At 40.9% G+C, this 72,089-nt stretch overlaps 3 protein-coding genes across 4 annotated transcripts; all 3 read right to left on the minus strand.

Moving 5' to 3' along the window:
• Positions 1-12,339: 12,339 nt before the first annotated feature.
• LOC113013339 (uncharacterized) lies at positions 12,340-15,738 on the minus strand. 2 transcript variants are annotated; one of them, XM_026154165.1, is made up of 4 exons: positions 15,164-15,738; positions 14,655-15,026; positions 14,508-14,541; positions 12,340-12,746 (listed from the first exon to the last, which is right to left on the minus strand). In XM_026154165.1, the coding sequence occupies exons 1-4, from the start codon at positions 15,581-15,583 to the stop codon at positions 12,706-12,708; spliced, it is 867 nt and encodes a 288-aa protein (XP_026009950.1). In that variant the 5' UTR covers positions 15,584-15,738; the 3' UTR covers positions 12,340-12,705. The 2 variants fall into 2 exon arrangements, with proteins under 2 accessions (XP_026009950.1, XP_026009949.1); XM_026154164.1 differs by lacking the exon at positions 14,508-14,541.
• An 8,445-nt stretch (positions 15,739-24,183) lies between these two features.
• Positions 24,184-36,528, minus strand: LOC113013727 (ficolin-2-like). Its single transcript, XM_026154867.1, has 3 exons — positions 36,516-36,528; positions 25,144-25,311; positions 24,184-24,892 (listed from the first exon to the last, which is right to left on the minus strand). The coding sequence occupies exons 1-3, from the start codon at positions 36,526-36,528 to the stop codon at positions 24,639-24,641; spliced, it is 435 nt and encodes a 144-aa protein (XP_026010652.1). The 3' UTR covers positions 24,184-24,638.
• A 12,279-nt stretch (positions 36,529-48,807) lies between these two features.
• Positions 48,808-68,353, minus strand: LOC113013728 (uncharacterized). Its single transcript, XM_026154868.1, has 4 exons — positions 68,239-68,353; positions 50,129-50,280; positions 49,922-50,014; positions 48,808-49,119 (listed from the first exon to the last, which is right to left on the minus strand). The coding sequence occupies exons 1-4, from the start codon at positions 68,351-68,353 to the stop codon at positions 48,808-48,810; spliced, it is 672 nt and encodes a 223-aa protein (XP_026010653.1).
• Positions 68,354-72,089: the final 3,736 nt, after the last annotated feature.

Below are 72,089 nucleotides of genomic sequence, written 5' to 3' on the forward strand. Positions count from 1 at the left end.
ATTCTCTCGTTAGAAGAAGAGCCAGCACTTAAAAGTTTACCTTCTACACTGTGGTCGAATGGACCAACTGATGTGGGATTAATAAAAAACGCAGACTCAGTAATAGTACAGACTGTCTCATCCCACAGGCCCATTAAACCACAGTACCCCTTATGTAAGGAAGCAATAGAAGGGATTAAGCCAGTGATAAAAGATATGGAAAAAGCAGGAATTTTAATAAAAACTAATTCTGCTACCTGTAATACTCCAATCTTCCCAGTTAAGAAAGCTAACACTGGAAAGTATCGTTTGGTACATGATCTGCAAGCAATAAATGAAATTACTGAAATGATACCACCAATAGTAGCAAATCCCCACACTATACTGAATCAAGTCACTCCAAAAGAACAATGGTTCTCAGTGATAGATTTATCAAACGCCTTTTTCTCAGTGCGTTTACATCCAGATGTGCGACACTTGTTTGGCTTCACATTTGAGGGACAGAGATACACCTATACTAGGTTACCTCAGGGATTTCAAAACAGCCCCACTCTCTATGCTGAAGCTTTAAAGAAATCAATGATGTCCTGCCTCCTGCCAGCAGAAGGACAGTTTCTACTTTACGTAGATGATATTTTAGTGACTGGCCACACAGAGGAAGGGTGCAAACAGAATACTATGGCTGTGCTGCGTCACCTGGCTGAGCAAGGCCACAAAGTGTCTCTGAATAAACTCCAATTATGGAGACCTGAAGTAACATACTTAGGTCATACCCTCTCAGGTGAAGGAAGAAAACTCCTAAACAAAAGAAAAGAAGCTATACAAAATGCGCCACAGCCACAAACTAAGCAAAAGATGATGAGTTTTTTCGGGTTATGTAATTACTGCAGGGTGTGGATTCCAGAATATGCGGCACAGGTACAACCACTGCAAAACCTAATCTATGGAAAAGATCTTGCTTTAAAAGATAAAATACAGTGGACACCAGAAGCAGAAGGAGCATTTAATAAACTAAAAATCTTGCTCCAAACTAACGTTGTGCTTGCATTACCAGATTATGACAAAACATTCTACTTAAACGTAGATGGAACACAGGGATACATGAAGGCAGTATTGATACAAAGGCCACTAGCTTTCTATTCAAGTAAACTCGATTCAGATTTGCCTTTCTTAACACACGCGAGACAACTCTCCTATGTTGGCACACTGCTTTCACAATCCCACATCAACATAGTGAGATGTGGACCTTTAAATCCTAGCACATTGTTGCCAACACCCACAGAGGGAAAAACACATCGCTACGTGGAAAAATTAGAAGAGGAAACTAAACCACGTGCTGACATTTACAGTACACCACAAGAAAGTTTCATTGGCATCTTTGTTGATGGTTCAGCATCAAAAAATGCACTAGGGCATAACTGTGTAGGATATGCAGTAACCACATCAGACACCATAGTGGAAGCAAGAGCTTTGCCACACACGCATTCAGCTCAGAGTGCAGAACTGATTGCAGTAATCAGAGCATGTGAGATACTATTCTTAGTTAGTGTATTGTCTGTCTTGTCTTAATGTTGGTTTATAATGGAGCACTGTAACAAAAAATTATTTCCCCCAGGGATCAATAAAGTATTCTGATTCTGATTCTGTTTCCCACCTGGAGACAGTGTTTACATTGCAGTCTGCCTTTGTTGGCTTTTGGCAGCAGCTGTTACATTCACTATAGTACCCTCACTGACACACAGAACAAAACAAGGCCCACACAACACACTAACTACCAGTGTAGGGACTAACGCGTTATTAAGTAATGCGTTACAGTAACTACGTTATTATTGTGGTAACGAGCACTTGCCTAAGGGTTTGGGTTAGGTGGGAGCCGCAGTGAGGTTATGCTTGGGGGTTGTTTGGGATCACGAGAGTTTGTGACTTGGACTTTGATTCTAAATCTCTACTACTACTTACTGTCGAGATGAAATATTATTTTACATTCATAATCTAGGTTACTATTTATGATCCTTATTATTACTGTTGCATCATTTATGATTTATCATTATTGTCATTTCGTTGACACATTTATTAAAACTGGTGAGGTTATATTAAAGTCTGTATTTTAGGTGTTAGCATAAGCGCACATAATCTTTCATTGCAGGTGCAACTGTAATCATGTTATACACATATTGCATAATTAAAGGGTTGAAGCTCGGTTAAGTTAATTAATGGTTTGAAGCTACGGGCAGCGCGATGTCTGGCCAATCAATGGAGCAAAGTTCAGCTATTGAAAGGTTGCCTACATGTTTATAGTATAATTTACTACATATTGCCTGTGTGCATTCAGCAGGCTGCACTGGAGTTTGCCTGGTAACAGATGAGGTAGAGGGAGGTCATGCACTTAGATTAACGACACAGACACATAGCCTGTCTGGGTAAACTGATTGCAAGTGTTGTTTAAGTCTAGACAAGTAGAATAACAGGATGCTGGAGGAACTGAAAGAGGAACTGTTCTGTTTTAGTGACGCGAGTTACTGGTCATCATAAGTATAAATATCACAACCACCTATTGTAAGGGGGGAGATGGAGCCTGATGTTTTGCAGAGCCTATCTTCACCGAATATATGTGTTTTAAATAAAATAATTTGTGTTGACCCACTATGGACTTTCAGTCGTATGTCTCTCCCTCAAAATTCGAACCGCGACATTACCAGTTTGCAAAATACATACGCAAATAAATGTAAATAAAGTTTTGCAAGGCGGTATGCAGCCTGTATGACTCGCCATACTGAACGTTACAAAAGCACATTAGTAAGGTTTAACAGATTTTTCACACACACACACACACACACAAGCATGGGCCAGGACAAAGGCATGGGCACACGGGTGCGCACAGACATGCAAGCACGCTCACAGGCGCTCACGCAAACAGATGGCATTTTTGCCCATAGAAAAAAAGTAAAAAACAAATTTTTTAGTTTAAAATGAGAAAAATGCTATTGATGATAAAAAATGTCTATTTTGCTAAATGTCCTTGGGCAAGAGTTGCTCTCTGATGCAACCATCGGTGTGTCAATGTTTGAATGTTGGTTTGGAAGCACTTAAAAGCATAGAAAAAAAGGATTGTGTAAATGTGGTATGTTGTATAAAGCGCTTTGAGTGCTGCCCGCGAGTAAGAATCAGCCCATTTACCATAAATTTAAACCAAACATCTCCAACTACTTGTTTCTCTTTTGGATCTTTTACTTTTAATGACAAACCTAGATGTTCAAACAGTCTTTATGCTTTGGGATGCATTTCATTTGTTATTTGAGGCATCAGTATGTTGAAGCAAGAAAGGGAACACACCCACACACATAAAACACCAACCTATTGCTCCCACAGTTTTAGACTGTGCTACTTTGAAAAACCAGCAACATGTTCAAGCACGACAGGGCGGCATTTTTTTTTTCAAGATGTGTGGCCTCAGGTCTTCAGCACTCTTGTGGAGCTGTGGAAGGCCATGTATCCGGGGTCTTTACCTGCCTCACTAGGGGCATTATAGCAGTCTATCACCCTCGTTTTCAAGTAACATTCGCTGTCTTACACACACAGAAAATGCAGTGTTTGTTTGTGTATCTTTCTTTTTCTTATCTTTCAGGTGCTGTGTATGGTTTGAGTGTGTTTTGTTAAAGATGCAGCAGTTGGAGATGCAGCATGTCTCTCTGTTTCAGCCTCAACCCACCTCCTGCTTCTTTTCTCTCTTTCTGTCTCTTTTCTTTTCATATTCCACACAGATAATACACTGAACAAAAATATAAACGCAACACCTTTGTTACTGCTCCCATTCCCCATGGGATGGACGTAGAGACTGTTGAAATCTCCCAATTCTTTGAATCTTTGGGCTGAAGGAAGGACGATACTCGGTGTATAAATGCTCAATCAACAATTCTTTATTTCCATACAATTCAACACTTATGAGCATTAGAACCATCATGATGGGGAGACCTGCCTGAAGAGGGTCACAGCAAGTCTCCAAGTGGTGACGGGTTACACAGCTTTTTATACTCTCTAGTGGCCCCCACCTGGTCGTAAAAGCCTAAACATTCACATTCTTTCTCTCTTACGGCGCCTAAGTTATGACCTCGGCTCCCTGTCTTTCTGCTCTTCACAAAAGGAATGTGGTCTGTTTCTTCCATTATCTGGACAAGGTCCTCTGCACACAACCTTCTCCTCATGATTCAGCAGTAAAACATGTCAAGAAACAATGTAATACATTCAACAGTGTTGAGTAATACAGGTCAAACAAATAGATCGAATGATTTTCACACTCTTTTAAGTCAGAAGTATAATGCAAACTAAAACTACATACTAATCACACACTCTATATTAAAGGGTATAATATGATCTACAGCAGTTAACATAATTCAACTATTTTGATTACATATATAAGGTAACATATAATAACAGAATAATATCACAAGACCTAAAATTCATTCCAGATACACAATATAACCATCCCTCCCAAACAGTGGTCACAAATCAGTCCAAATGTGTGGTAGTGGGCACATCTGCTATATTGAGATAATCCATCCCACCTCACAGGTGTGCCACATCAGGATGCTGATCTGACATCATGAGTAGTGCACAGGTGTACCTCAGACTGCCCACAACAAAAGGCCACCCTGGAATGTGCAGTTTTGTCTCACAGCAAAATGCCACAGATGCCACAAGCAATGAGGGAGCGTGCAATTGGCATGCTGACAGCAGGAATGTCAACCAGATCTGTCGCCCGTGCATTGAATGTTCATTTCTCAACCATAAGCCGTCTCCACAGGCGTTTCAGAGAATATGGCAGCACATCCAACCGGCCTCACAACCGCAGACCTCGTGTAACCACACCAGCCCAGGACCTCCACATCCAGCAGGTTCACCTCCAAGATCGTCTGAGACCAGCCACCCAGACAGCTGCTGGAACAATTGGTTTGCACAACCAAACAATTTCTGCACAAACTGTCAGAAACCGTCTCAGGGACGCTCAACTGCATGCCCGTCGTCCTCATCGGGGTCTTGACCTGACTCCAGCTCGTCGCCGTAACAGACTTGTGTGGGCAAATGCTCACATTCGATGGCGTCTGGCACGTTGGAGAGGTGTGCGCTTCACGGATGAATCATGGTTCACATTGTTCAGGGCAGATGGCAGCTGAGAATGTCCCAGTTCTTGCATGGCCAGCATACTCACCGGACATGTCACCCATTGAGCATGTTCGGGATGTGCTTGACCGGCGTATACGACAGCGTGTACCAGTTCCCACGAATATCCAACAACCTCGCACAGCCATTGAAGTGGAGTGGACCAACATTCCACAGGCCACAATTGACAATCTGATAGACTCCATGCGACGATGTGTTGCACTGCATGAGGCAAATGGTGGTCACACCAGATACTGACCGGTTCTGGGTCCCCAGACCCCCAATAGCGCAAAAAACTGCACATTCCAGGGTGGCCTTTTGTTGTGGGCAGTCTGAGGTACACCTGTGCACTACTCATGATGTCAGATCAGCATCCTGATGTGGCACACCTGTGAGGTGGGATGGATTATCTCAATATAGCAGATGTGCCCACTACCACACATTTGGACTGATTTGTGACCACTGTTTGGGAGGGATGGTTATATTGTGTATCTGGAATGAATTTTAGGTCTCTACGTCCATCCCATGGGGAATGGGAGCAGTAACAAAAGTGTTGCGTTTATATTTTTGTTCAGTGTATTATGAAAACAAGATTAAAAGATGAGCCTACAAAGAGTGGATAGTGCCATAGTGCTCCTCTTGTGAAAGAAAATGTGTTTGCATGACAAAGCATTCAGTCTATGATTCGGTTAGTTAGAACAGTTTTTTTTAAAAAGGCCATGGAAGTGTAACATAGTTAAATAGAGTTCAAGTTAAAGCATTGGCACCACCTACTGTTGCAAAAGTCACCCTGCAATATTTACAAAGGGTAAGAAATTCTGGGTAATCCTCAGAGCAATGGGGGATTCCTGTAGAGGTAAGGAATGTGCAAATGTCGTGGACAAAACAATCATGTTAGCTGTAACAGTAATATAAGTTGATCTAGCGCTCTGAGTATAGTTTTGTATTCAGTTCATGTTAGATTTGTGATTATAGTTCTTGTGTTATTCATATTTAGCTTTTAGTTGAGGTTAAGATCATGTTTAAACTCACAAAGGAGCATTTCATTCCTCCTGTAAATCACTAGTCACCCAGCTCTATCTGTCCATGAAGCCAGATAACACACACCAATTAGTTAAACTGCAGGAATGTCTTAAAGACATAAAGACCTGCATGGCCGCTAACTTTCTGCTTCTTAATTCAGATAAAACTGAGGTTATTGTACTCGGCCCTGAAAATCTTAGAAATATGGTATCTAACCAGATTCTTACTCTGGATGGCATTACCTTGGCCTCCAGTAACGCTGTGAGGAACCTTGGAGTCATTTTTGACCAGGACATGTCCTTCAACGCACATATTAAACAAATATGTAAGACTGCTTTCTTCCATTTGCGCAACATCTCTAAAGTTAGAAATATCCTGTCTCAGAGTGACGCTGAAAAACTAGTTCATGCATTTATTACTTCCAGGCTGGACGACTGTAATTCATTATTATCAGGAAGTCCTAAAAACTCCCTGAAAAGCCTTCAGCTAATCCAAAATGCTGCAGCAAGAGTCCTGACAGGGACTAGAAAGAGAGAGCAGATTTCTCCTGTTTTGGCTTCCCTTCATTGGCTTCCTGTTAAATCCAGAATTGAATTCAAAATCCTGCTCCTCACATACAAGGTCTTAAATAATCAGGCCCCATCTTATCTTAATGACCTTGTAGTACCATATCACCCTATTAGAGCACTTCGCTCTCGCTCTGCAGGCCTACTTGTTGTTCCTAGAGTATTTAAAAGTAGAATGGGAGGCAGAGCCTTCAGTTTTCAGGCCCCTCTTCTGTGGAACCAGCTTCCAGTTTGGATTCAGGAGACAGACACTATCTCTACTTTCAAGATTAGGCTTCAAACTTTCCTTTTTGCTAAAGCATATAGTTAGGGCTGGACCAGGTGACCCTGAATCCTCCCTTAGTTATGCTGCAATAGACGTAGGCTGCCGGGGGATTCCCATGATGCATTGAGTTTTTCCTTTCCAGTCACCTTTCTCACTCACTATGTATTAACAGACCTCTCTGCTTTGAATCATACCTGTTGTTAATCTCTGTCTCTCTTCCACAGCATGTCTTTATCCTGTCTTCCTTCTCTCACCCCAACCGGTCGCAGCAGATGGCCCCGCCCCTCCCTGAGCCTGGTTCTGCCGGAGGTTTCTTCCTGTTAAAAGGGAGTTTTTCCTTCCCACTGTCGCCAAAGTGCTTGCTCATAGGGGGTCATATGATTGTTGGGTTTATCTCTGTATCTATGAAGCGCCTTGAGGCGACTTTTGTTGTGATTTGGCGCTATATAAATAAAATTGAATTGAATTGAATTGAACTAGTGTTGTTCAATCAGGAGAAAGCATCTCACAATTTGACTCTTAACCACTAAATTTATTGTTTCATCACTGGTCGGTCATACCAGTCTCTTTTTTTCCTTTCTTCTTTGAAGTTAAGTTATTGTCCTGCAACCCAGAGAGTTTATTTGTTAGTAATGGATAAACTTGACCATTTAACAACAGGTGTATGTTAGGTTTCCCTGTTTTAACCTTGCTGAAAAATCTTCACGTGTTCATGAGTGTAAGCTGCTTTTTCATTGCGTGTGTGTGCATTTGTAGGCGGGTTGATTTGAACTTTTTTCTCAAACAAGGCGTTTCCTTAAAAGAAGCCTTTCTCTCACATTTCTCTGCTTGTATGCGTGTTTTTGTTTCACCTTTTGTTGCGATGCTCCGGACGCCTTCCCAACCTCCACAAGTCCGTTGGCCCAAAATCCAACCCAACTTTTTCTTAAAGCTTTAGTTTCTCCTCTAATTCTCTCCTTGCTCTATCTCAATGCGGCTCCAAATTACCCTCTTTACTCTCTTAATTTAATTATACACACTCGTCAGGGGACAGGCACAAAGCAATCAACACTTTCAACCACCGAAACGAGGAATTCAACCTTTTGACTAATCTAGAACTCAACCTTTGATCCCAAAATGTGTCTTGTTCTAGTCCAGAATAAATGTGAATCCGTGATTACACAGCGGTTCCAGTGTTATTCTGTTATCGTTTGAGGACCCTCAGCTCTCCGGTGATAAGCCTGGACCTCCAGACGTCGCTGGTCCGTACGCCGCGTCCAACGTACGGTGGGGGAGCCAACCCCAGGGCAAAATTAATTTTCACAGGTCCACTAGGCGTCAACCTTGGATCCTAAAATGTGTCTCCGCTTCATATTTCATACAATGAAACACACAAAAAGCGTGTCTCACGAGCAGAAACACACACAGAGCCTTCTGAGCTCAACTTAGAAATAATTCAAAGCGTAACCGCACCACAAGCCAGCCTCTATTTCACCTATATTTCATATGCTGACCTTTTGGCCGCAACTTAGAAATTTTCTACTATCTTATTGCCACAGAAGCCAGTCTTAAACAAAGTTAAATGTGGAAGGTAACGTGGGCTGCAACTCTAGACTCAACGTAGTATGTTATTAGTTTCTTGTTAGAGGCAGTTCCTATGTCACACTGGAATTCAGCCTCAACTTATAATAATAATAATAATAATAAACTTTATTTATAAAGCACACTTAAAAACCAAGGGTATGCCAAGGTGCTTAACAAGTAAAATAGAGTATAGGAGGAGGATAATAGAAATAGGACCAAAGCAAGTACTAAATATGCAAACAGATAACTGTCACTAATACATAGGAAAGCAACAGGTACAGAGCAAACAAGAATTTAAATGAGCATAGAAGTGCATGATATAAAATCATAAAAGAAATATTAACTAGAGGGAAAGGCAAGATTGAATAAGTGGGTTTTTAATCGTGATTTGAACAGTGCAATGGAGTCAGATGCGCGGAGGTCGAGAGGAAGGGTATTCCACAGTACCGGGGCAGCCAGAGCAAACGCACGGTCACCCCGGGACTTCAGTCGAGATCTGGGTTGGGTCAGAAGTAGTTGAGTGGCAGATCTGAGTGTTCTAGCAGGAGTATGTGGTTTGAGAAGTTCACTAAGATAACTTGGCGCTAATTTATTAATAGTTTTGAAAGTAAGGAGTAATATTTTAAATTGAATACGGTACTTTATGGGCAGCCAATGCAGGCTAGCTAGGACAGGGGTAATATGGCAAAATTTCCTGGTACCAGTCAAAAGGCGGGCTGCTGCATTTTGGACTGTTTGCAGTTTAAGAAGAAGAGAAGAGGGAAGACCATAGTACAAGGAGTTACAATAATCCAACCTGGAGGTCACAAAAGCGTGAATAAGCTTCTCCAGGTCCTCATGCGGAATATAATGCCTAGCCTTAGAGATAAGGCGCAGTTGGTGGAAGCTAGATCTCACTACAGCAGACACTTGCTTATCGAGTTTGAGCGAGCTATCCAGCAGTACACCCAAGTTACTGACATAGTCACAAGAAAAACTAGCAAAGGAACCCAGGGCAGCACAGAGTTGGGCACGAGGGATTTTACTGTTGAACACCACAATCTCAGTCTTCTTATCATTTAAAACGAGGGAATTACTCAGGAACCATTCTTTGACCTCCCGCATGCATTCTTGAAAGTAGTGCAGGGACACAGCAAGGTCGTCAGTAAGTTCAAAATAGATCTGTATGTCATCGGCATAACAGTGGAAGGCGATATTGTATTTTTCAAAGATTGTGCCTAGAGGGAGCAAATACAATGAGAAGAGAATAGGGCCTAAAACTGATCCTTGAGGCACACCACAACAGACCGGAGCGGAGGAAGAGGAGAAGGTGCCTAAGTGAACTGATAAGGATCTATCAGCGAGGTATGATTTAAACCAGTCGAGGGCAGTGCCTCTAATACCCACAGTGTGCTCAAGTCTTAGTAATAAAATGTTATGGTCTACCATATCAAAGGCCGAAGAGAGGTCCAGTAAAACTAGGACCATAGAGCGTCCAGTATCAGTGATTACAAGAATATCATTAAGAACTCTAACCAACGCTGTGATGTTAGTATCTCGAAAACAATGACGAAAACCTGGACACCGATAAATTTAATGTGAAAATACGTGTAACTCAGTGAACAGATTAATTTAGAATTTCCAATATGCACATTTGGTATTTATAATACAACAGGCTGTGCTTACCCTTTTATATTTGGACCGGTCCTCTGCTCGCCTCGCCTCACGCTCTCACCACAGGCCAAATCTGCCTTCCTCAGCACACCAAAGATCCGGGTCACAAGGCACCAAATTGTTAAATCCTCCCGATTCTTTCGATCTTTGGGCTAAAGGAAGGACGATACTCGGTGTATAAATGCTCAATCAACAATTACTTTATTACACACAATTCAACACTTTTGAGCATAAACCATCCGGATGGGGAGACATGCATGCAGAGGGTCACAGCAAATCTCCAACTGGTGGAGGGTGACTCAAACTCTTATAGCCTCTAGTGGCCCCCACCTAGTCGTAAAAACCTAAACATTCACATTCTTTCTCTCTCTGCAGTATGTTCTGTTCTTTTCTAATCAGACAAATAAGGCCATGACTCTCCGAAAACACTATTTCTTATAACTCAGCAGTATAATGCATCATAGACAATATCATTCATTCGCAATAAATCTGAAGTCTACAGCAGATACAAATCAGATTACCAAATGTAATAGTTATCATCTTCTCCTAATTCAGGAGAATAATGCAAACTAAAACTACATAATAATTTCACAATCTTTAATTAGGGGTGTAACATAGCATAAGATAATATAATAATCCCACAAACCCTTTCCACAATAAGGCACTTGCAAACAAACACACATTTCTACTGCACCATTTGTCTTAGATTGGCCTCTTTTAAGGATCAATTGCCATTAAAACGTATTAAATCACTGTGATTAGGCAGGAGAAATAATGAAGAACGTGACTTCCTTTACTAGATTTTAGAACAAACATTTTTAACAAATCAAAGGGCACAGGAAACATTTTGAGAAACATTTATGAGACAGGAAACATCTTGAATGAAATCAAAGGGATCATCTTCATCACTTCTGCAAATTCAGTCTTTTTCTTTTTAAACCACAGAACATCTGGTTGGTTTTGTAATGAGCTAACGTATATTCAGATGCAACACTATGTACTATGGTGAGCTTATTGTAAAACATAAAAAGTAACAAAGAGGAACATCAGATACCAACACGAACAGGAAGTAGCCGGTGTGTGGGTAAACTGGTGTCCATGGTGACAGTTACAAGGTAAACAAGCTGTTTGAAGTTAGTGCTGAAACTGAATGTGATTGGATAATGCTTGGTCAGAACAATGCATTGTTGTCAGACAACAGCCAATGGGCTGCAAGGTGGCTGTTAATGCAAATGGAACAGTTTAATTGTTTAAAACATCAAAAGCACCTCCAAATGACCTTCCATCTTTCTTAGAAAAAAAAGAAATTTGTTCTGCTGCTCATATAATTGTGACCTGTGTATTTGCTGTTACCAACACCAACCACTAATATTGCCTATATTATATGTAGCCTCACCGGATACAAGTACTGGAGTTCTTAATGTGCAGTCTTTTATTATCAGTGAAGACAGAAATGTCCCCATTTTGTCCAAAAATGTGTGTGTGTGTGTGTGTGTGTGTGTGTGTGTGTGTGGGGATATCTATCTATATCGCTATATATTTTAAAAAAATCAACTCAAATAATAAGAAAACTACAAAAACAAACAAACAAACAAAAAAACCAAGTGAAAGCTAAAGTACTTCATTACTCTGGTACAGTTTTTGTATGCATGCTAAACCCAGTCAGTTTGTGTTCTGGTGCTTGGATTGGTGGGTTGACTGCTTGAGTTTTCCAAGCTCTCAGTGATGACTTCACGGCAGACACATACAGGTTCATATTATGTAGCAGTCCACTGCTGGATGTACAATTTTAATTTCTCTAGACTTTCATATTTTATTCAAAAAACTGAGGTAGCAGACTTATTTCTTCCTGTGCAGTCATGAAAAAAAAGTCTAAAAAGCACAATTTTAACATTATTGCATATTAAATAACTTAGAGAAATAGGTAAGAGATGGATTGGAGATCTAGGTTCACCAATTCTATGTGCCCCCCAAAAATCATGTAGCAGTCCAATTTTGCCATCACGAAGACAAGATCTTTGCGTAAAATGACACCACATTAGCTATCAAAACAATGTCACGGGAACAATGTGCTATTATCAGAGCTTAAGGTGGACCAACAAAATATCAAATGGTATGACTTTTTTTTGCAGAAGAATTTATTTTGATGAATATTTTTGTATTTACAGCACTCAGTTTGCATATTTATTAATGTGAAAGCTGAATTGTCAATAGGCAACAGACACAATAAAGCATAATAAAAAAAATTCTTTAGATTTATCATTACAAACAGCAACAACACAGAATGGACGCTTTACATAGTCTGACAAAGATTGTATAAAGAGAGACTGGGCCTCTGGTGCAGGAAGCTGCAAAGGAAAAGGAGGTCTGGGTGTCTCTGCTTAGACTGCTGCACCCAACACCTGAACCCAGGTAAGCTTCAGAAACTGGACTGCTGGATGGGCATGATTTCTTGTGGTCACTTGCATTGATTCTTTAGCTGCCTCTCTTAATCCACTTTCAAGAGGTTTCATTAAATAATGGTTCGCTGTCTCTGATCTCTATCGGACAGAAAAAACATTTTTGTCAGAAAACAAATTGTGTCTATAAAGAACAAAGTTATTACAGTAAGAACTAGACTGAAAACTAAACTTCGGTCTTAACAGAATCAAATTAAACCGGACTTGAACAATTAAAACAATTAAAATAAAGCACAATACACACACAACCCGAGGAATCGTTAGTTTTTACTGGGACAAATTGTACTTATAGCCTGTTCTTACTTCTGGGCCCGATTCCAGGCAGTGTGTGCAACAAACACAGAGTTCTGACTTTGTTCACTGAGGAATTGAACAGATGGTGATGTTTAATTGAAAAAAACAGCAATAGGAGATTAAAAGCTTTATTTAACAGCCACTGTGAGCAGATCTAAAATCTGATCTGGATGGGAAAAGACCAGAATGACCAGAATCAGAACTGCATCTGAGCCTGATTTAGTCTGAATTAATGATTGTTATTCATGTTCTTGCTATGCAATTGGCCTGTGAGTGACCATTTAGGTGATTTTCAGTGAAAGATATTGAGGTACAGCCCAAATTTTTAAAAACTGCAGCATTAAAATTGTTGTTTAAAATAATTTAAATGACTGAATGTCTTTCTGTGAACAAGTTCCTACTTGAAATGTTCAGGACACAGACAGTCTGCATTTAAAAATCCCCTTTAGACTACATCTAATCCCATTTTAGATTTTTAAAGTAATTTAGGGCTCGTTTTCACTCAGATATTCACATCGTCACGTATCCATCCAACACATGACTCATCAGTTTGTTATGTGTCTAAAGCTTCATACACAGAAGTTTAACCCATATATACTATTCAGGTTGAATTTGACCCATTTTGACATTTAACAGCAGCAAACACCCTAAATTTCATTTTTTTTAACTTGAAATTTGATTACTTGAAGTGACCCAAAATACATAAACAATAAATTATTTAAAACTTTTATACTTTTATTTGTTTTTCCAAATACTACATTTTTTTTACATTGAGGCTGTGCCAGTCAAATTTTACCTGTAGCTACTGAGATACTGAGTTTGGGTCAAATAAAGGAAAATACATTTTACAAATTTTACGGAATCATGAAACTGTGAAACTCTACATCCACAAAGTTCAAGGGGACAGGGAGCAGAAGGTGCCTTGACATGGACTGGAGATCTGAGACAGGCTGGCAGGGCGTCGCAGTAGTTAGCACTGTCACCTTACAGGAGCAAGATTCAAACGTGGCTGTGGCCTTTCTGTGTGGAGTTTGTCTGTTTGGACAACTCCAGAATACCTCGGTTCTCTGACTTCTTTCCACAATACAAAAACACTATAAAGTGGTTAAATTGAACTCTAATTATTAAAAAGTGTAACGTTAAAATGAGTTCATCCTTCATTAATTCAAATAGGATGATAAATACGCTGGTTCACCACTTATTGCTTTTATTGAATAAACTATAAATTTCTAATAACAGATCAGTTTAAAGTTCATGTCTAAGCTGAATCACAGCTTTTGGCTCAGTTTAGAAATTTACTGTCTGTTGTGTCATTATGATAGTTTTGTAAATGTAAAACCAGCAAAAAAAATAAGCACTTGATATGCAACAGTTTTAGTGAAGACAGGTACAGCAGAGACCTCGGGGGGCAAATGTGCAGATCACCGTCTTCACATCACTGAAGAAACATAATGAAGTGTCTGGTTTTTTTGAATTATCACAGTAAAAGGGAAGTTAAGTGATGTCAAGAAAGCTGTAAGGTGAAATAAGGATTGTGGGTGTATTTACCTCGTGACAGTGCTTGAAGTTCATACTTTTGTGCCTGCAAAATAATGTTATGAATGAATAAAAAAAATGTGCTCCTTCAGTGATTGAGTCTGACGCCCCTGACTGAGTCTGGCAGCTGTAACATCTGTATATAACAGAGCCTTTTACCTGCTGATGTGCTGCTGCTTGATGATGCTGCCCCCCTCTGCTGGAGCTCCCCTCACTGATCCAGTTGATCTGCTGGTTGGTTGCTTCTGGTTTTTGATGTTTTGCTTTACTGATCATTTGTTGAGCAACATTTAAACAGCCGTCCCAGTCTTTCCTTTTTATGTTGCTCGTGATTTCTTTAGTCAGAGTCTCATTTGCTTCTTTCCTCAAAAGCTCCTCCAGAACTTTTTTCTCTTCTTCCAAAATCAGTTTGTAGTAAAAAGTTTTCTTGTTGCAACAACTGAATTTTTTTATAAACCATTTTCTCCACCCACTCCAAGTCATGAAGAAAGCAACAACAGTCATGCTGAGGAGCAGAGAGTAAGCAGCAAGCTGAAAAAGAAGCAACAAACATACAAAACATAACAGCATTAATGTGTGTGTGTATTTATTATACTTTCATAAATTAAAAAAACAGAACAATAACATTACATGTGCACTGTGTGTGAAAAATAACAAAACATCCTCACCTTTGACTTCATTTGCAGCTCAGTTATTTGAGCTGTTTCATCAGCCGTGAGACCCTCAGGTTTGCAGAACAGCTTCCTCTTTTTTTCATCAGTGGTACAGCAACTATACCAGTTTGTAAAAAGCAACACAGCTACAATCCACAGCAGACTGATTAGAAACGCTCTGATAACGCGCTTGAGTACAAGGCATAAAAACGTGGATGGATGCTCCGCTGTGCTCCGAAATGTCTGGTCTATCAGGAGCACCAGGAAAAATACTAAAAAAACAGGCACGACCACCATTTCATTGCAATCAAAAGTGTGGCCTGAGCAAGCGCACATCTTGGCTTGCAGATACATAAATGCGAAGAAAATCCCAAAGCCTGTGCCAGTGGTGCCGATTTTTCCACTACGGACATATTGCAGGAGTTTATTCAACATCTTGAGCAGTTCGGTGCCTGCTGAGGCTGCAGCTTCTGACCTGTAAAATTACAGACACGGAAAAAGAAATATTTCCTGCTTTTCACACCAAGTATCACAGTCTCTTTGAAATTCAGCTTAATATCTCAGTCCTATAGCAGCTGTGAAGTGAGCAAGTCCTCCAGTCAAAGTGAAGATATGAGCTCTCTGCTCCCACCCTCACATAAGAACCACGAGTGCTGCTCCTACAGGTGGCAGGATGCAAACGCAACGTGACGTCATGAGAAGGAGTTTAAACAGCACTCTGTTCAAAACGTTTCCAAAGTCGTGTCAACAAATTTCATGTTTCCCAAACACTTTATACTATGATGAGGTTGTGTGGCACGACAGGTTTTTTGATGAATGACTTGGAATGATGAATTCTATCAGCACAACAAATACTGAGTATTAGGTACTATTAGGTACTAACACTCATTTAAATACAGTAATTTGGTCTTAGATTCCGTTAGTTATCATAATCCAGGCTTCATAACCTTTCTGTTTTTTTATCAGTTTATTTTTTCAACTGCATTATGACTAACAACGAAAAATCTCCACAGTTTGAAACGTAGAGTGTTACAGATACAAAGTGAATTTATGTTATTTATGTCATGAGATGTTAAAACGTGTGGTTAACACAATTTAGTCACCACAGCCTGTGGAGTCTACTGTAAAGAGATGGCAACTCAACCATTCAGTGTTGAAACAAAAAATGTCAAGCAAACATGAACAAGAGAGGTGAAGAAGAAAAAGAATGCAAGCAGGGTGGAGTGAGTGGAGATGACTGCCAGGGGTGATTTGTGGCAGAACAAGTGAAAGTTTACAAGATGGCAGTGAGACCTGCTGTGATGTATGGTTTGGAGATGGTGTTACCGACAAAAAGGGGCAACCACAACAGCACAAGAAGACATATGTTTCCTGTATTTCATGCAAATTATCATATTTTCTGTTAGTAGTGTCCATGTTTTTTGTTACAGCAAATGTTTCTAGGTCTGGTGGACCTACTGTGGCTTTTGTTGTTAAATCAAAGAAGCCTAAAAATGCATGTAAAAATGTAGTAACTGAGAAAAAGATATTAGATTAGATTAGACTAGATTAGATTAGATTAGATTAGATTAAATTAGGTTAGATTAGATAGGACTTTATTAATCCCTCAGGTGGGTTTCTTTAGGAAATTCTGATCTTCGGTGTTTTGTGACCTTCTAAAATCATACTTCAGACTTTCGCTTGTGGTTTAATGTCCTTGAGACTTTGTCACTTCTGAAAAAAAGATATGAGAATGGGAGCACATGTTGTCCTAAAAATCTGTACTGTAAATAGCTTAGAGCACTGATGGTGCCGAGAGATACAACATGTGCAAAATGAATGTCAGATCTAGCGGTTTCATAGGCACACACAAACTCTGATACAGTCAGACATGCAGGATTTTGTAACTGAGCACTGATGATAAACTGGATGGTCTCTCTACTCTTTAGTTCAGAGCACATGGTATACATGCTTTTTAAAATGAAATTCACATTATAATTCATTCTTCCACAAAGTTTTCAACTTTGCATGAATTCACTTCCTGCCATTTTTTCTTTACTCTCATATCATTTTCGACTGCTTACTCTAATTACCAGTCCATTTCTTACCATGTTCACACCATCCAACCATCCATCCATCCATCCATCCATCCATCCATCCATCTTCTTCAGCTTATCCGCGGCCGGGTTGCAGGGGCAGCAGCCTAAGCAGAGAAGCCCAGACCTCCCTCTCCTCAGCCACCTCCTCCAGCTTGTCCGGGGGAACACCAAGGCGTTCCCATGCCAGCCGAGAGATATAATCTCTCCAGCATGTCACCGGGCCTCCTCCCAGTGGGACATACCTGGAACACCTCACCCAGGAGGCACCCAGGAGACATCCTTGTCAGATGCCCAAACCATCTCAACTGACTCCTTTTGAGTCCAGGCACCCTTCAGGGTAAGCCCATTTCCACCGCTTGTATGCGCGATCTTGCTCTTTCGGTCACTACTCACAGCTCATAATCGCTCAGCTCTCTCTTCACCATGACGGACCGGTAAAGCGTTCGCATCACTGCAGTTGCAGCACCAATCCATCTGTCGATCTCCGGCTCCCTTCTCCCATCACTTGTGAACAAGACCCCAAGATACTTAAACATCTCCACTTGGGGCAGGAACTCGTCTCTGAGCCGGAAAAGGTTCTCAAGGTTCTCTTTCCAGCTGAGAATCATGGCCTCTGATTTGGAGGTGCTGATCCTCATTCACACTCAGCTGCGAGCTGGAAGGCATCACCCGATGATGCCCACAGAACCACATCATCTGCAAAAAGCAGAAATGAAATTCTCAGACCACCCAAGTGAAAGCCTTTAAACACTTGGCTGCACCTAGAAATTCTGTCCATAAAGATTATGAACAGCATCAGTGACAAAGGGCAGCCCTGGCGGAGCCCATCACGCACCGGGAATGAGTCCAAGTTATTGCCAGCTATGCGGACCAAGCTCTTGCAACTGTTGGCCTGTAGCAATTGGCCAAACACCCCACACTCCCACAGCACCTCCCACAATACACCCTGAGGGACACAGTCGACAACACACAAAGACATGTGGACTGGTTGGACAAACTCCCATGCCCCTTCAAGTATCCTCGAGAGGATAAAGACCTGATCCAGTGTTCCACGACCAGGAGGAAAACCACATGTTCCTCCAGTCCAGGTTCGACTAATGGACGAACTTTCCCAGGGAGGCTGAGGAGTGTGATCCCCCTGTAGTTGGAACACACCCTGCGGTCCCCCTTCTTGAAAATGGGGACCACCACCCCGGTCTGCCAGTCCAGAGGTACTACCCCTGATCTCCACGCAACATTGTAGATGCGTGTCAACCAGGACAGTCCTATAACATCCAGAGCCTTCAGGAACTCAGGACAGACCTCATCCAACCCAGGGGCTCTGCCACCAAGAAGTTGTTTAACTGCCTCAGTGACCTCACCCCCAGAGACTGGTAGGTCATTTCCTTTGTCCCCAGACTCTGCTTCCTCAGTGGGATTTAGGAAGTCCTGGAAGTATTCCTTTCATGGAATACCTGCATGGCATCCGCAATCATACCCCGCCTACTTAAATACTGTAGTGGGTCCTGTGTGTGGTTGTTGTGGTGGGTACATTGAGCTGGCAGTGGGAGAGCTGCAGCTCTGTGTGTATTGTGGACAGCAACCGTCAACTATTAATAAAGAATGATTAAAATGCCACTGGGTCTGCCGTGGTTGTTTACACACAACTTTGTTTTTTTTTTTTTTTTTTTTTTTTTTTTTTTTTTGCTCTGACTTGTATTATGAGTATGAGTCTGTGGTCTGGGAGAGAGTCCTGTAACTCTGTCTGTAAAATACAGTAAATAATGACCAATGTTGGGCAATTAATTATATAGTTACTTCTTCAAAAAAGTTTTTTGCAGCTCTTTACCTAAAAATGCAGCCAAGGCACTTTTTAAATAAACATTTCAAACTATTTAAAGAACAATCAGCTGTTCTGCATCAAATCTGATGCCACACAAATTATTTGTGCCACTCCAAAAAACACAACTTCTGTCGACTATTAGATAAAGCAGAACTACAGCCGGATATCTGCAGGCCTGACAACAGGAGATGTATCACTCCTGTAACATTCAGCAGTCACCTCATTGTTCTGACACACACAACAAAACTATTGACTACACTACACACTAACTACACAAGATTTGCGCTAAATGTCGCAAATCTCTCACATCTCAAAACACCGCCGTCACTCCTAAAACTTAAACTTAAACTTAAACAACTAAATGCCATGTTGCCATATCATGTTTTGATTGGTCGACATGGTACATTTTTCGACGAATAGGAAAGGGCGGGGGATGTTTTGTTTTTGCTCACAGGCGGAGAGTTCTTTCGAGCGTTTTCCTTACAAAACGCCATTTTTACCGTTTCTTCCTGCAGTAAATATAAACAACGACAGTATTGAGGAAGAAAACCAAACATTGCAGATATTTTTATCATAACTCTGGTTTTACGTGGCCGATTAACACAAATTAAAAACTGGCATAAAGTCCACACTTTTTCCGTCAATTGTTCCGTCTGTCCTGCTCACATCTCCAATGGTTGTACACGTTGTCATTAACGTGGCTTCACTCCACATCAGCCACGCCGCTTTACTAGCTAAAACAATGGTGTCAGCACATAAGGACGCTGTCATAGCCTGTCAACGACGTTGATTAGCTGGGTATATACGAATGTGAATCGCATTATTGGCTGGACTATGGGATGAGGTGGCATCGTTCTGATCCCATACGGGAGCAGCCAGTCACTGACTGACTAACACTGCAAAACAGAATTGTTAAAGTTTTAATCTTAATTTCAATTCTGGTTAGATTTTCTTTTTTTGTACGCAACACAGCGTGCAGCTTAGAGCGAACATTGCTCATAAGGGTCTTCTGAATCGCTCTTTGTCTGGTCCCTCACCCTGAACCAATTTGCCATGGGAGACACTACCAGGGGGCAGAAGCTCCCAGAAAACATAGCCCCTGGGATCCCTCGGACTCACAAAGCCCTCCACCACGATAAGGTAGCGATTTGCTGAGGAAGCTCTGGTGGAGGCCCGTAGCCGTCCATGTTCACACCATGTTACTTTATCTAGTTTGGTGGTAACTGACTAACATCTGAGCTCATGCATAACCATTTCTATCTGCATTCCTGAGTGTTTGGGCTGTTAGACCGTTCTACTTCTGTTTTTCCACACCATCAAAATTCTGTTTTCAGAAAACTGGCCCAGTAACAGTCTTGCCTTACGTCTATGAGCCAATCATCTTCCATGCATTTTAAATCTCAGTGCTCTTTTGTCAATCTGCCTTTCAGACTGCGTTTCGTGTGCCTTCATCTCTGTTACTGCATATGTCTAGACCACTTCCTTTCTTCACTTTATTTAGTAGTTTCATTGTGTAGCTTCAGAGTGCAAACTGCAAATAATTTATTACTTAATACATCAAATAAAGTTCAGTTATGTTCAGGTCTTTCAGATAATTTTTATTGAACTAGTATTCATATGACTCCTTGACTGGAAAACCCTTAGCTGACTTATTAATTTAATAAACCAGCTGTCATGTGACAGCTTAACATGAATATCAGTAAATGGGTAAGTTTTACGAACTTGCTTCATGGTACAGGCCTGAGTTGGGCCTGGCTGAGGTCAAACGTGTCCTTAATAGTTATTAATAACTATTTAAGTTGCCACTCCTTTTGTCAAATGGTAATAGAAGCTGATTTTAAAAGCCAAGTGACATAACATAACTGTACTGTGAATAATGATATGCTACTCTGAAACTTTCACCACTTTTATTATGTAAAATCTACCAGGGGGAGGACCTCTACCTCCCACAGCCCGGATCATGTAGCACTGACTTTCACTAAATAAATTATAGTAAACAGGTTTTAGTGACTGAACTTATTTCTAGCTAGATAATCAAAATTATTTTTTCAACAATAAAGTCAGAGAAAATATGTCATCAATAAAACAGTCTTTTCTGAAAATAAAACTTTTTCATTATAAAAAATACTTTTGTTGCTGGTTTGGTTAAATTTCATTTCAAGCGTTGGCACACAGTAGCTGGCTTAAAACAGATTTCACAGATACCATCTTGAGCCAACCACAACACACAGGAAGAGGGTTATGTTTCCTGTTTTTGTACCATGTGTGACACACACTATTAGCCCTTGTGTTGTGTTCATGGCTTTTGTTACTGAGGCATTGCATTTTTGGTTTTTAAACCAATCCAGCCATGAAAATATATGCAAAATTACACAAAAATAACTGATACAACTGATGCAGATGAACAGCCAATCACAAGAAGGATACCAAAGATTAAATCGGTGATTGTAGCCAGGTGCGGTGAATGCTTCCTGCTATTGTCCTGCACTGTGCTTAATTTCTTCTATGTTCTGTTTTTCTAGGGCTGATTTACACTTTTACCTGATGAGCTGCTGTGATGTATTTTATTGTGTTTTACTGGTGTATTTTCATTTAGTAATATGTAGGTGTCATAATTTTTATTATAGGCAGAAAATGAATATTTATGTGTTAGAGAATTTTGTTTGTTTTCAGACGCAGCACTGACTGCTGTTTATTCTAGGACTTTCATTTGCAGTATTGTTTGTTGAGCTATTTAAAATAATTGAGATTCACTTAGTAGCAGTTTTTCATTTCATAGTTTTTAGTGCTGTGGTGGCTGCCTCTGGCTTAATCGGTAAACTGGGAGTTCACTCACTTTTTGCTGTAACATAATCTGTTTGTATGTTTCTTTAATTTTGTGTTTAGGGTTGTTTTTATAGTTTGATCACTAATACAACACGCCAGTGTCCCAGCAGTGGCTACCTGGCTCCCAGCAGCAGAACTACAGCTGTCTTCTTATCCTCCTTTCTTTGGTTAATAGCCAGCCAGTGGTACATAACACACGCTGACTGTTGTGGCCTCTTAAGTGAAGCCTTTGCAATATCATAGAGACAGTCAGTGCTTTCTGAACTTCTTAAATTGTAATGCTACTGAATTTTTAATAGAACTGTGAGTGCTCAAAACAGGGCACTTAAGGCCAGATACAGTTTGTATCACACAAAGCCCACGTCGGCCATTAAAAACTACTCTCAGGATTTAGTAAATACACACAGTTCAATTTTGCAACTAAAAGACTCGAACGCTTCTGTAGGTTTTTGATACGGGCGACACAGGCGGTTGCCAGGGGGGCATCGTGGTGGGGGGCGGCATCACGGTAAAAAAAAAGAAAGAAAGAAAATTGCTCGTACTCATGCTGCCCCGACGTCATGCCAGCGCATACTGGGAATGGCATAGGCACCGATCGGTTTTCTATCGCCCATTTGCTGGGAGTAAGGGCGCATACATTTTTCTTCCAATACCGGAAACTTTCTGAACACCACTTATTTTGCATGGCTTGATGCATGCATACCCCAGTTGTCTTAACTGGACTATAAATATAACTATATACACAATGAACAGTCATTTGTAACAACACTTTTAAAATGTAAAATCTTTAAGAAGCCCCGGTGCCAGGAACAATCCCCTTTAAGAACACTTACAATAACAACTTCATCCCAAAAGCCCACAGGTTTTAACCACAGCTTCCCAGCATCAGTTCATGTATGCAACTACACCTTTCCAAATCCCAGGGATCCTTTTAATGCATCGTTCATAAGATTTTTAAATTGATCTTCATCTGCAACACCTCTTGGGAGATACAGGGATAAGCTACACGTTGATGCGTATGGGATGTGCCGCATCCCTGACTCCTGATCGTAAAAGTCTATGTTGCAGGATAGTGGGAACCCCAGTGGTGGAAGTAAGTCAGCCCCAGTTATAAAGACCAGCAGCTCTTCAAACGTGTGGTCCACCTCTTGCTCTGTTAAAATACATACAACTGTTAAATAAGGTGCAATGTGTAGATTTATAATCAATTTAAGTGAAATTAAAGCTAATTATAGCTTAATGGCAAGAACGCGAAAGTGGAAAGTGCTAAAAAAAAGAGAATTATCCTTTTAAGTGAATCTAAATATTTCCCTTCTTCTGTCTAAAAAAAGCATCATCTCCTCTCTCTGTTTATACCAACTCTATTGTCTGACTGGCTTTTGGAGACTCAGATTTGAAGTTTGCCAAACAGAAAAATCGATATTGTTCACTGAATGTTTTCTAACAGTAAATATTTTTCAAACATTTGTTCCCAGTTTCTGTCTTTCCATGTGTTGTCCCTTAATCTGAACTGGAACCCAATGAAGCAGAGTGTAATGACCTCCTACGAGCCATCCTGTCACAGCGAGTGGAAGCTACAGTATCATATACTGGCTCATTGTGATTTACAATGTGAGCTATTCATGGTGGCCTAAAACAAACTGTGTGCATGCTCTTGTTGTTAAAGGGAATCACCCTGCGAAGCCACAAGTCAGCGTCACTAAACCTATATAACATATAACACATAAAAACATAAAATTACCACATTCTAATTGATAATTATGGAAGTGATTATGCTGTAATTGGTAAATGTATCTCATCACATTAGTACAGCAGTTAAATAATCTGTGTATACAGTATATCCATATATTCTTACAATGGCAGTCATACACACAGCAGCATTAATAACAGGAACTATTTCAATAATAGTGAATTCCACAATAATACAAATACTACTAATAATTATATTGTTAATCATTTATCTGTGAAATTGTACATTTATTGTTCTGGAATGTGTGCATTAGAGGAGCACTTAATTTTGCTTTATTTTGCTGGATTGTGTTTTTGTTCCTGTCTTTTGCATGTTTTTTCTATATGTGTTGCTGTGTGCATAAGCTGTTTGATGAAAGGCATCCTCAGTCTGAATATCTATATTTTCGTTTCTGAAGAAGGACGTTTGTGACTGAGACCAGTAGAGGGCAGCATTTCATGATCAGCCAGAGAATTCAGACAAAGATACAGAGACAAAGAGAGCACATCAGACAAAAACAAGTCTTTGCTTTGCTTCTTATTTATTGTCAGCATGTGAGCAGATAATGATTCACATGAGGTATTAGACCTCTGTCTACAGTTAAAGATGGTGGGCTTTATTTTCCTGATGCAGCTCAGGCAGTCTCAATGCAGCTGAACTCCTTCCTGGTGTTTCTACAACTAATAAAGTCCAACTTGAGTGAGATGGCCTCGACCAAAGCAGCCATATGTGTGTTGTTGTGTATGTGTAACCACAGGAGCTCTGCATTTCATTCATTACTGCTGTTTGATTTCACACACGTCTGTCATTGCAACATATTTATGGTGATGTATGAAAAACTGCTGCTGGTTTATTTTATTTGACTGCTTCGTTCAAAAACATGAGTCAGCTGTACTGCACTGGTGGATTTTCCTTTAGCCCAGCTTTAAGAAAAAACAGCTCAAAGAAAGGTTACATGATTAATGAGAGAAAAGAAAAGAAATTAATCATCAGAAAGCAGTTGCTAAAATTTTGCTGAATGTTTGTCCTGCAGATTTACTGCACGAGACGAAACTTCATGCTCATGGCCTTCATGGAGTAGCCCGAACCCTTCCATGGGTACCACTCCATTCCAGTTGCACCATAAGTGCTCATAGCTCCCCAGCGATAAATACCATTAGGGTTTACATGGTGACAGTTGTTGTACCAAAATGCCCCCAGGAATGTTTGGGCACAGCTACCGGAAGACCCATCCTGATCTTTGTCAAAGGTGGAGAACTTCATTCCATTGTGGTAAGTCAGACCATCCCCTGCAGAAACACAACAAAAACAGAGAGTTTTTTAAATAAAATTGCTTCACACAGGCATCGTGTACAGCATGGCAAAACAAGGAACAACCGGAGGACTGGTGCTATTTATACACAGTCACAGGAAACAGATGAGACAAGAATATTTGAGAACAATGAGGGAATAAGTGAGGACTGGGACAAGAAGTAAAACTGACATGCATTAATCATTTGTCTTTTACATAGATTCTTTACCTCCATATCACCTCACTTACCTGCCCCTCCATTATTGAATCCAGCAATAGTCAGTTTGTATCCGTCACATTCAGCATCAACCTTGAATGAAGAGTAACGAGCAAACACTTCCTTTCCCAGAAAATCCCTCATGTCGACCCGCAGCTCAGATTTTTGCTGGGATGTCAGGGCACTGACGATGTCAAGACCTGAAAACACACAAACACACACTGATAATGAAGAAGTATAAAAGCTGACAGAGCTGGAAATCATTCAGTAAAATACCTAGTGATCTGCGATTATAGAGTTTGCTGGAACAAACTGCCTTTAAAGAAATTGTACAATACAGAGATTGGCTGGCAAAACCCCATCACCACCTCCTTGCGGTGCCAGCTGACAACCACGACCGTTGGGAAGTGGGCCAACGGCGAGGGTCGTTGATGTCAGGGGGAGCGACGCGCCGGTCAACGCATTCTTTGGTTGCACCGAATGCAATGCCAACCCAAAATTTAGACACGAATATTAGGACATCCCCCAGAGACGACCTGTGTCATCCTCGCCCAAATGACGTGAGAAGAGGACGAGGGCTAGCTGCCAGTGGACGAGGGAGGCCAAAGAAGGTAGTCCAATTACAACGCCTCAGTAGAGGCTCAGCTAGAGTCTCTCCGGTAGTTCCACAGCAGTACAAGAGCAGCATCTACTGGCATAATGAAATATAACCATGGTCTGGCAACACATAACAATGTCAAAATAAGTCACAATAATAAACAAAAAATAAGGGGGTAATTGGTTTTCTTACAAAAATAACCATGTAGCTTTTCCCAACCTGCTACACAGGCACTCCTTTTGGCTGCAGTGGTTATTATTATATTTACATATGTATATATATATACACATATATACATATATACATACATATATATATATATATATATATATATATATACACACACATATATATATATATACACACATATATATATATACACACATATATATATACACACACATATATATATACACACATACATATATACACATATATATATACAGAGACAAATATAAATAAAATATACGAAGGGGATAAATAGAATAAATAGGAATAAAAAATAAAAATACAAGTGAATTGCACATTTCAAGTATTGAGTCTATTGCACTGTTGACTATTTACAAAAAGTATTGCACAAGGTATTGTACAGTGAGGTGAAGAGGCACTACAGCTTAGTTGTTCCCCCCTCCTTTGTCCTCCTGTTTCCCCTCCCTCTCCCCTCCAGGGAGGAGTTAAACAGTCTGATGGCGTGTGGGACAAAGGAGTTTTTAAGTCTGTTAGTTCTTGTCTTGGGGAGAAGCAACCTGTCACTGAACAGACTCTTCTGATTGTTTATGGCCGTGTGCAGAGGATGCCTGGCATTGTCCATAATGTCCATCAGTTTCTTTAATGTCCTTTTCTCTGCCACTGTCACCAGAGTGTCCAGCTTCATGCCGACCACAGAGCTAGCCTTCCTGATCAGTTTCTCCAGCCTGGATGAGTCCCTGGATGGTGTGGTCTAATGACATCAACACCCTATATCAGGTGTGCATAATTATTAGGCAACGTCCTTTCCTTTGGCAAAATGGGTCAAAAGAAGGACTTGACAGGCTCAGAAAAGTCAAAAATAGTGAGATATCTTGCAGAGGGATGCAGCAGTCTCAAAATTGCAAAGCTTCTGAAGCGTGATCATCGAACAATCAAGCGTTTCATTCAAAATAGTCAACAGGGTCGCAAGAAGCGTGTGGAAAAACCAAGGCGCAAAATAACTGCCCATGAACTGAGAAAAGTCAAGCGTGCAGCTGCCAAGATGCCACTTGCCACCAGTTTGGCCATATTTCAGAGCTGCAACATCACTGGAGTGCCCAAAAGCACAAGGTGTGCAATACTCAAGGAGACATGGCCAAGGTAAGAAAGGCTGAAAGACGACCACCACTGAACAAGACACACAAGCTGAAACGTCAAGACTGGGCCAAGAAATATCTCAAGACTGGTTTTTCTAAGGTTTTATGGACTGATGAAATGAGAGTGAGTCTTGATGGGCCAGATGGATGGGCCCGTGGCTGGATTGGTAAAGGGCAGAGAGCTCCAGTCCAACTCAGACGCCAGCAAGGTGGAGGTGGAGTACTGGTTTGGGCTGGTATCATCATAGATGAGCTTGTGGGGCCTTTTCGGGTTGAGGATGGAGTCAAGCTCAACTCCCAGTCCTACTGCCAGTTTCTGGAAGACACCTTCTTCAAGCAGTGGTACAGGAAGAAGTCTGCATCCTTCAAGAAAAAACATGATGTTCATGCAGGACAATGCTCCATCACACGCGTCCAAGTACTCCACAGCGTGGCTGGCAAGAAAGGGTATAAAAGAAGAAAAACTAATGACATGGCCTCCTTGTTCACCTGATCTGAACCCCATTGAGAACCTGTGGTCCATCATCAAATGTGAGATTTACAAGGAAGGAAAACAGTACACCTCTCTGAACAGTGTCTGGGAGGCTGTGGTTGCTGCTGCACGCAATGTTGATGGTGAACAGATCAAAACACTGACAGAATCCATGGATGGCAGGCTTTTGAGTGTCCTTGCAAAGAAAGGTGGCTATATTGGTCGCTGATTTGTTTTTGTTTTGTTTTTGAATGTCAGAAATGTATATTTGTGAATGTGGAGATGTTATATTGGTTTCACTGGTAAAAATCAATAATTGAAATGGGTATATATTTGTTTTTTGTTAAGTTGCCTAATAATTATGCACAGTAATAGTCACCTGCACACACAGATATCCCCCTAAAATAGCTAAAACTAAAAACAAACTAAAAACTACTTCCAAAAACATTCAGCTTTGATATTAATGAGTTTTTTGGGTTCATTGAGAACATGGTTGTTGTTCAATAATAACATTATTCCTCAAAAATACAACTTGCCTAATAATTCTGCACTCCCTGTAGTATCTAGTGTATCATATGGTACCCCAATTGGAAGGCTCTCATTTTCTACTTTCTGAAACCTTTTTAATTTACACCAACAATTTAGCTGTAACAGAATTGAGAAACTGACATTACCCATGTGTGACCATAGACTATAAATACTTGTGATACCTGCTGTTAAATCTCATCTGTGGTTGTACTTCAGAAGTCCTGTGGGTACCGTAAAGACTCATGTATGCACACAAACCTCAATTTTTTTGCTCTCTGATCCTCTTTCTCTTGGCTGTTTCCTTCAGGTTTCCACATTGAATGATCCACCTCCATCTAACCCTATTCTCTACATCCTCTTAACTCACACCAACTAAATTCCTGTTTTTTATTTCACTTTTGCAAGTTTTTTTTTAATCTTTTATCCTGGATGTCTTAAACAGTTTAGGAGTTGGCTATGATGGTGATGTCAATAGGAGTGCTCTGAAAAATCCTCTCGGTGGTGAGAGGTCTTAGGGGTTTTAACTTGACCCATTTATTTTTTTATCTTATGAGCAACAAAGTTTGTTCATCACATTTTTAATTTACACTTGTTTGGCACATGCTTTAAACAATCTGAGGCTAACTAAAAACTAATAGCTAAATAAAAAGTTTTAGGTTAATTCACAATTGATAATCTGATTACACTCAATCTCACTCTATTAATTATTGAGATGATTAATCAATCATTTCAATAATTAAACTCACTATAAAATAGTTTGGGCCCTATATGTAGCCCAAACTTACTTTTCCAAATATTTATTTATCTTTTCCAAATATTTATTTATAAGTGACTTATGTATGTATGTATGTATATATATGTATATATTGTACTATTCTTAGTTAGCGTATTGTCTGTCTTGTCTTAATGTTGGTTTAAAATGGAGCACTGTAACAAAAAATAATTTCCCCCAGGGATCAATAAAGTATTCTGATTCTGATTCTGATTCTGAAATAATCAAATATTTTTGTATTTATACGAAAAATCAAAAATTAATTTTATTCATGTTTCTACACTTTAAGTCACTTATGTTTTTCATACACAACTTGTATTTTAAGTGCTGCTCAAACAAATACTCTGTATGATACACAGGTCAAGCATTTAACGACACAATAACTATAAATGCCAGCCTCTTTATACCTATATGTGGACTCGTCTTAATCCAAGTGGCCCAGATTAATTAATGTATAACATAAGGAATTACTGAAAAGAACACTCAGCAAAAAAAGCATGCCTTTACCTCATTAATCTGGAAAAGTTCAGGCCACCTAGCTTTAAACTCCCCAGCAGTTGGACTTCCCTGCACCACCTCTTGTGTACGGTAGGAAAATGTTCTTGACATCTTCTGTCTTACATCTGAGGCACCGTTTCTTCGTCTGACGTCGGTCAAAAGCTCAACCCTGATGTTTTCTAGACTGTCATCCGTTTCGCCAGCTGGGTGTAATGGACAAAAATTGACCTCAGCCTTTTTAGGCTTCTTAACATTTTTGGCTACGAGGCAATCATCACTGGATTTGTTTTTCAAAGCATTTATAGTCACTTCAGTACGGAGCCCCCCAGGGGACATGGGAGAAAAAAAAATTAGGGAGGAAAAAAAAAAAATTAGGGAGGAAAAAAAAATTAGGGAGGAAAAAAAAAATTAAGACGGACTTTTGCGAGATCTCGCAAAAGTATTGCGAGATCTCGCAATAAGTATTGCGAGCGCTCGCAAAAGTATTGCGAGATCTCGCAAAAGTTTTAGCCGCATTCTTCGGAGGCCGCCAGCTCGAAGCCGACTGGGAGGTCGAGGCACGATGTGCCGGGAAAGTGGTGTTCCTCTCGGCTGTAGTAGGTCTCGACTTCCCGTTAGCTTCGAGCTAGTGGCCGCCAGCTCGAAGCCGACCGGGAGGTCGAGGCACGATGTGCCGGGAAAGCGGTGTTCCTCCCGGCTGTAGTAGGTCTCGACTTCCCGTTAGCTTCGAGCTAGTGGGTGTCAGATCTCCAAAAACGTCGGAGCTCTTTTGCAAATATGTGATGTCTTGTAAACCGAGCAGGTATCTGACGTTTACACAACTACATTCACGCCTCAAAATATCTTAAAAGTGTATTTTGTGACCCAGAAAGAGTAATATTACAACTAAGTAGCTGCCGCCATTGTTGGAGTTTTGCGAGATCTCGCAATACTTTTGCGAGATCTCGCAAAAGTCCGTCTTAATTTTTTTTTTTCCTCCCTAATTTTTTTTTCCTCCCTAATTTTTTTTTTTCCTCCCTAATTTTTTTTCTCCCCTGTCCCCTGGGGGGCTCCGTACTTCAGGACAGCCAATGTTGTGCATCTTTGTCCTGTAATTAGCCATCTTATATTTCAGGCTAATCATCCAGCCATAGTAACCCGTGGCAGATGGCTCTCGCAGACAAGGAAATTTTTTGATCAGTGCCCCTGCAACTTCATCTATTTGGTAATTTTGAGGATAAGCAGTAAACTGAAAAATCGCCTCAGCAAGCTTCTCTAAGATGTCAGATTTAACACCTGAAGTAATCTTGAGCCGAGTTCCAGTTTCTCTGAAGGTCTCATTTCCACGCTGAAGTTGCACCTCTACATTGAATGAAAATCGAGGAATAGTAAACTCGCGAGGCCATGCACATGATCTCAGCTCACTGTCTGTCTGACTGTGGTAGAATTATGGTGCTGTCTGAATTGGATGAAGACGATGAGAGACTGGAGTTTCTTTGAATACTTTGTGGACTTGCAGATGAGTCAAGACTGCATGTGGGATACTACTTTGACAAAGATGCACTTGTATCCAGATTTGCCATGTACACAAGTTTGATTGTACTTCTGCCTTGAATGTCTTGCATTGATGTTATGTTCATAAACTCATTGTTGAAGTCAGGATCCAAGAATTGAATACGAAAGTCTGTTTCAATTCCAAATGCTTGGCGAATTGTGCTCTGAAGATCAGTCAAAGTTCTTGGCATCCCTGATGGAACGTCAAGTCTCCTAAAATCATCATCTGCCACGAAGACTCTCAGCTTCAGCTACAATCATGCCGGGTCTGTAGTTTGTTCCATTCACAGAAGCATTCCTTGTGAGCTGAATATGGGTAATATCAGGGAATTTAATCTTCAAGTCTCGCTGTACATCATGATGCAGAATGTCATCAGAGACAGTAGAAACAGCTGAGACAGTTAGGCTCGGCCTTACAGTTGTGACAGACTCCAAGTGGTATGCCATCATGAACTGATGTTTCACTGCCAGTGACAGTAGCACATTTTTAAAGCACCGTGTGTGACAAACAACCTGTTTGAAAAAACTGTGCTTTGCCTCGAACCTCATGGTCCACATGCCAACAAGTGGCCCAAAGAATTTAATCATCTGTGGATAATGCTCCACAAAACGATGTTTTGGTAACAGCTTCAGTCCTGGAAACAGCTCTTTCAACCTACATCTGTGGTCAGAGACTCTAGACTCAAGGAAAGCAATTGATTGTTCTGTGTGTACTGGTGCAACAACTAGTTCAACAATGTCCTTTAGGTCCAAAATTACCTGCCAAGCTGTTTCATCTGGAGGTACCAAGTGTCCTACCAACAATGGAAGGAATTGTAAGAGACTCCAATTTTCATGAGCATTTCCTCCAATGCTTTTGTTCTGCATGAAAGGCCTGGGAATAGCATGAGGGCGATTACTCTTGTCTGCCCATTTGTAGGGAAATGTCAGAATGGACTCATTGAGGCTGTCAAGTGTAAAATATTTTTTCAAAATTAAGATATTCAGGCAGTATGCCAACTCAACTGGTAATATGCCCTCAAAAATGTCATGTGCAATATCTGGAGGATATCCACTGAAATGGGAGAGATGTGCGGAGAAAACACACCGTCTTTTAACACCGTGACATGGTTTTGCATTACTCTGTGCAGAACTTACATGCATTTCATGTGTCTCTTTGCTTCTCAGAGTAAACGCGCCTGAACTAGCCTCTGTTTCTTGAATATCAGATCTTTTGGCCTCACAAAATCTGCAAAAGTATTCACCTGAAAAACTCCAATAAATCCAGAAATACTGTGTGCTCCTAAATGATCTGCTATGACACACTGTATTGTGCCCCTGACAAATTCTCCAAGATGTGCAATAAAAATCCCTTGACTTTCCAAAGTAACAAGATCACTCAACAAGGGCTCTAGAATCTTTTCATATCCAAATGTCTTTACATCTTCAGACTTGCAGAGTAAAGCCAGATAAATGGAAGTCAGTGATGAATGGCAAGCAGGTGGTAAATTGCTAAGAGTCCAATATATGGCACAGATTTTGTGCTTTTTACGGGAAGTGCCAAGTGGATTGCAAATCTCAAAATCGTCAATATACAAATTCAGTAACACTCGCAATTCACCTGCTGATAAAAAACTGTTTTCTTTGAAAAACAACCCCTCCCTAAAAGACCTGTAAATCACTTCTTCCCCACTTTCTTCTGTTAAGCGACTACCATCCAAAACCTTAGCAAGAAGGTGGCAATCACTGAAAAGCTGCTGTAAAACCTTTAAAACTGGAACATACTGAAATGTTCTTTTTTTTTTTTCATCCAACACATACTCTACAGGCTCTACAACTTTAAAATTTTCCTTGTAGAAATTTTTGTGCTTAAAGGATGTTGCTAGGGGACAGCCTTTACCTACCGATTTATACACAGGATTAGATGTACACAGTGCAGATGCAAGTTCTTCAATGACTGACTGGTCTATTTGCAAGCTGTGACTGTTTAATGTGTCTTGGATAACTTTTGCTGCACTACACAAAGATGCTGTGCCCAACAAATACTGAAATTCCTCCAAAAGTTCATCAACTGCAGCACTTGGAACGTGAAAAATATTTTCTAGTTTTAATCATTTGATCATTTGATGTCTCTAAATCAACAACACCCACAATTCCTCAACATTTGAAGCATCATGCTCTGCAGTTTCAGTTGCAAAAGATCCTCTGACAATATCCTCTTTGAAGTCTACCAGCGAGTGTAAACTGTGCTTGCGACTGATGTGTGACTTAAAGGTACTGTAAATATTTGATTTGTAGTCACAACCTTTAAACATACATGTTACTGTCTCATTGTTTTTTAAATGACGGCTAATGTGCACAAAATATTCACGCTCTGTTCCTAATTCACTACAACAACATAACTGACAGGAAAAAGTTGTAAATTTGTCAGAGTGCTCTGAGGTATTGCTATGATTCCTTGACAAGTGTGTCAGAAGTGAATTCCAAGTCTTTAAAACACATGGACACTCAGGATATAGGCACTTAATGTGATGGCCACGCCCAAAATGACTGTTTCAGTCTATAGTGCTTAAGAAGTTCTGATCGTCTAGAAACTTCAGCACTGCAGTCTTTACACTTCCACATAAACTGGACATACAACAAAGAGAAAATTTGAAACAAAAAAAAACCAAAACAAAAAACACACTTAGTACTTTACACAAAGAAAGCTTTAGCCGTGGTTAACCTACAATAATGGATGCATCTTAGAAGTATGCTTGTAGGCTGTATTATCTAGAGCATTCTTTTCCCAACTCTGTTCCTTGAGGATGCCCATCCTGCATATTTTTGATGTTTCTCTGCTTCAGTGCACCCTCACATATTAACTGTGTCAGTGACAGACTTGTGCACAACTTAATGAAGAAATTAGGGTAAACATTATTTCAAATCAGTGTGGCGATGCAAGGAGACATCTAAAAAATGCAGGACAGAGGTCTTTGAGGAACAGGGTTGGGAAACACTGATCTAGAGTGCACCTAAAATCTGATCAGGTTGGAAAGCAATACCATAACAGTGCCAATTAAACAATCAAATAAAAGAAAAAAACCCCAAAAACAAATATGTTACAGCCAGCAACTTTCATGTTCAACTTTAAATAATTTGCTCTAAAGGATGGGAACTGTTGGCAACACATGGAATCAGTGTTTTATGCCCTAGTCTTTAAAAAGAAAAAAACTGTACCAAATATAGAGGCATCTTTTCTTAAACTATATTAATCATATATATTAATTGATTTTAATTAATATCAATATTAATAATCACATGAACCCTTAAGATGAGATAGATAAACTTGTCACTGCAATACTGCCGTGATAAATATGTAAGGAATTTGCATGTACTTACCAAAATAACACCGTTTCCTTGAATAAACAATAACACATAAGGGGAAGAAAATCTGCCAGAAAAGGAACAAATACAAAAAATTAAAATGAGGACTTTAGAAAGACAATTACCCCACCCGTGGCGTCGTTGCCCACCTCTCAATGTTAAATACACGTAGACATTGAGGGCCAGCAGGAGGGACCATGCGCTTACCTGCTGCTCTCTGGCAGGTAGCTCCATGCCCTCCTGGGTTTTAAATGCACCTTAGAACACACATGCATCAACACTACAATGAGCAGGTGGAGGGAGGTTTGGAGTCTTCTCTCACCCCCGTTCTCTGCGACCTGCTGGAGCGGGAGGGCTAGGAGGAGGAGTTGGCCGTCCGACTGCGGTCTGGAGTGTGGGGCCTCCCTGCTGCTGCGGAGTCGGGGCGGTCTGCCTCCCCCCACCGCAGGGAAAAGGGTAACACCACCTGGGTCTGGGTGCAGTTCCCCCCTCCAGGGGCAAGGGTACCTAGACCCGGTTTGTAGAGTACGCTTGGGGAGTGTGATCGTGTGTACAGCGTCTCTTTATGTCTGTCTCCACGTTGGTTGAGTGTGGAGTAAGTGCATATGAGAGCATGAGGGTGGGAATGGATGTTTGTATATGTGTGTGCCTGTATGTCTGTGTCTATATGTCAGGTTGGGTATCAGACGCCACCTCTCTGGGGACATCTTAGGCCCTCCAAGGTATGGAGGCCTATCTCCCCCACCACCACTTCCCCTGCCAGTGGCGGACTCCCTCAGACATCGGTGCGTTGGTGGTTCTTTGTGTCCGGGGATGGGCGTCCAGGTACACACCGGCTCACTCCTTGGCGGCCGCTTATCGGGGCCTGGAGCCTGGGGCTTGCTCGGGCCACTTCGGAGGTGGGGTGCCCCCGGGGCCTGGGGCTCGGTCACTCAGGCACGGCTGGCGGCCGGCGGAGCTCACGGGCGCGTCACTGCAACTCCCCCTGGCTTCTGCTCCGCGGCTGCTGAGTGAGCCCTCATCTGGGACTCTCCTCAGCTCTTTCCGGGACAGTGGCGCAGCTGCCCCTCTGTTGGTCTTCCTTGGTCTCTTGTATTCTGGGGGCCTCTGGATGTCTGGAGTTTTGATCTCCTCCATACCTGCTTCACGCCCTGGAGGACGGGGCTGTGGCCCCCCCACACCCTCTAGCAGATCATTACATGAAGTAACCTTTTAAAAAACAAAAAACAAGCGCGTCCATGCTCACAGGTGTACACACGAGTGATCACACCCACAAACTACACCCTTTTTGGCTCCTACCTCAAAGCACACTGTGTTCTGTTGATCTTATGTGCTGCACAATAATGTTTAACATTTAGTATTTACTGTCATATTCCCATATATCATTGTGATGTTGTTTATTCTATTACTCTTGTTCTCTTCTGCTTGCTTTCTTTTTTCTTTCTCAGCAGGTGATCCAGGTGATTGAAATATGCATTTTTTTTTTCTCTGCCCGTTCTGTTGGTTTTTGTCTTTTGCCCTTCTCCCCCGTCCCTCTTCTCAGCTGTTTCTCTTTCCCTCTTTCTTTCTCCCCTTCTTTCCCCCAGTCAAGTCTGTCCCGTATTCAGTAAGTGAAAATAAAATAAACAATAAAAGGTGAATCAAATGGACCATTACGGCAAGGCTGGGATGGTCAGTTTGGTAAAGTAAATCCGTTGGGCATCTTTCTTTGCCTTTAGACAACAATTCTGATGGCAAAAGAGCCAAACGGGACAGGCAAAAAAAAAAAAAAAAAAAAAAAAAAAAAAAAGACAATTACCGTTTCCAAGCCATTAGTGCATTACTTCATGATACTCCCTTGTAACAAAACAAATCTTACTTGTGCCTCTGTACAAACTACAGATGGTACGATACCACTTTTTTATGTCCGATACCGATATCATAAATTTGATTATCTGCCGATGCCGAAAAAAAATTCAATATCTCAAAAAGTATAGAAGTTATGAACACCAAAAGTCATAGCCGGCATTATCAGAAAGAGCAGAACTTTTTAAAGTTTGAACGGTGAAAATCGGATGAAAACTGTGGGAGTAGTTAAGTGCCAAAAAGTGTACGGAAGCAACTGGAATATAGTGGAATAAAGAATAAAGAGAAACAGGATCTCAATAGTGTGGATGCCCTCAAGGGCATCCACACAATTAAATCGGGCCTTGGTGCAGCCCCTCAGTTCATCCTGTGTAAAACAAGCTGTTTTAACTCCTCCTTCCTTAAGACCAAGTTTCCTTTAAATTAACTTTCTTCTGATTGCCTACCATTCACAACAACAAGCAGATGGGTGGGGAGTCTGTGCTCACCTGAGATGACCATATTAGGATCTCTTGAGCTTTGACTCACAAGCATTGCTTATATAGTGAGACTTTAAACTTGAACATGAACATCCACCACTGATACAACAAATATGGCAAAATGTCCTCCAGGAAATCACTGTGAACTTAAGCAAAGGTTATCATCATGTAGATGTAGAAGCAAAAAAGAAAAAAAAGAAAAAGAAAAGAAAATTAAAAAGAAAGAAAGAACTACTGTAGGAAAATAACTGGAATATCAACCTAACAAGAGGTTACAGAGAAAAAGTGATACAGCAGTGACCTCCAGTGGCCTCTATTTACATTACATATGTTTTTTAGTTGTCTGGGCAATTAGGCTTTAGATAAATAAAATGCATCTTTCCAGCGGATTTTCAGCAAAGTATGTAAACTCTTTACACCATAAGGACAATAGGCTGAGGCATAACTGTAGTGAGGCAGAGATCAGGGTTTAAAACAGTTTAACAACATTGAGTGAAACTCTAATACCTTGTGTAACCCTACCAGTGCAGCAGCCTTCCTGCGCTCCAAACTCTGCGTTGTGTTGTTTTGTGTTGGATTGGTGTGTGCAGCACAGAGACCAGTCGGACACAAGCTTTCAGTTTGTGGCTGGGATTGCGCCATTTATTTAGACACCAGGGTATAAACCACTTCATCTCTGCTGCTGGCCCTTGCAAAGCAATTACAGTAAAGACTTTGCTTAAAAATTAAAATATAGTTAAGTGCAACAAAAAAGCAAATTGTTCGAAACATAATCATGTAATTAAGGAACGTTTACAACAATCTATGGGTCCAGGTGCACGTGTGAGACAAAATGAACATAAAAAGACTGCTAGCAAACCGTAGCTGAAGCGCTAATGCTTTGTCTTGTATTACTTTGCATGAATGAGCGCTCTGTTAACACAGGAAACAGCACAAAATCGCAGCAGATATTTCCAAACAAAACATAAAACTACAAACTCCTCACCAGTGTTGGTCAAGTTACTTGAAAAAAGTAATCAGTAACTAATTAGTGATTACTTCCCCAAAAAAGTAATCCCGTTACTTTACTGATTACTTATTTTCAAAAGTAATTAATTACTTAGTTACTTTTTAAAAACATGATTTACAACCTGAAGAGGTGATAAAGCGATAGATCTTTCAGCCCAGTTCTACTTTTTCTGCATAATCCATCATACAAAATGTAATCAAATGGAAAAGTCTCTTTTTAAAACTTGTTTTATTAGTTTTAATCTTTTAACTTTATGCATCAAGCAAAAATTAAATTATCTGCAACATTCTCTGACTTGAATAAATTAGTTTAACATTTAAACCTATTTTCTGCACATTCCAGCACATAAAATAAAAGCTTTTTGTGTTTACACTCACTCTTTCAAATAGATGCAAGTAAAACACAGCAGAAAATAAATAAAGTCAAAGACTCAGCGGTCCTGTTGCTCTATTTTCACCTGTAAAGCAGGAGTGGGGCAGGCGGAGGTTTACCCTGGTGCAGGTGTGCCACGGTCAGTGGAAGAATCTGCGAGTTTCTCTGTGAGTTTCCCATCACGTCGTAGCTACTCGGTGCTTGCTCGGAAGTTTAGGGGTTTTTTCGTTGTAAAAAGAAGTTTTCTTCCCACGCACAGCGGACACTAATGTTTTTGTCACTTTTTATGGAATCAAACTCAAAGTAAGGTCAGTACTTCCACGCTTTAAACGCTGCACGCTCATACTCTCTCCCACACTCGATATATGATCCATTGTTGATCTGCACACAGCTGTTGCCACTAATGGCGCGCTTGCTTACGTCACTGTCATGAGACATTCTCGCAAAGAATCACGGTTTTAGTAACGCAGTAACGCAGCGTTCCTACGGGAAAGTAAAGGTAATCTAATTACCGTTTTTGCAATAGTAATCCCTTACTTTACTCGTTACTTGAAAAAAGTAATCAGATTACAGTAACGCGTTACTGCCCATCTCTGCTCCTCACACTCTCATCAGACAGTACATGAACATCTGAATACACTCAATGTTGTCAGAGGTTGTGTGTGGAGGCGTGGAAGAGATAACCCAAACGCTGGACTCACAGTGCAGAAATGAAGAGGATTTATTGGAGGGTGAATGAACAAAGCAGGAACAATGGAGTGGCTGGCTGGCTGAAAGACTGGAAGAATGGCTGACTGACTGACTGACTATACAGACGGAGAGCCACATTAACATCACATGTACATCAATGACACGACAGAGCACGAATAGAAACAGAGGGCTTAAATACACAGGTTGAATGTTGACAATGATTGGAAACAGGTGAGTACAGGGCTGAACATAATCTGACTAATGACACGAGAGACAAGCTGACACGGGGAAAAAACAGGAAGTGAGAACATTAATGTGGCGAACTAAACTGAACATGAACAAACTGAAATCACTGGGTCGTTGACCCAGGAACCCTGACAAATGTATATATAATTTGACTGGACATTTTACAAAGTATAATACATATTTTAAACGAAACGCATGGGGGATGCCACTAACAGTACTTACCTTCTTACAAAGCAATCACACTGAGTCAAGATGGCGCCCACGCAAATGAGAAACTACCATGTCCTGTGGGGACAAATGCCCAAAATTGCTCGAATTTACAGTGTATACGCAGGTGAAGAGTGACACCCTGTGATCTATTCAAGTCACTACATTACACTTGAAACTGCCAGGAAACTGTCAACTTGTGTTTTAAGGGGCATCTGATGAAACAAAGCTGAACAGCAGACATTATTCATTAGCTGCTACTTACTTCCCACGTCTGTCATGGTCCTGGGTCATCATCATTTTTGAGTTTGTTAAGCTTTTTGTGATTCTTTGCAAAATATTGAGATTCTGATGTTCGCTGCCTCTGAGTTTTGTAACTTAAGTTCTAGTTCCTAGTTACTGTCTAACTTAGTCAGTCCTCAGTCTCATGTTTGTTTTCTTTGTTTGTGTCAGCCACTGTTGTTCACCCCCTCGCTCTCTGTCTCTTGGCTTTGTCTGCTGTATATGCTATTGTCTTCCCATGGCAAGTTGCGTGTCTTAGCCTAATTCTCCATGTGTGTTTCTCGTACTGTGAAGCATAACTGTGGCATCATGGCCCTGAGTAAATGTGGTTATCCCAGCTGGACCTAAAGAAAGCTCCAGCCGATCCAGGAGAGAAGGACAACTGCTGACTAAACAAAACCCTTAGCGATCCCTTATGGGGCAGGAGTATCGGGATAGTTGAGACGCATTTTTTCTAAACACCACATCTCTGTGGCTTTAAAACCCCAAAAACATCTGCGCCAGTATAAGTAACTTCTTCAGTCTCAGCTGACTGCAGGTTCCCCCAATCTTATAAACATTTGCACAATAACTGAAACTAGCATCACTGAATGAACAATGGGCTGTGAGGTCAGCTCCTTGATGATTAATATGCAAATTGTCATGACCATTGATCAACAACAAATGCCCAAAGACCATTAATGAAAGCTCATTGATCAAGACCATTGATAAATGGCCATGAGTACCATTCACAGAGAGTTGGGGAATGGCTGCAATCAGTTCAGAGATGGTCTTTCCCTTTTCACATAAATGGCCTCCTTGATTCAAACCAGCGTTCCTCCCTGTCCAGGATGTGGACATCCTCATCATTAAAAGAGTGTCCATTGGCCTGATGAGGTAGCTCTTCTGTGTTGTGCCATCCGCTTTGCCAGAGGTTATTTGGTTTCCCTGAGGGGACCTAAGGGTACATCTTTTGCTATGTTACAATGCTATGATTGCAGCCATTCAACCAAATTTCTCTGAATGGCACTCATGGCCATTGATCAGGGATCTTTAATCAATGGATAATAAAGGCACAAAGGCATGTGCTGTGATGCTCACACCACTGATGAAGTCTCACAAGTATCAGCTTTCTTTTTATTGCTATAAATATGGATATGTACTGATAAGCAGTGTTGGTCAAGTTACTTGAAAAGAGTAATCAGTAACTAATTACTGATTACTTCCCCCAAAAAGTAATCCCGTTACTTTACTGATTACTTATTTTCAAAAGTAATTAATTACTTAGTTACTTAGTTACTTTTTAAAAACACGATTTACACCCTGAAGAGGTGATAAAGCGATAGATCTTTCAGCCCAATTCTACTTTTTCTGCATAATCCATCATACAAAATGTAATCAAATGGAAAAGTCTCTTTTTAAAACTTGTTTTATTGGTTTTAATCTTTTAACTTTATGCATCAAGCAAAAATTAAATTATATGCAACATTCTCTGACTGGAAGAAATTAGTTCAACATTTAAACCTATTTTCTGCACATTCCAGCACATAAAATAAAATATTTTTTGTGTTTACACTCAGTCTTTCAAATAGATGCAAGTAAAACACAGCAGAAAATAAATAAAGTCAAAGACTCAGCGGTCCTGTTGCTCTATTTTCACCTGTAAAGCAGGAGTGGGGTAGGCGGAGGTTTACCCTGGTGCAGGTGTGCCGCGGTCAGTGGAAGAATCCGCGAGTTTCTCTGTGAGTTTCCCATTACGTCGTAGCTACTCGGTGCTTGCTCGGAAGTTTAGGGGTTTTTTTTCGCTGTAAAAAGAAGTTTTCTTCCCACGCACAGCAGACACTAATGTTTTTGTCACTTTTTATGGAATCAAACTCAAAGTAAGGTCAGTACTTCCACGCTTTAAATGCTGCACGCTCATACTCTCTCCCACAATCGATATGTGATCCATTGTTGATCTGCACACAGCTGTTGTCACGAACGTTGCACTCGCTTACGTCACTGTCATGAGACATTCTTGCTAAAAAAATCACGGTTTTAGTAACGCAATAACACAGCGTTCCTACGGGAAAGTAAAGGTAATCTAATTACCGTTTTTGCAATAGTAATCCCTTACTTTACTTGTTACCTGAAAAAAGTAATCAGATTACAGTAACGCGTTACTGCCCATCTCTGCTGATAAGTGATCAGAATTATAATACAGGGAGTGCAGAATTATTAGGCAAGTTGTATTTTTGAGGAATAATTTTATTATTGAACAACAACCATGTTCTCAATGAACCCAAAAAACTCATTAATATCAAAGCTGAATGTTTTTGGAAGTAGTTTTTAGTTTGTTTTTAGTTTGAGCTATTTTAGGGGGATATCTGTGTGTGCAGGTGACTATTACTGTGCATAATTATTAGGCAACTTAACAAAAAACAAATATATACCCATTTCAATTATTTATTTTTACCAGTGAAACCAATATAACATCTCCACATTCACAAATATACATTTCTGACATTCAAAAACAAAACAAAAACAAATCAGCGACCAATATAGCCACCTTTCTTTGCAAGGACACTCAAAAGCCTGCCATCCATGGATTCTGTCAGTGTTTTGATCTGTTCACCATCAACATTGCGTGCAGCAGCAACCACAGCCTCCCAGACACTGTTCAGAGAGGTGTACTGTTTTCCCTCCTTGTAAATCTCACATTTGATGATGGACCACAGGTTCTCAATGGGGTTCAGATCAGGTGAACAAGGAGGCCATGTCATTAGTTTTTCTTCTTTTATACCCTTTCTTGCCAGCCACGCTGTGGAGTACTTGGACGCGTGTGATGGAGCATTGTCCTGCATGAAAATCATGTTTTTCTTGAAGGATGCAGACTTCTTCCTGTACCACTGCTTGAAGAAGGTGTCTTCCAGAAACTGGCAGTAGGACTGGGAGTTGAGCTTGACTCCATCCTCAACCCGAAAAGGCCCCACAAGCTCATCTTTGATGATACTAGCCCAAACCAGTACTCCACCTCCACCTTGCTGGCGTCTGAGTGGGACTGGAGCTCTCTGCCCTTTACCAATCCAGCCACGGGCCCATCCATCTGGCCCATCAAGACTCACTCTCATTTCATCAGTCCATAAAACCTTAGAAAAACCAGTCTTGAGATATTTCTTGGCCCAGTCTTGACGTTTCAGCTTGTGTGTCTTGTTCAGTGGTGGTCGTCTTTCAGCCTTTCTTACCTTGGCCATGTCTCTGAGTACTGCACACCTTGTGCTTTTGGGCACTCCAGTGATGTTGCAGCTCTGAAATATGGCCAAACTGGTAGCAAGTGGCATCTTGGCAGCTGCACGCTTGACTTTTCTCAGTTCATGGGCAGTTATTTTGCGCCTTGGTTTTTCCACACGCTTCTTGCGACCCTGTTGACTATTTTGAATGAAACGCTTGATTGTTCGATGATCACGCTTCAGAAGCTTTGCAATTTTGAGACTGCTGCATCCCTCTGCAAGATATCTCACTATTTTTGACTTTCCTGAGCCTGTCAAGTCCTTCTTTTGACACATTTTGCCAAAGGAAAGGACGTTGCCTAATAATTATGCACATCTGATATAGGGTGTTGATGTCATTAGACCACACCCCTTCTCATTACAGAGATGCACATCACCTAATATGCTTAATTGGTAGTAGGCTTTCGAGCCTATACAGCTTGGAGTAAGACAACATGCATGAAGAGGATGATGTGGACAAAATACTCATTTGCCTAATAATTCTGCACTCCCTGTATTTCTGACTGCCTGAGGCAAATTTTCCCGATTTGAATCAAATTGAATAAATTAAAAAAAAAAAATCAGAGACCTAGCCCTAGTAGAACTTTTAGAACTTATATCTTATTATTAGATCTTAGCACTGTTGGAACTGTAGTAGTGCTGCTGCCCTCTCCACAACAGTTGGAATAAAAAAAATGGCCACTCCACAGACAGGACCACGAATAAGCTACTATACTGCTTAAATCTAGAAAATGGATAGGAGGACAAACATGCGGCCTACCTGTGACTGCCGTGCAGTTTAATCAAAACTGCCTGGTTATCTTGAAGAAAGTACATTAGTGCTCAATACGGCACTCGCAGAAGGCAAATGAGCAATGATTGGGGAAAAAAGCCTGTGTGGTCCTATATCAATCAATCAATCAATCAATCAATCAATCAATCAAGGCTTTACTCGCCTCTGTCAGTGCGCCTCAGGGTGGCTGTGGCTACAATGTAGCTTGCCATCACCAGTGTGTGAATGTGTGTTAATGGGTGGATGACTGGAGCTACGTCCACACGTACACGGGTATTTTTGAAAACGGAGATTTTCCGTTTTCATTTTAAAAAATAATCCCGCCCACACATAAAGGCAGAAATGAAGGAAAACGCTGCTATGAACATGCCAAAGCAACAGGTGGCGCTATATTCCTAACCGTGCAGAAATGCTGACCAATCAGAAGTGTTGAAGCCTTGGTGGGAAAAAGTAAACAAAGCTGGGGCATAGAAGCAGAACCGAGTTGTATGTGTGGAGGGACAGTAACTGTGTGTATATGTAAGCATTTAAACACTGCAGAGAGTAGAATTAACAGTAACAGTATTGTAGAAATTCATTTCACCGAAACAATAACGTGGCGCACAGTGTGACGTCAAAAAAGGCGCACACCTTTGATGCTGCGTTTTCTCTGTTTTCTCCATTTTTCTGTCCACACGTAAATGCAAAAACTGAGTTTTTAAAAATATCCAAATCTCCGTTTTCAGTGACCAAAAACGCTGTTTACGTGTGGACGAGAGGTGCAAACGCATAGAAAAATCTGCGTTTTCAAAAATACCCGGTTTGTGTGGACCTGGCATGGATGTGTAAAGCGCTTTGGGGTCTTTAGGGACTAGTAAAGCAGTATACAAATACAGGCCATTTACATGCAGGTTGCCCTGCAGTGAAATGGCCTGTACTTGCCCCCCCCCTCAGTCCAAACATACACAACTTATGTTGTATTTGAAAATAAAAGTTGGGCTGATTTTAACATCATTACAAAAAGTATAGTTAATTATTTTTAATCATATTCAGATTACCACAAATTGTTTTTTTCATTTAGTTGAACTTGAAATGTTTGTCAGTAGATAAACATTTAGTATTGTACAGTCATCAAGTTATTCTTAATACTGCAGACTTGCAATGAATAAGTTGTCCTAACAGTCATCTTAAGTAAGCTTTACTTAGTTTTTTACAAGCATTTGACATTTCAAATATAGGAGATCAAAAGGCTTATGTGTGGTCAAAATAACAAAGATTCTGTTTAGTTCAAATCTGAGTTTTATTATGGAGGCAGCTAAGGGTTAATGGAATAATAAAATGAAAATGAAATAGAAAAAAAATATAGAAAATAAATAAAATGAGAAAATACCATAAAAATCAAACAAAGAGGATCATCATTGGCTCCACATACTAGACAGGAGCCTAACCAAATTCATGCCATGCTTGGATAAAGACAATAATGCCATTTTGAATTTTTTGCTTCATTAACTTAAAATTTAAATATCTACAACATTTAGGATTGGGATTCAACTTTATTGTCATTACACATGTATAAATACAGGGTAACGAAATACAGTAAAAGTAAAGTACGGACCAAAAAATACTTTTTTAGAGCAGTGCCACAAGATGGCAGCATACCCCTATGTGGCTGTAAGGTAGATACAAAAATAGGCAGATCCAAAAGTATCAAGAAATACTTTTCCTTTCTTTCATTTCTTACTCCTTATTTGTAGGATTTGTATATATGTGTGTATGTATATATATATATATATATATATATATATATATATATATATATATATATATAGATAGATAGATAGATAGATAGATAGATAGATAGATAGATAGATGCAGTTGATGTAACTCTGTACAGGAGTGGAAAGAAAAAGTAACTCATTCAAAGGGAAAAGATAGATTTTTGTCAATGAGCTTGAAATTTTTAAGTTGATTTCAGCATCTCAACATCCAAGTTGTGTTTTTTTGGATTTTCACTTTTTTCTTTTTTTTCTTTTGCAGCAGACTCGTCAGGTCAGAAACAGTCAGTCATCTTCAACTTGCTGCTCCCCCTGTGCCTGTGGAACCTCCTGTAGGTCATTCCACTGTTTTTTTTGTTGTTTAGAAAGCATTGGTTTTTCTGAGCCTTCAATCATTTCTACAGCGATATTTCTAAGATCTTTTATCCATTTATCTTTATTTTGCATTGCAGGTTGCACTGGAGGTTGCGCTGCAGGTTGCGTTGCAGGTTGCGCTTCATCTATTTTCTTAAAGATGCGTTTGGTCAACTGCTCTTTTGCAGCTTCTCTGAAAGTCTCTTTCAGTACCTCTTCTTCCTGTTCCAAGATCACTCCGTCATAAACAGCTCTTCTGCTACAACAGCATTTACAGCAATCACAACACAGGGACTTCAGGGCCACCAGAAAAACAATACCAAAGAGCACCGAGAATCCAATAAGCTGAAAAGGAATTATCAAAGATCAGTTAGAATAACACAAAACAAAATTAAATGCTGCAGATGAGAGAAAAAACAACAACAACAAAAGGAAAAACTCACCCTTGATGTGTTTTTCAGAGAATTGATCATCACATTTTCCTCAGCTGTGATGCTGGTTTTATCTTTGCAGGCTAACTGTGATTTCTCTGCTTCCCTCTCACAGCAAACATACCAGTCTCCATCAACGAGCACAGACACGACCCATAGCACACCAACACAAAATGCCTTGAAAATTCGACTCCAGAAAACGCCACATAACTGTGTCCTGACACATTGCTGGTTCTGTTGCTCCTGATTGTTAAATTCACACACACATGTATACTTGCAGGTCCTCTGTAATGTCTTGTCTGTCCAAAGTATTAAGAAAAATATAATGCAAAATGGCATGATCATGTATGTGCTGCAGTCTCGAGCTCCATCTTTGCACATGCATTGTATATCATGCTCAAGTAAAATATTGTAAGTAAAACTGCCAACGATGGTAACAAAAATGCTGAAAGCCCTAAAGGGAAAATTTGTCAGAAAATCCCTCATCTTTGGCAGAAAGTTTGTATCTGATGAAAGCTGCAGCTTAGAATGTGAACAAGTAACAGTGAGACCACAAGCATTTCCCTTTTGGGAAAAAAAGGTTCTGAAGGGGTGGGACTTTGTGACTGAAGTCCCACCCCTTCAGAACTCCTCCCCCTTTGTGAGTGTGGACTAGTGATGTGTCCTGTGTGTCGAAGCGTCGAATCGTGTGTCGGGTAATCTCGGGGGCGTTTTTGTGAGACTTGCTTTGATTACGTATGCAGTGACGTTCGAGGCCTCGCGGGCAGTCCGTACCACGTGACTGATTCAGGGACTGGTTCACCGGTTCGCGCCAGATTCGAAATAAAATGGGCAGAAAAACAGCTGATTCCCCATCACACTGTGTTGTGGAATTGGATTACCTACGTGCTACATAGTTACTTGTGCATTTCTTCTTCGATGGAACCAGCAAGGAAGAGATTTTTTTATTTTTATTTTGTCTCTCCTAATAAAGTATGCACACAGTAATAAATATCACAAATGATAAACACCATAATATAAATAAACAACACTACACATCCTATAATCTGATTTCTGTCTTTTAGTTTATTAAACAATGAAGCACCAAACACTAGTTTGTGTCATTATCCAGATGTACATAAGCATGATTACACAGGTACTAGGAGCGGGTTTTGATTATCGATTAAAATCGATTCTAGCTTGGATAACGTGATATCGATTTCATTAAAATCCTGAATCGATTTTTAATATAAATATTACTACATTTCAACCACCACCAAACAGCTAAAACAGTAAATGAGAGGAGGTACACCGATTCTGCACAAAGACGTAAACACAAAGCTCGACCCGCCGACGGATCAGAATCAGTGAGATGTTGCCTTTCTCACCAGACAGCACGGACATGGTCGGGGCTGAAAGCCGACAGTTCACTGATTCTGATCCGTCGGCGGGTCCGTGCTTCGTGTTTACGCCTTTTTTGCGCTGATTCTGAAGCTGCAGGTTTTATTTCTCTTCAAACAATATTGACCGAACCAGCAGAAAAAGTAGATCCAAACTATGCTTCACATAAACATCGTCATGAATTTCCTCTTGCTTTTGCTGTTTTGCTTTCACCAGGATAAAATCACACTTCATGCACAGCGTTCTCTCTCACACACACACACTCTCTCTCTCTCTCTCTCTCGCTCTCTCTCTCTCTCTCTCTCTCTCTCACACACACACACACACACACACACACTCAAAAAAATAAGTCATTGGATGAACTCAATTGGACTGATGGCAGGTTTTCCACGTAATACATCTATTTTGGTCCAACCTAATCTACATACATCATGACAATTCAATTAAATTGAGTCAGTAGAACACAATTTCGTAAATACTGCTAAAATGAAAAAAAGTACATTAAAATGATGTGAAAGGTTTTGGTTGGTCCAACTGAATACAATGTCATTCACTTGAGCTAGATTTTCATTGCATTGAAATCATTATTTTGAGTTCAACTAAATCATAATTTTCATTACCAGAAAACTAATTTAATTATTAAAATAATGACAAAATGAATTTGTTTTTACAACTCAGGTTTATTCACTTGAATTAAAAGCAGAAACAGAATATTTTGTAAATAAACATACATGTCACATGGTCAAATCAACCTTAACAAAAATCAAAGTGCTCACAAAAAAGTGCTGACGTACATTTGTAATGAATGTCAAATCTGAATAGCACACACCTCTGTACTACTAGGCAATACTGAAAACAAACTGGAATCTGTAAAATCAGATTTCACTTCAGAATCATTGTATATATTTATAGTGACACTTGCAAATTCACAATGATAACCTACTAAACATTGCAATTCATACCATAGTATGGCAGTCACTGAAGATTTGAAACAACCCAACAATACATAAATACACACATATATACATACATATATATATATATATATATATATATATATATATATATATATATATATATATATATATATATATATATATGTGTGTGTGTGTGTGTGTGTGTGTGTGTGTGTGTGTTTTCATGACGAACATTTTTCTGTTACCAAGGGGGAGGTATTTTAATAAAAAAAAAAATCTTTCAACTTTACTTCTCCAATGTTTACATTTAAACATTTACAAGCTTATAAGAATGGGAAGACCAACTTTAAAACACTGGAAGACACAAAACTTGTCAACATTTTTCTATTACCTTTGCAGATCCCAAAATCAATCAAAAAGAAAATGGTGGTTACAACCATGAAACTTTTTCTGAGCTAAATCCCCAGTCTTTTCATCCATCTATAGTAGTACAGATTAAAGGTCACATCACTCACAACCGAACAGCCGACAAAAATAGACAACTTCCATTTGGCCAAAAAAAAGAAAGAAAAAAAGGTCACAGTTTGAACAAAAGATATAAAAAGGCCAAAATCAACTTTTGTGCTGGGTCTTGTTTGCCTAAGCAAACATCTTCATTTTCATTTGCTGCATCTTTGTACTGAGCCTTTGTCCATCCAGATTCATCAAAATCTTCTGACAGAACTCAAACGTGTACTTGTAGTCATTTGGATAGCTCAGATCAAGTGCATAAATCAGTCCAAAGAGGACGATGAATGCCATGATGACACTACCGAGGTTGTTCATAACTGTAGTACCTTCAATGACAACTCCAACATCCTCTGGCTCCTGAATCCCTTCTCTTCTGATGGTGTAAATGCCCATGACAGTTGCTGCAGTGGACCTCAACCGTTCATCCTCAGTGGAGGAGGTCTGAAAAACAGGTTGTTTCAGGTTTAAGGGCTCTGTCACTTGGTAGGGGACATATTATGCAAAACTCAGCTTTTGTATCCTTTTGTGCTGAAACATAGGTCTCTACCGCCTCTATAAACACTCCAAACATAAATAAAACCCGTCAATCTGTTTCCTATCAATAGTTTGAGTTCAGGTATTATGTACCTCCCTTTGGGAGGGGCTTGATATAGAGCAGCAGCTCCTCCAGTGTCTATCAGTGTGTGTGTGTGTGTGTGTGTGTGTGTGTGGGCTGGGTCAATTTCCCTTATTCCATCACAATTGGGAACCTTTTGAAACAGCTTGTTTTATGCACATTATTCCTGAAACCAGGAGATTGCTGTAATGGCAGTGACACTAGTTAGTGTCTTGATGCAATCTGCTGTGTTCCTTATAATGAAGACTTTTTACTAATTGGCATAATAAACTGAACTCCATTGGAGTGTTTACTTTCTGAAGTGCCTTGAGATGACTGTTGTTGTGATATACCGCTATATAAATAAACTGAATTGAAACACTGACAGAAAATGGATGAATGTTTTGTCCACATTTACTGTGTTTATAGAGGCAGTAGATACCTACATGGCAGCACCAAAAGAATGAACAATTGAATTTTTGTTGAAACTGTCCCCTTAAAAAGTGCTCTCCAGCGCAAGTTTCAACAATGACTATTAAGAATAATACATATTTCACAATTATATTGTCTCTTTTGAATATATGAGGATTTTGTGTGCGATGAACCTAACTCAAATTGAATCTAGAAAAGAAAGTGTGATAAGCGTACCAGATACTCCTTGAACAGTAGGTCTGGATCTTCATTAAAGTAGATCACCAGGCTTTTAAGAGTATGCTCCCTCTTTATGTCGATGTCATCATACATTAGTATGATGACATCGACATAAAGAGGGAGCATACAAGGGTGGAAAAAAAGGGTGAAAAAAATGGAATTGATTGATTGCATTTAATTGATGGGTTTATCATTAGTACCAACCAAACTACTGATCGCCATGATATCCTTGATCTTTTGGCCCTTTGCTCCTTTGCTCCCCTGAAAAATTTGCATCAGCTTGTCTGTTAAATTGTCCAGCTGAGCCAAGAACTTCGCCTGCAGGGGTTTTGTACTGATCTGCAGGAACTCTGCACCTGGAAATAAAACATACATAAATATAATAAACTAGAAGTTTAAATACAGACTGCTGAATCAACACACTGAAAGTTGCTAAACATTTGAACCATCAGTGAAGTTTGTCAAGACCTAAACTGTTTTTAGCTGAGTTTAGGAATATATCGCCACCTGTTGCTTTGGCATGTTCCTAGCAGCGTTTTCCTTCATTTTTGCGTTTACCTGTGGACGGGATTATTTTTTAAAACGAAAACGGAAAATCTCCGTTTTCAAAAATACCTGTGTAAGTGTGGACGTAGCCGAAATCTTTTATAATAATAAATAGGTTTGAACGTCATGGGAGTGCGCATTGTGCTGCCTGCAGTTACTCTTCCGGCCACATGGTTCGCTTTTGGTAGCACCCTCAGTAAACTATGTAGTGCTTTTAAAGACACCTCAAAACGATACTTTCTACTAGAAAATGGCATTATATGATAATAAACACAGAATACCATATTTTTAGATTATAAAAAGAAAACAGTAAGAAAGAAGTTAGCTATAGGACATCATCTTTCATTGAGCACAATGGCTAGCTGCTAATAAGCTAGCACACGCTCCGACTTAAAAGTTGGCAGCTACACAATTTCTCCTCTAAAACAAGGCACTTTTGAAAAGACCTGGCTATATTGTTGAAGAGAAAATCTCCGTCCCGGTTTCCCTCCAAGGCGTCACGCCTTGGAGGCAGAATTTTGTCCTTTCCTTATAAGATTCCTAATTATTCAAAGTAACACTCAGGTATGCCGTTCAGCTGGGTTAGTTACGACGTCGGGAGCAGCTTGGGAGAACAAGGAAACAGACTGCTTCAGGTTGCCTTCCCAAATCGACTCAAAGGTTTATTAAGTACACAACAGTTTATATAGAGGAAAAAAAGGTTCGTGTGTCAGCAGGTTCTCAGTTCAAACCAGTACAGACCAAATAAGGAAACGTCTTCCTTCCTTGTGAGCAAAGAAGTATCCTTTGTGTAGTTTATCAGTTCAGCTACAATTTATGATCATCCCAGCAAAATACACTCCTAGACATAGAATACAGAGTTCTTTCATTAGTGAATTCTGAAACAAACCACCTGGCTTTTTAACAAGCTCTTTTATAAAAGATAAGGAAGGGAGGATGGGAGTAAGGAAGTGGTCTCGTCTCTGTGGTATTTTCGACCTTGGGGTACCAGCCTGTGAGTCTTACACATCAATACATGGGTCAGAGAGAAAGAGAAAAACAACTAGTAAATGGGCCTTATTGAGTAACAGTTCTCCTGTATAATATTACTACGAAACAATATCCTGTAAATGCTAACCGTAGTATCAAAATATCACAACAATTGTCAAAAAAAATAGTATTCAAGCAGAGAAGAGAATGGTAGCACCACCAAAAGTTCAAAGAACAACTGTTACTTCTATGATAAATAGCATTGCCATAGATTTAGCTGATAAAGAAATACACAATTGGATATATGAAAAAATAATACTACTACTTTAATAATAATACTAAAAAATGATTAATACTAAAAATGATACTAAAAAATAAAACTACACCTTCAGCAGGTTGTTTGCACTGAATAAATGGCTCATATCAGCATGTGCTGACCACTCAGTGCATTTTATCAACAACTTTAATATTTTTTGGGAACGCAGGCAATGCTATTTATTATTATTTAACCCCCTAACCTGAAGGTGTAGTTTTATCCAAAAAGTACAGAGAGGCCAAGAGCAGCTGCATTCATTTAGGTGATCCTGAAAGAGCGCAAAATTTTCAAAGAAGGCGGACCGTTGTGTAACTCAATAACTTTGTGTTCTTGTAACAAAGACTGCTTTGAGAGAAAATAATTTAGGTTCACCACACGAATAATAATTGCAGTAACGCTGGAGTGCTACATTTGCGTTGAATGAGATTAAAAATAATGTTTAAGCTTAAAGAGGGGCTTGAATTTATTTCTTTGAGTTTACAAATACTTAAGTGCAAAAATGTGCTCCTCCTACCCCCAGTGCCCCAACAAACTCATTCATTTTGTGTTCAGAATCAGCCTCTGCTGGTTTTGAATAATTTTAGGTTTACACAAAGAAAATCAAATTAATTTGGTATTTTTTAATTGCATTTGTGAACAACTAACATAATTTGCATGTGTTCTTTGAAAGGAGGACCTGAATCTGTTTTTTGAGTGCACACAGTATACTTCAAGAACAGTTTCCCGTCTAAAAATCTGTTTTCTGCATTATTCGCATAAGACCTCCGTTGTTTGTCAGCCGCTGTTCTTTCCCATTTAAATACTTCCGAAAATAAAACCTAATTTCTGCCGTTCAATAGGCTACTAAAATAATTTAAACTTTTTAACTTTATGCAAAATTGCAAAACGCTAAGGTGTGTCTCTAATAAAACCTCTATTTGCTCTGCTTCAATTCAACTGCATCAGGTAATGTTCATTTGTTGATTAATGGTTTTCTTTCGGTTTTGATCTACTGCTGATCCGTTTTTCTGTTTTAGCCTCAGCTATGTTGACACAAAGGCATCTGCTGTGATGCTTACACATTAGATAAAGTCTCGAAAGTGTCAGCTTTCTTTTTATAGTTATACAAATATGCAAATGTACTGATCTATGATCTGAATTATACTATTGACTGACTGTCTGAGGCTGACAGTTACACAATCATACCAAAATGCTGTTCTGATACTTTCCGCTTTCTCTTTTGTATCACACATACTGAGACAATATTCGGGATGAATAACCAAGAAAACAATTTATTTATTCAGTTTAGAGGTTTATACATCATTATAATCACAGAGCCCGCTTCACTTGAATTGTCCACTTGATGGCGCAGTAGAGCAAATGAATCATCACAATGCTTCGAACCATGAGTCGACCAATTGGGTGGAAAGCTTCATTTCATCATGAGGCTTCATCTCACCATCACTAGTGTGGACGCTTCCTCACTTTGCTCTTTAAATGCTTTGCTTCTTTTATTGATTTTTATGCTGATTTATTCACTTTTTCCCCGTATCAGCTTACCTGCGATAGCTTCTGGACACTTATAGATCATCAGGACTAAAGTGTTTTTAACAGAAACAGCAACATTGTTATAGTTACCTTATCCTCAGCGCTCCGTGTGTCTGTGGCCTAGACACAGCTGAAGCCTGATTACAGCGTCTGGGCACCGAGCAGCCTAAATAGCCTGGAAAGGTGCTAACCGCTAGGCTAACTAGCAACAAGATGCCTTCCCTCTCCACAGATGCCTACCACAGCCTCCTGCAGAAGATTGCAGTACTGGAGACAAAAATTCATCGCTTAGAAGTAAACGTGGAGGTAAATGGACTGTGTGGAAATGAAACAACCTTGCCTTTGATTCAAAACAATGGCGATGAGCAAGCTAGTACACAGCTAAGGAGCACAGATAACATGACCAAGAAAGTAGACTTTGTGCACTATTATAAATCCTCAAGCGATAATCCCCCCTTGGACTGTCTTGGTGCAAAACCAAGACATAAATCATGTCTCCTGGAAGGGGGAGGACGTATCACAGGCAGGGCACAGCAAGCTGAAATCTCTGAAACCGACTGGCTTTCACTTCCTACGAGACAGAGAAGCTCTTCTACCCCTGTATACGAGAGGAAACAGGACTGGACAACCGTGAATAGGAAGGTTAACAACAAACCTTCAAAACAACTGAATGTGAAACTGCACAACAGATTTGCTCCACTATCAAAGGACCCTGGATCTATATCGGACAACCATCCATCTAAAAGTAGCAAAGTAAGGTCTGAAAATCTGTTGAAAAGTAAAAGGCCACAGGGAAAGCTCAAGGCTAGGCCTGAAACTCTGATTGTGGGTGACTCTGCCGTAAAGAATGTACAAAGGATGTGTGGTAAGAACACTAAAGTCCTCTGCTTTCCTAACGATATGGTCAACAACCTGAAGGAGAGAATTCTTCAAATTGCAGATGAATATCCAACTGTGACAAACATTGTCCTGCATACAGGGTCAAACGATGTGTCCAAACAACAGTCGGAGGTTCTGAAACGGGACTTTACTGGATTATTAAATACTGTAAACTCTCTGAATGCAGCTGTATTCATCAGTGGGCCTGTACCGCCGGTCAGAGGAGGAGACGAGAGATTCAGCAGGTTGTTTGCACTGAATAAATGGCTCATATCAGCATGTGCTGACCACTCAGTGCATTTTATCAACAACTTTAATATTTTTTGGGAACGCAGGCATCTGTTTAAAGCAAATGGATTTAATTTTAACAAGTCAGGGGTGAAACTGTTCACCTCCAACTTGTTTTATTCCATACGTCATCCATCTGTGCTTGGTGCCAAGGCTGAGATAAAAGAGGAGTTATCTCATAAAGAGGAACAAACAGTACTGCAAGAACAGACAAAGCCCAGCAGAAACCTTGAGGAGGAGCTCCATTTGCCCCCACCCGGGAAGAGCCTCAGAAAGGGGAGACATCTGAGGCAAGAAGAGGCAAGAAGAGGGGTCCCTATTTTCCTCCAACTCTCTCAACAACACCAACGACCAGGACCAGGATCTTCCCCAGTCCCCCAAACCCCTGACAGGCCATCACCCTCCTCCCCCTCCCTCTCTCCCTCCTCGCCACACCTGAAATTCACTGAGGAGATGATGGAGCGGGTCAATGCTGGGCTCAGATCTCCCCCCCAGCCCAATCCCTTTTTGTCCCCCATAAACCCCCCACCAGAGCCCCGCCCTCAACAAAGCAATCGAAGTCACATTGCCCAGCCTCGCCCCCCTTAGTTCCTCCTTACCACCTTCATGCTCTGTCTCCACAGTCTGATGTGTGATGTGTGGAGGGTCCGGGCTGCGAGGATTATGGCAGTGGTGACTTTTCCCAGGAGAAGCTGGGACCCTGTTTACTAGAAGGTTTTAACATTTCTGTACTTTTAGGTGACAGAAGGAGACATGTGGCCTGGTCAAAACACAGAGAGCTGCACTCTAAAAGATCTTTAAATATGGCAAACATACCTTGTGTGCCACAGACTGCTCCCAAACATGAGGGGACAAGTAATGCCTCTAAAACACTTAAGTTGGCTTTATTAAACATTAGATCTCTAGCTGGGAAAACATTTTTAATTAATGATTTAATCACTGAGCACAGCCTTGATTTTATGTTTCTAACTGAAACTTGGTTGGACCAAAGTAACAGTGGAGCTGTTCTCATCGAGACGACCCCTCCTAACTACAGTTTTATCAGTGAGGCCAGGGTGAGCAGGAGAGGAGGAGGGGGGTCGCTGTCTTATTTAATGAATCATTTCAATGTAAGCAGCTATCTCCTGGAAGTTTTCAGTCTTTTGAATATGTGGCTTTACAGCTGAAGGCCCCATCCAAAGTTCTGTTTCTTAATGTTTACAGGCCTCCCAAATACTGCACAGACTTTGTTAATGACCTCAGTGAACTGCTGTCTGTGATCTGTGTTGATTTCGACTGTGTAATTATTGTTGGGGATTTTAACACCCATGTGGACAACCCTCAGGACAAAGGGACTAAAGACCTGAGTAACACTCTGGGCAACTTTGGGCTGACTCAGCATGTAACAGAGGCCACATATAATAGAGGACACACTCTTGACCTACTGATCTCCAAGGGCCTGAGCATTTCAAACATTACTGTGTCTGATGTGGGTCTGTCTGATCATTACTGTGTTTTCTTTGAAAGTAAAATCTCAGCCCACACAAATATATCAACAGCAGTGATCACAAAACGGTGTATAACTGAAGACAGTAGTGATATCTTTAACCAGGTCTTCCCATTAACACCTGACCTGTCCAGGGGTTCAGTCAATGAGCTCGTCAATAGCTTCAATGCAAAAATGTTAAACGTAATGGACACTATTGCTCCCATTAAGGTGAAGGTTATCTCTGGAAGGAAAAAGTCTCCATGGAGAAACTCCACACTGGTGAAAAATGAAAAAAGAGAGTGTAGGAAAGCTGAGCGCAGATGGAGAAAAACAAACCTCCAGGTTCACTATGACATCTATAAAGAGAAACTTCACAATTATAATTTACAACTGAGGAGTGCAAGGAGGTCCTACTTCTCTGACATCATCACCAAAAACAGCCATAATGCTCGGGTCTTATTTTCTAAAGTTGACAGGCTAACAAACCCTCCTGTGTCAGTGGCAGCTGAACGTCATTCAACCATGGCCTGCAATGACTTTGCCAAATTCTTCACAGAAAACATTCAAAAGATTAGACAAGCAATTGGTACATCAGCAGCAGATCCAGACTATGTACTGTGTCCTCTGAAAAACTGTTTAAACACCATGAAACAGTTTCACCCTATTAACAGCAAAGACCTGGAGGACGTCTTAGGTCAACTGAACTCCTCCTCCTGCTGTTTAGATGTCCTGCCAACAAGTTTTTTCAAAAAGGTCTCAAAGACTTTGGAGTCAGACCTGTTACAGATCGTCAACTTTTCTTTAATATCAGGTGTGTTTCCAGAATCACTAAAAACTGCTGTAATCAAACCTATACTGAAAAAGGACGATCTTGACAAGACACAAATGAAAAACTACAGGCTGATCTCAAATTTTTTAGACAGAACCACAGCACTGAAACCGCGCTGACCAAAGTGTTCAATGACATATGTCTGAACACAGACAGTGGAAAAATGTCAGTCCTAGTTTTACTGGATCTCAGTGCAGCATTTGATACAGTTGACCACAACATATTACTCAAACGACTGGAGAACTGGGCAGGTCTTTCAGGAACTGTACTAAACTGGTTCAAAACATACGTAGAAAACAGGAAATACTTTGTATCAATAGGTAACTTCACATCTGAGCAGACAAGTATCACATGTGGAGTTCCCCAAGGTTCCATCTTGGGACCCCTTCTGTTTAACATCTACATGCTCCCACTGGCACAGATTATAAAGAACAACAAAATAAACTATCACAGCTATGCAGATGACACACAAATATATATCACAATGTCACCAGGAGACCGAGGCCCTGTACAGGCGCTTGGTAAATGCATTGAGGAAATCAATGACTGGTTGTGCCACAATTTTCTCCAGCTAAACAAAAACAAACTGAAGTAATAGTCTTTGGCGCCAAAGAAAAACGATTACAGGTCACCAGAGAACTTCAATCTATACATCTAAAAACCACAAACCAGGCGAGAAATTTGGGTGTAGTGATGGATGCAGACCTAAACTTAGAAAAACACATTAAGACAATAACAAAATCAGCTTACTATCACCTCAAGAATATATCAAGGATAAAAGATCTGATGTCTCAACAGGACCTGGAAAAACTAGTCCATGCATTCATCTTTAGTAGGCTTGATTACTGTAACAGCATCTTTACAGGTCTACCTAAAAAATCAGTCAGACAACTACAGCTCATTCAGAACTCTGCTGCTCGAGTCCTCACTAAGACCAAAAAAGTGGACCACATCAGTCCAGCTCTGAGGTCTTTACACTGGCTGCCTGTCCGTCAGAGGATAGACTTTAAAGTTCTGATGCTGGTCTATAAAGCTCTGAATGGTTTAGGACCAAAATACATCAGTGACCTCCTGACCCAGTATGAACCATCCAGATCCCTCAGGTCATCTGGATCCGGTCTTTTATCAGTTCCCAGAGTCAGAACCAGACACGGAGAAGCTGCATTCAGCTTTTATGCTCCTTATATCTGGAACAAACTCCCAGAAAGCCTCAGATCAGCTGAAACACTCAGTTTATTTAAATCCAGGTTGAAGACTCACCTATTCTCAGCTGCATTTGAATAAAGCACCAAATCCACACTTTAAGCTTAAATTTCAAAACTTACATTTAACTACTGATTTTATCTACTGTTCTGATTTTATCTGTTTTGATTTTATATACTGTTGTGTGTTTGTTTGTTTGTTAATTAGTTAGTTAGTTTATTTGCTTGTTTTAATCAATTTTAAATCATGCTTTTTATTTGTTTTTGTTTCTAATGTCTCTGTAAAGCACTTTGAATCACCTTGTTGTTGAATTGTGCTATACAAATAAACTTGCCTTGCCTGATAATGACTGATATTTCTTACTTAGTGTCCTTTGATATGCCAAAAAGATACATAAATGAATCTTTGTATAAAATGATTACCGATTTACTAAGAATTACACATTGATACATTCACTCACACATTAACAAAAGCAGATTTATTAATTGATAGGTTTGTAGCTTGAACCTATTCGCTGGAACGTTGAAGACAATATAATTACACGGCAAGCAATACACGAAGTAGGCAAAGTTCTCCATGTCACTCGTGCACGGGAGAGAACCGGACAAACGCAGTTCCTTCGCTTGACCCCAGTTGCTCTCGTCCGTTCTCCCGTAACACTGCTCTTTTATTGAGGTTACATGAATGTGCATAGGTTCATTAATATATGACGTCTACATACAAACAAAGAGTACCTTGCCTGTGTGTGTGTGTGTGTGTGTGTGTGTGTGTGTGTGTGTGTGTGTGTGTGTGTGTGTGTGTGTGTGTGTGGTACTGCTGATCAAAGGGTCCTATAACATGAAAGCACAAAGCAACCATCCTTGGTCAGGAAGAGGGTAGTCTCACCCTAGATAACACGGTGAGGAAGTCCAGCAGTTCATCTAAACAAAAAGCACTTAGACTAGAACAGACGTAGCTACGTTAATCCTACCATAAAGCAATAAAACAAGGTACGACCTCTTCCCATGCTCCCAGAGTGCTCTCTAATACACACAAAGTTTGCAGACTATCACTACACAATTGATTATACACCTCTAAGCATATATGGTTAAATATTTCTAAGCATAAATGACAATCAACAATACAAAACCTAACATTCCCCCCTTTTTGACCTTTATGCTAGAAAAGTTCCCAGTTATGAATACCTCATGTCTGACAGTTTCAATGCAAACATTTTTATACTCAGCATATGTCAAATCACCCTAAATTACTGTAAAAGTACACAGTTTGACAAATGTATTAGCAGTTATCCCATTCCTCATTGATCTCATCCAATGGCAAACTGCATCCTACAAGCAAACAAAGAAATTGTTAATTTAATAGTTAAAATAAGAAAATAACATTTTCAAAAACATCTCAGCTTGGTGGTGCTTCCTCCGGGTGTGCAAATCACATGTCTCTCTGCAGAGTGGTTTAAGTTCTGCAGGGTGTCATGAATGTCTCTTCCAGTTGTTTCCATCACTGTCCATAGGACCAGAGTTCAAATGTATGTAGAATAAACATTCAAACATACCAGTTGGTTTTATTGTTTGTCAACATGGGTCTCAGCTATCTCCAAAGCTGCAGACCTCTCAGCACTCTAGTTTTATGGCCTCTACCAACCCCCATTAAATCACTTCAGGCCTTCGTCCTGCGAGGGGGATATTTATGACTCCTCCATTGTCCACGCTCTGCAGAAAAACCCCTCTGTGGAAAGGGTGCTGGGTTCAGTTATCTTATTGCTGTTATGATCCCAGCAGCCTTCAGAGTGTCATCGTATGCACAGTACAGTGACACAGCATTAGGTGATGTTCATAGGAAACTGCTGTCATCACCACCATAGCTTCTGGTTCCTGTGCTTTCACAGAATCATGATGTCATCCTTAGACCCCGATGGAGCTTGGCACGCTCCCCTCATCCTTCAGGTGCCCGTCTGTTGTCCACAATCTCCTCTGTTGGCCTCTGGAAATCCCCCTTGGCACAGCTCTCATTCCAACGCAGTTTCATGGTCCTTGCTGTGGCTCCAAAGTCTGATCTCATGATGGGCCCCAACCAGCTCGACCTTTGACCTCAACCACTGCCTGGGCTGGCAGCTATGCCTGGAATGGTTCTTGCTTCTCACTGGGCCTCTGAAGATTTCTCAGGAGATCCCTTTCAGCAGACTGCTGCACCTGTATTCCCTTGCTAGGAGGAAAAACTTCTATTTGGAGAGCATGTCAACAATCATCAAACAACATTCTTTAGTTCAGTGAGCTTCACTTATAGGCCATCAAAGCCCCATCTGAACCTGGATGCACCACTTGCATAGGTTTAATACCTGTAAATGAACTGTTAATCACACAAATCACTGCAACAATCATAAAAAAACATTTTTTCATGTTAATCCTGGACCCCTCCTCTTGACGCATGGACACTCCCATGAGTCAACTCATCAAACCTAGAGTCCTGTCTTAAAGAAAAAGGTTAGCTAGATCATGTCCCAGGCAACATCAGGGCATCTCCTCCTCTGGAGCAGCACCACCCTGGACCTATAATCCTGCAATAAAAGATGTTAGTGTGTTTTGCATATTAAATTTGCTTAAAAACTGGCTCCGCCAGGAGCTTGTATACACACCATCATGGCCTGGAAAACAAGATCTGGAAGTGAAATCAAACTTCACACCTATAAACAATCATATCAAAAGAATAATAAAGCATTCAACATCAGCAAGACAAGTATCATGTGCAGGTTTTCTCAAATCAGTAAACTACAATTATTACCCTAATTTGCCTCAGACATGGATCATCCCATGTACTCAGTCAACATTAATGTAATCGGTGACTTCCCTTAAGCAAAGTCACTCCACTCATATATTACTATGGGCTCAAAAGTGGCCTGCTAATGAGCACCATATTAAACTATCCCATAAACACTGCATCTCTTATTTGTTTTTCCTCATGTCACTTGTCCGCTTCTGCTGAATCCTCCATATGCACTCTTAGAAAAAACAAACATTAGCAATACACATTGACCGTGGTCAGACGCAAGTCGACAGGTTCCAGAGGTGCCATAAAAACACCATAAAGTCAACCATCCATAACCTGTAAACACAGTTTCTTCACACATAAACCCAGAAATCCTGTAGTAGGAAAAACATCAACCAGTTGTCCTGGTATAAATCGCATCATCAATTCACATGAAGAACTGTAATGCTGTAGAAAATAAATGTAAATGTTAGCGCTGCGCAGATGTATACAAACTTTCTCACAGTGATCTCTGTGAGCAACACAAGGTAGTGAATAACACCCCTGGTAGATGCACAGACACAGAAAGTGGCATTTAAAAGGTTAAATCATCATGCAACCTCGAATGTTGCTGTCATCTTTCTGCTCCTGTAAAAGGAAACACACATAGATTCATCTGCACCTTTGTCAGGTGGGGTTAACTTCGCACAGTCGTGTTACATCAGTAAAGTCTTGACAGCTTTTGTCAGCTTTTACCAGTCAGTCAGTCAGTTTTTTTTTCTTACACTCACTCATTCATTCATACCTTCATTCTTTCTTTGCTGATAGTGGAACCTATCGTCGCATTTAGTTTCCACTCTCAGCTAAATGACACAAGCTCCTCATCTCAGGAGGGTAAATCATACCATTAGCATGGTTTATCATACCATCATACTAATTGGCAGGCTCAACTTCACAACAAAAGAAAAATTATCAGCTAGATTAACTCCAAACCAACCATCAGCTGCACAACACACAACATAACCCTAATGTCCTATTAGCTATGAGTTTAATCCCCAGGTCTGTGCTCTTCACTCATTTAGGCCACAGATTTTATTCAGTTTTCCTTTTTCCCTTCATCCTAAAACATGTGACATGTTGTCATGAACTTCACAAAAGACGTTTGTTCTGACGTATTCAGAGTTGTGTATCTAGGTATAGGATTCACTCGCACATCAAAATAGGAAACTCAGTGTTTTAGAGTCTCCACTCAACACACAACAAACTCCAAACATCTCATTCACTCGTGCTAAAATTCAGTCACCTTTCCTTAATCTAAGAACGATCAACTAATTTGCATATCAACTATTAACCCACTAAGATGACAGGACAACAGAAATGCACGTTCAAAATGTTATCACAAAAATAGAATTTCCCTCATACAGTAAATTACTTGTGCTGCATCAATCAAGCAGCAAGCATTTCCCAATTTACTATATCACCGACTAAATTTATTGTCTGATCACTGGTTGGTCAAACCAGAATCTTTTTTTTTTTTTTCCACAAAAGTTAAACTGTTGTCCTGCAACCTAGAGAGTTAATTGTCAGCATTGGATAAATTCAGTATTTGATAACAAGTGTCTGTTAAATTCACACTATTTTAAACACTGATGAGAGATAACAAGCTAATTTTCATTGCATGTGTGTTTGTGTTATTAGGCAGGTTTAATCAATGTCTGTGGAGCTGCATCTCCAGCAGGGCATGTTCTTAAAGCTGCCTTTCCTACACACTTCTCTGCTATTATTTGACCATTTCTTAACTAATGTGCTATGAGTCCACTGGACTTTGCGTCACACGAGGTGACTTGGACAAGATGATAAACAGACTCACATGCTTAAGATGTTGTCTAATCTTCATGAGCTCTCTTGTGTTTGTAAGTGTTAGTAGGGTTAATGCATGTTCTGCTTGTGTGTGTGATTTTGTATATGTTTCTTTTTTGCAGTGTTTCAGACTCCTTCACAATTTTCCAACTTAAGCAGTCAGTTTTGTTTTTCCCAGGTTTGCTAACCCAAATTTTGATTTCCCACATTTAACACCAGCACTCCTCTGTGTTCTACTTACTCTCACTCTGTTGTCCTCTCACTCTGTGTCCTCTCCCACTTCAACAGTCCAACAGCAGGCAGTTCTCCTTCAGCTTTGTCCTGTGTTTCACTGTCTCTTCTTGCCATTTTACTCCAAAGGTGGCAAATGTCAAACTCCAACAGTCTCCTCAGTTCTCCTCAAAAGTTTTCTTCACATGCACAGTGAAATTGTAGCTTGTTGGACACACAGTGCCATTCATCCATTCAGGCAGGATGATGGGTTTGCTTTTCTTCTCCGATGCTGTTTGTCCACATTGCTGCTGCTCGTTGGGACTCTTTGCTCAGGACTTTGCTGCTGTCTCTTTATCTGCCATGTTATTGCTCTTTGGAGCTGCATTCCTTGTCTTCAGGGAGGAGTGAGAGCTTGCTTGTGAGGTTGAGAGACACATTGGTGCTGTAGATAAGTCAGCCAGAAACTTGGCCTGAATGTTTCCAATGATGTTAAACTATAACTTTCTTCCGACCGCTGCATGTGGAAAATTGATTCAGGTCTGCTTTTCACCTGAAAGTGACAAACTAAGACATTTTCACTATTATCATCACTGCTCAATCAACACACATCTCTCTTTCTCTGTTTTTGTGAACAATCCTTTCTTAAAAGCAGAAAATGAGATTGTAGTTGTTCTTCGCTGATCAACACAAAACCTTTTTCCTATGATTTTTTTTCTTCATCTACAATATAAATTTTTATCTCTTTTTTACTCTTTTGTTTCTTTACAATAGCTGATGACCTGCAGAATCACCGCCGCTCTCACAATTAAAGGCAATTACTGTTACACAGCGCACAAAGACACCGTGACGTCAGACACATTCACACTCACTTTTTCATCTGCATAAATAAATCATATGGCTGATGATATGTGCCATGGTGATCCATAGGCATGATCACAAGTTTATTTAATTATTTTCAACCCAACAAAACAAATAAACAAAAACATGATGCTGATCCTATGAACACTCTACACACATGAGTCAAGATGCAGGAAAACTGCTCACGGAAACGCTGCACACTCCAGTTATCACAGTTATCATAGCTCTGTTTCCCTCTCTTTGAGTATTTCTCAGACAGCTCTCGATCTGATAATGTGTAGCTTGCTCATCAGCTCAGAAGAGACCGCAACGCAACCTCACACAGTGGTTGCGTGCTTTGCCCACAGTGGCAAAGACGTGCACTTTCATATTCAATTCAGCTTCTCCATCATGTACTTTTAGATGTTTCATACAGGGTTCAGCACATTAGTTGTTTTCACGGGTGTGCCCTATATCTCAACAATGGCTCATAACAGGACGACAGTCTTTCACACAGGTCAAGTGCCTCTATGCACATCATTAGTTTAAATATTTGCCTCTATCACTTCACCTCATATGTCATTGTACTGAATTTGAGCAACCACAAGCTTAATGCAGATTACCTTTAACAATTGGTTAAATTAATGGTCTGAAGCACAGGCTGTTGTTGGTCAGGGCAGTCTAAAGAATAAACATTTTGTGTCAGCAAGGGGTGGGGGAAAGCCATTCACCAGAGCATATCTTAAGTGCTGCTGATGTGGGCTGGCCTTCTCCACACGCTCTTCAAGGCTGATGTGTTTTCTGAAAACTTCTAATATTTGAATCTCTTCCATTTATAAGCCTGCGATTAACCGCATGGCTCAGGTCCGCGTGAAACCCGCGCAGCTAAGGAGCCGTCGCTCTCTTTTTTTTTTTTACTTAAATACTTTGTGCTGCCAGGAGCAAAGTCCAGCATATAAGGTCTGTCACCCTCTGACACACTCTTGGTTGCTTAGGAATTCATGATAACAACAACAGCTGCTGACGTCACAGACCACGTGTTCTGCTCCTTACACACTCACACAACAACAACAACAACGACAACAACACAAAATAAGCCTATCGTCCAGCACAATCTGGACCCCGCGGAACTTCTCAACATCCCACAAAGCGGCGGAGAACTCATCTCTCGCTCCACAAAGCAGCGAGGAACTCACTTCTCGCTCCACAAAGTATCGAAAAACTCACTTATCGCTCCACAAAGTAGCGAACTTCTCAACGCCTCACAAAGTGGCGGAGACTGCACAACCACATGGTTATAGAGTCGGGCTCTAGGGACTTACTTGGTGTTGCTTAGCGTGTAATATCAGCCTCGGATCCCGCCGATCGTCATTCATCATGCCAAGAGTGAACGAGACAACGATTCACTGATCCTGCTGTTCTGAACAGAACACAGAACTGCTGTTCTGCATAGGCCTGAACCCCCTCAGTGAGATCATTAACAAGACTGGCTACGGATACCGACTACGGAACGGAGCAGTTGTCAGCCACCTCCTGTACATGGATGACATCAAGCTGTATGCCAAGAGTGAACGAGACAACGATTCACTGATCCACACTACCAGGCTATACAGCAATGACATTGGAATGTCGTTCGGACTGGAGAAGTGTAGTCAGATGGTAACAAAGAAAGGGAAGGTAGTCAGAACTGAGGGGATTGAACTACCAGAAGGCAACATTGCAGACATAGAGGACAGTTACAAGTACCTGGGGATCCCGCAGGCGAATGGGAACCATGAAGAGGCCGCTAGAAAGGCTGCAACCACCAAGTACCTGCAGAGGGTCAGGCAAGTCCTGAGGAGTCAGCTGAATGGTAAGAACAAGATCCGAGCCATCAACACGTACGCCCTGCCCGTGATCAGGTACCCTGCTGGGGTAATAGGCTGGCCAAAGGAGGAGATAGAAGCCACTGACATAAAGACAAGAAAGCTCCTTACCATGCATGGAGGGTTTCACCCCAAGTCCAGCACCCTGAGGCTGTACGCTAAGCGGAAGGAAGGGGGCCGGGGACTGGTGAGTGTCAGCACCACAGTCCAGGATGAGACAACGAACCAAGAATACATTGGGAAGATGGCCCCAACTGACCGAGTGCTCAGTGAATACCTCAGGCAGCAGAAACCCAAGAAAGAGGAGGGAGACGAACCATCATGGAAGGACAGGCCCCTGCACGGTATGTACCACCGGCAGATAGAGGAGGTGGCTGATATCCAGAAATCCTACCAGTGGCTGGACAAAGCTGGACTGAAAGACAGCACAGAGGCACTAATCATGGCAGCACAAGAACAAGCTCTGAGTACAAGATCCATAGAGGCTGGGGTCTATCACACCAGGCAAGACCCCAGGTGCAGGCTGTGTAAAGATGCCCCAGAGACAATCCAGCACATAACAGCAGGGTGCAAGATGCTAGCAGGCAAGGCATACATGGAACGCCATAACCAAGTGGCCGGCATAGTGTACAGGAACATCTGTACCGAGTATAACCTGGAAGTCAAAATGGGAGATGCCCCAAAGGGTGGTGGAGAATGACCGAGCTAAGATCCTGTGGGACTTCCAGATACAGACGGACAAAATGGTGGTGGCTAACCAACCGGACATAGTGGTGGTAGACAAACAGAAGAAGACGGCCGTAGTGATCGATGTAGTGGTTCCGAATGACAGCAATATCAGGAAGAAGGAACACGAGAAGCTGGAGGAATACCAAGGGCTCAGAGAAGAGCTCGAGAGGATGTGGATGGTGAAGGTAACGGTGGTCCCCGTGGTAATCGGAGCACTAGGTGCGGTGACTCCCAAGCTAGGCGAGTGACTCCAGCAGATCCCGGGAATAACATCGGAGAGCTCTGTCCAGAAGACCGCAGTCCTGGGAACAGCTAAGATACTGCGCAGGACCCTCAAGCTCCCAGGCCTCTGGTAGAGGACCCGAGCTTGAAGGATAAACCGCCCGCAGGGGCGTGCTGGGTGTGTGTGTGTGTGTATAAACACGTACGTACGTACACGTAAACACGTACGTACGTACACGTAAACACGTACGTACGTACGTACACGTAAACACGTACGTACACACACGTAAATACGTACGTACGTACGTACACACACGTAAATACGTACGTACGTACACACACACACACACACACACACACACACACACACACACACACACACACACACACACACACACACACACACACACACACACACATAGTTTAGTATTAAGCTTTGCTTGTTCCATATTCAGTTTTTCAGCAAAACTTGTTTGAGTCCATAAGAAAAGATTCATTCTTATATCTGGAGGAAGTTTTTTTTTTCAATAAATATTAACGTTAGCCCGCGACTTTGTTCCAGTTTTGAATTTTGGCCCACTGTGTATTTGAGTTTGACACCCCTGATCTAGAGCATTCTTTTCCCAACTCTGTTCCTTGAGGATGCCCATCCTGCATATTTTTGATGATTCTCTGCTTCAGTGCACCCTGACATATTAACTGTGTCAGTGACAGACTTGTGCACAACTTGAAGAAATTAGGGTAAACATTATTTCAAATCAGTGTGGCAATGCAAGGAGACATCTAAAAAATGCAGGACAGAGGTCTTTGAGGAACAGGGTTGGGAAACACTGATCTAGAGTGCACCTAAAATCTGATCAGGTTAGAAAGCAATACCATAACAGTGCCAATTAAACAATCAAATAAAAGAAAAAAGAAAAACAACTGTACCAAATATAGAGGCATCTTTTCTTAAACTATATTAATTGATTTTAATTAATAATCACATGAACCCTTAAGATGAGACAGATAAACTTGTCACTGCAATACTGCCATGATAAATATGTAAGGAATTTGCATGTACTTACCAAAAAAACACCCAAAAAAACAAAAAAAAAACCAACAAAAAAAAAACACCGTTTCCTTGAATAAACAATAACACATAAGGGGAAGAAAATCTGCCAGAAAAGGAACACAAATACAAAAAATTAAAATGAGGACTTTAGAAAGACAATTACCGTTTCCAAGCCATTAGTGCATTACTTCATGATACTCCCTTGTAACAAAACAAATCTTACTTGTGCCTCTGTACAAACTACAGATGGTACGATACCACTTCTTTATGTCCGATACCGATATCATAAATTTGATTATCTGCCGATATGAATCCGATATAGTGTATTTTATAAAAAATAAAACTTTCTTTATAAATATTTTGCTGCATTTTGTATAAGTTCATACTCAGTTAAAAAAAAAAAAACATTAAAGCTATTCTGTTATACCTGTATGCAAAAAAATACACTGCACCCAAAATATTTTATACTTCAGCAATACTGATCAACCTAAAAAACTTACACCATCCTCCTTATTCAGGTATTCTAAACAGTACATAGAAATATTAAACAACCTAACAGTCAGGGCTCTGTGACCAAACAAAAAACAAACAAAAAAAACCAAACAAACAAACAAACAAAAAACAAAAAACAAACGAAAACAAGGAGCACCAGAGTCCAAAAACGCAGGAAAGCACATCAAAAACAAAACAAAACCAGAGCTCAACAAGAGTCCACAAAAAGTTGAGGGGGCCGACCGTGCACACGGCAACGGCGGCGGAGGCAAAACCAATCAGGAGGCCGACCACTTGGAAGGTAGTGGCAGCCACTGAGCAGGTCCGGAGGTCGGCCGCGATGCCAGCGGCGGCGACGAACGCTTTCCGGAGGCCGTCCCCGAAGGCCATGATGCCAACTTAGAGGCCCGGAAAATGGCCGGCAGAGGCGAGGCGGAACGGGTCGAGCTGGCTCTGATGGCGGTGTGGCAACCACAGGACCAGGCGTGGATGAAGACACGGAGGCTGGACCAGGCGTGGATGAAGACACGGAGGCTGGACCTGGCGGCAGCGGGACGGCTGCAGGCAGTGATGCGAATGGTGATGATGTAGAAGTCGCGGGGGATGACTCAGCAGACGACGGCTGAACAGACCTCCCCGGACCATCAGCAGATGTGAGGATGTGCTGGCTGGGTCCTCCCGGACCATCAGCAGATGTGAGGATGTGCTGGCTGGGTCCTCCAGGACCCTCAGTTAACGAGGCGTGGTGCTGGACGAGCTCCTCGGACCGTCCAGCAGACGTGACATGAGGCTGGACGGGCGACTCGGGCCACCCAGCTGGAGCAGATGCAGGACCAGAGGCAATTGGGACCCCTGGCTGAGGATGAAGATGAGTGGCTGACCGAGCAGATGACAATGCTAATGATTCCGCCACTAACTGAGCTACTGACTGGGTTATGGACTGTAACAAAGCTTGCAGAAAATCTGGTTGTGGTAGTGACTGAGCTATGGATAGCGGGGGTGAAGACTGAGCTATGGGTGACTGAACTTGAGATGAAAGTGATGGTGGTGGAGTTGGTGACTGGGCTACAGGTGGCTGCTGAGCATGTAACACTGGAGACTGAGCTGAAGGTGGGTGCTGATCAGCTGACTGAGCTGAAGGTGGCTGCTGATCAGCTGACTGAATAAACATAGCCCCAGAATAAAGAGTTCCAGATGAAACAGTCCTAACTCCTGGGTCCGAAGGAACATCAGGAGCACAGTCTCTTGAACCAGGAGGAAAATACACGTTCTCAGAACTAATACTGTTATTTTTCCAAACAGGAGCAACATGAGCTCTAGGGTTCACGAAGCTGGCATTCACAGCTTTGGGGGAAACAGTCTGTTTATCCCTAGGCACAAAAGGTGAATGAAGGGAGACTCTGTCACTCACCCTAGGTGGTTGCTTGAAAAGAATCCCAGGCTCCTGCTGGAGCTGTGAGTGCTGGCGGCGTGTTCGCTGCCTCCCTGTTGAAGAGGGAGCAGCGCTGGCGGAATGTGACGAGGGAGGACTCTGCTGTGGTTGCTCCTGCTGTGATGTGGAAATGCTGGGTGAGTCAGGCGGCACGATAATAATCCCTAACATCTTGTAAAAAGCTTGTGCAGGTGTAAGCTGATTGCTTGCGGTCTCATACTACTCCTCCCGGGACCGGCTGGAGCGTTTTCCGGGGGGAATAAGCAGGTACGTGGGCTGAAGAGTAGGCTTCTAGCAAGGAACGGCAGCACGGAGGCCCTCCAAGCGCTAGCCGGGTCCCGTCAAAACGGGAGCTGCGCTTCCTCAGTGAGTCCGCTGGATCCATTACTGGTCGCGTCGTTCTGTCAGGGCTCTGTGTGCAGGCGGATGGTGGAGATGTGGATCCAAGTGCAGGACTCTGAGACGGAAATATAACTGAAAACCACAGCTTTATTGCTGGCACCAACAAAACAGAAACCAAACATGAAAACACTAACTAGAACACACAGGCAGGATCTGAGGGTACGACGCGACACCGAGCATTGGAAAACACCGAGCATTGGAAAACACAGGGCTTAAATACACAGGGTAGTAATGAGGGAATGGGCAACAGAAGGGAGACACAGCTGGGGGAGATCAGGGCTAACGAGACAGGGGGGAACAAAGCTGCACACACTAACCTAAGACAACGGCTTCCACAATAAAACAGGAAACACTACTAAAAGGCACGAACAGAAAATAATACATGAAACCACAATTCCTAAAACATGGATAAACAGAAACATGAAACTCTAATAATAAACATCATCATCATCACAACAAGAGAATGAGAAAACAATCCAAAACACCAAGATAACTGAAACACAAAGTACCAGAGAAACATAAAGAATAATCCATGATGCCAAAGTAAACCAAAACATAATAAACTCAATTGCTGGGTCCAACGGACCCAGAACCATGACACTAACTAATAGTGTCACAGGCTGGGTCTCCGACCCAGCACTCTGAGTTTTCTTTGTATTTGTCTCATTTTGTTATGTGATCAGTTTTGTGTTATTTCGTATTTTCCTTTAGTTTAGGCAGTTATTGTTCTTGGTTTTCTATGTTTTGGGGTTTTGTAATTATTCATCACGTATTAGGTCTGTTAAGTTGTGTTGTCATGTTTTAGTATTTCCTGTTTTATTCTGGCAATGTCATGTGTTCTTTGTTTATTGTATTTAGCTTTCCTCTCCTGGTCCTGTCATTAGGTTTATGTCTGTCAGCTGTTTTTCCCCATGTGTCGCCACTTCCCCTGATCACCTCATGTCTGTATTTAAGCCTTTTGTTTTCTCCATGCCATTGTCGGTTCGTCTGTTTACATCACCGCAGTCATGGTTATAGTTTTCGTCTGTTTAATCTCACCTCAGTCATAGTTATAGTTTTTTGGTCTTAGTACCTTTAGTGTTTTGTTTCTTAGTGTCTTGCCAGTTTAGTGTTTTTGGTCTCTTGGTTTATTTCCTGCCGGCATCGCAATAAAGCTTCACCTTCTGTTAAAACCTTACTACTCCTCATCGTCATCTGCTTTTGGGTCCTGTTTCCACACACACACCGGCGCACCCCGCCGTGACAAATAGGGCTGCCAACTCCCAGCAAAAATATTAGGAAACCACCCTCTGCCTCATAATGCTTAATTGACGTAATCTAATTTAATGCACAGAAATCAATTATTTTTCTACAATAATTAGATTCAACGTTTTTCTTCGATACAGTTGCAGACAGCACAGATGGTACCTTCCCAAAGGAAAAAGTGCTATATGTACTACTATTACTAGGGTATATATTAGACTTAATATTTACTACATACAACAATGGATTTCTATACATTTAACCAAATCACCACTTTGGTTGTAAAATTCAGATAATTATTTATTAAAAGCTAGACATTTTAAATGAGAATAAGAAAGAAAATTATTTATTTGTGCCCCCCTTTCCCTGTTAATGTCCTACCTGGCCCCCTGGCAAAACTTTGCTACAGCCGCCCCTGCACAGTTACCAGCTGTCAGCTACATAGGAAAGAATCCTGGTGTTATTTGTCTCTCAGAAACAGTTCATAACTTCCCTTCAACTCATTCATGTCACCTAAAAGGTAAACCTGTTTCTCCATCACCTGTTCAGCTCTGATGATTCACCTTCATGTTTCCTTCTAACCACATATCCAAACCGACATCATGACCAGCAGCTATTACGGCTGTGGCTCCAGAAAACACAAGCAGATACTAGAAAGTAATATTAAAAAACAGCAACAGCTTATCAAGCTTAAACGTGCTGCTGTTGTTTATCTGCCGTTTTCCTCTTTCTAGCGCAAACTGGGCAATTAACAAACGAGAGAGATGGGACTCGCGACAGAAAAGCAGATCAGCTGCTAATTGATCAGTTTCATGATTGAAGTAGCAACAGGAGAGGGAGGGGGGAGAATGAGGGAAGAAGTTTTAGCTGTTCAGCGTAAAGACACCGAATAACTCCAGCTTTGTGTCTTTTTTCATTCTAGCTGAAGTACGAAACAAATCGCTTCCTTTCCCCCTCAATACAAAACCCCGACAGCCAGTCCAGCTGTGGCTCCATACATCGGTTGTTAAGCTCAACATGGAAATACTATGGAAACATACAGAGATGAAC

This window comes from Astatotilapia calliptera, chromosome 20, assembly GCF_900246225.1.
Source record: "Astatotilapia calliptera chromosome 20, fAstCal1.2, whole genome shotgun sequence".
Classification (NCBI taxonomy): Eukaryota; Metazoa; Chordata; class Actinopteri; order Cichliformes; family Cichlidae; genus Astatotilapia; species Astatotilapia calliptera.

What these genes read in the sequence shown, in the direction of transcription:
- LOC113013339 (XM_026154164.1), bottom strand. Translation starts at nt 15,583, where the DNA reads ATGTTGAATAAACTCCTGCAATATGTCCGTAGTGGAAAAATCGGCACC. An exon ending in AGCTGCAAATGAAGTCAAAG is followed by an intron (nt 15,027 to 15,163) that starts GTGAGGATGTTT and finishes CTTCTTTTTCAG; the next exon opens with CTTGCTGCTTACTCTCTGCT. An exon ending in AAGCAGCAGCACATCAGCAG is followed by an intron (nt 12,747 to 14,654) that starts GTAAAAGGCTCT and finishes TCTGTCCGATAG; the next exon opens with AGATCAGAGACAGCGAACCA.
- LOC113013727 (XM_026154867.1), bottom strand. An exon ending in ATTCAATAATGGAGGGGCAG is followed by an intron (nt 24,893 to 25,143) that starts GTAAGTGAGGTG and finishes GTGTTTCTGCAG; the next exon opens with GGGATGGTCTGACTTACCAC.
- LOC113013728 (XM_026154868.1), bottom strand. Translation starts at nt 68,353, where the DNA reads ATGGCCTTCGGGGACGGCCTCCGGAAAGCGTTCGTCGCCGCCGCTGGC. An exon ending in TCATGGCGATCAGTAGTTTG is followed by an intron (nt 50,015 to 50,128) that starts GTTGGTACTAAT and finishes ATCATACTAATG; the next exon opens with TATGATGACATCGACATAAA. An exon ending in TACTGTTCAAGGAGTATCTG is followed by an intron (nt 49,120 to 49,921) that starts GTACGCTTATCA and finishes CCTGTTTTTCAG; the next exon opens with ACCTCCTCCACTGAGGATGA.